At 46.8% G+C, this 72089-nt stretch overlaps 2 protein-coding genes across 2 annotated transcripts; both read right to left on the bottom strand.

Annotated features, from left to right (window-relative positions):
- Positions 1-48317: 48317 nt before the first annotated feature.
- Positions 48318-53794, bottom strand: LOC123092952 (sugar transport protein MST4). Its single transcript, XM_044514814.1, has 3 exons — positions 53523-53794; positions 52444-52763; positions 48318-49822 (listed from the first exon to the last, which is right to left on the bottom strand). Exons 1-3 carry the CDS (start codon positions 53656-53658, stop codon positions 48734-48736), a joined length of 1545 nt encoding a protein of 514 aa, XP_044370749.1. The 5' UTR covers positions 53659-53794; the 3' UTR covers positions 48318-48733.
- A 2594-nt stretch (positions 53795-56388) lies between these two features.
- On the bottom strand, positions 56389-60034 carry LOC123092951 (heat shock 70 kDa protein 8). The gene is made up of 2 exons (XM_044514813.1): positions 59772-60034; positions 56389-58366 (listed from the first exon to the last, which is right to left on the bottom strand). Exon 2 carries the CDS (start codon positions 58363-58365, stop codon positions 56623-56625), a length of 1743 nt encoding a protein of 580 aa, XP_044370748.1. The 5' UTR covers position 58366; positions 59772-60034; the 3' UTR covers positions 56389-56622.
- Between the last annotated feature and the right edge of the window lie 12055 nt (positions 60035-72089).

The following is a 72089-nucleotide window of genomic DNA, read 5'->3' as shown; positions in this document are numbered from 1 at the left end:
GTCAAACTCATTGACCATGTTATATGAAAAAAATACCCCTAAACCCACATGTCAGTTCTCTCTATCTCACAATGTAAGTGTGGGCCCCACTTGTTAGGACTAAGCAAGAGAATAATTTTAGAGGATAATAAGAATGTTGTTGGGATTAAGTGGGGCCCACACTTTATTGTAGTGAGATAGAGGGAGAGTTGACATGTTGGTCCATTGGTATTTTGATCGTGATAACATGAAAAACAAGATTTGAGCTGAGTAATGGTGTCTAGTGGCAGTTTGAGCATGTGTTTAACGAAGCGATGGCATTTTTGAGCAGTTGAAATTCCTAGTGGCAAAACTGAGTAGTGAGACATAACCGGTGGCATAAATGATAAAAACCCGTTTGTTATATGCACAGAGGGTCTCTCAACTTTACTACATGATGCAGAAAAGGAGAGTGTCGTGGAAAGGTCACGACAGATGTCCTAGCAAAATGACTTAGTCGTGGAGCTATCGCAACTAGGAAGCTTAAAGGGGTTAATCGGGACAAAGGACACGAGGTTTATACTGGTTCGGCCCCTTGCGGTGAAGATAAAAGCCTACAATCCAGTGTTGGGTGGTATTGCTTATGTCTCGATTACCAGGGAGCGAATCCGCTTGACCTAGTTTTCGATCTGTTGTTACTTGTCCTAAACCGCCGTCGGGTCGTCCCTTTACATACAGAGGTCGACGCCCAGCGGCTCACAGAGTCCCGGTCGGCTCATAAACAGTGCCCGGCTCGGTGACTATCTATTCTTGCCTTACAATATAAGTCATACATACATGGCGGTTTATCTCTATGGGCCTTAAGTCGCCTTTGGGCCTTGGGCCCTTACTTGAACCGCCATCTTCAAGTATCTTCATGGGCTTCATAATAATGAATCGCCATAGGTATGACCCAGCCCCTCCTAGGCGGGTCATGCATGATAGTTATATCCCCAACATTAGGGCCCAGATTGGTTTGAACTGGTTCATGTCAATCTTCAATACTTAGGAGAAATCTTCTGATATTCATTTGTGCGAGAGCTTATAACCCACCATGACGTCATCTTCTGGATCTATGATAACCCGCCATGATGTCACTTGCCATTAATTCACACTTTGTCCAATCATATCACAACGGATCCTTATCTTAAAAACCGTCCCAAAAATCGAGGCATCTGGGCAGCTGGATAACCATGTTTCCGGCCTCCTTGTTTTTCGCGCCCACTTATGAGTCTTTCCTTATAAATACTCGCGACCGGTCTTCTTCTCATTCTCTCCCTTTCCATCGTCTTCCTCCTCACGCAACCTTCTGCCGCTGGAGCTCCGCCGCCACCGCGAAGCGCACCGTCAACCTTATCTTGGCTGCTGCATCACCCCGACTGGACCAGAGAAACATCAGCGCCCCTCCGCAGTCAATCTACATCTGTAAGTACTTGCTTCCATGTATCTCAGACCCGCATTAGGGTTTCGACTTGTTTGCTGCGTTCTTCATAGTGTTCTCCTTAGCCTGTCCATGATACGTCTCCAACGTATCTATAATTTATGAAGTATTCATGCTATTATATTATCTGTTTTGGATGTTTAATGGGCTTTATTATACACGTTTATATTATTTTTGGGACTCACCTATTAACCGGAGGCCCAGCCCAAAATGTTGTTTTCTTGCCTATTCAGTGTTTCAAAGAAAAGGAATATCAAACGGAGTCCAAATGGAATGAAACCTTTGGGAGAATTATTTTTGGAACGGAAGCAATCCAGGAGACTTGGAGCAACGACAGGGAAGCTTCGAGGAAGCTACAAGGCAGGGAGGCGCGCCCTACCCCCCTGAGCATGCCCCCCACCCTCATGGGCCCCTTGTGGCTCCCCTGACCGACTTCTTTTGCCTATATATGTCCATATACCCCAAAAACATCCAGGAGCACAATAGATCGGGAGTTTTGCCGCCGCAAGCCTCTGTAGCCACCAAAAACCAATCGGGACCCTGTTCCGGCACCCTACTGGAGGGGGGATTAAGGGAGTCCTAGATTAGGGGGTGTCCGGATGGCCGGACTAAGACCTTTGGCCGGACTCCTGGCCTATGAAGATACAAGATTGAAGACTCCGTCACGTGTCCGGATGGGACTTTCCTTGGCATGGAAGGCAAGCTTGGCGATACGATATGAAGATCTCCTCCCATTGTAACCGACTCTGTGTAACCCTAGCCCTCTCCGATGTCTATATAAATCGGAGAGTTTTAGTCCATAGGACGAACAACAATCATACCATAGGCTAGCTTCTAGGGTTTAGCCACTCCGATCTCGTGGTAGATCTACTCTTGTACTACCCATATCATCAATATTAATCAAGCAGGAGTAGGGTTTTACCTCCATCGAGAGGGCCCGAACCTGGGTAAAAACATCGTGTCCCTTGTCTCCTGTTACCATCCGCCTAGACGCACAGTTCGGGACCCCCTACCCGAGATCTGCCGGTTTTGACACCGACATTGGTGCTTTCATTGAGAGTTCCTCTGTGTCGTCGCCTCTAGGCCCGATGGCTTCTTCGCTCGTCAATCGCGATGCGGTCCGGGATGAGACTTTTCTCCCCGGACAGATCTTCGTATTCGGCGGCTTCGCACTGCGGGCCAATTCGTTTGGCCATCTGGAGCAGATCGAAAGCTACGCCCCTGGCCATCAGGTCAGGTTTGGAAGCTTAAACTACATGGCCGACATCCGCGGGGACTTGATCTTCGACGGATTCGAGCCACGACCGGGCGCGCCGCACTGTCACGATGGGCATGATTTAGCTCTGCCATCGGACAACACCCAGAGCGTCGCTCAGGTGTCCGCTCCGACCATTAGCTCGGAGCCCACTGCGCCAGTCGGGGACGGACAGTTGGACACCGCCCCGGAAGCCTCTACGGCGATAGAAACGGATACCAGCCTAGTCCTTCACAAGGCCCGTGACTCCAAGGTGCCGGACTCCGATCCGGACTCTGTAAATCCCGCACCTCTTCCGATTAAGCCCGATTGGGCTCCGGTCATGGAGTTCACCGCCGCGGACGTCTTTCAGCACTCGCCTTTTGGCGATATCCTGAATTCATTAAAGTCTCTCTCTTTGTCAGGAGAGCCCTGGCCGAACTGCGGCCAACACGGTTGGGATGCGGACGACAAAGAAATTCGAAGCCCACCCACCACCCACTTCGTAGCCACTATCGACGATTTAACCGACATGCTCGACTTTGACTCCGAAGACATCGACGGCATGGACGCCGATGAAGGAGACGATCAAGAACCAGCACCTATAGGGAACTGGAAAGCCACCTCGTCATATGACATATACATGGTGGACACCCCTAAAGCGGGGGATGGCGAGGAGAAAACGGAGGATGATCCCTCCAAGAAGCAACCCAAGCGCCGACGTCAGCGGCGCCGCTCTAAGTCCCGCCAAAGCAAAAACGGCGATTCCGGCACCGGAGATAACAACACGCCGGACAGTGCCGAAGACAACCCCCTCCAGCAGGATTCAATGCAGGAGGATGAAGGAGCCAGCCCTCATGAGAGAGCGGCCGACAAAGAGGATGAGGACGACAATTATATGCCTCCCTCCGAAGACGAGGCAAGCCTCGACGACGACGAATTCGTCGTGCCAGAGGATCCCGTCGAACAAGAGCGTTTCAAACGCAGGCTCGTAGCCACGGCAAGCAGCCTCAAGAAGAAACAGCAGCAGCTTAGAGCTGACCAAGACTTGCTAGCCGACAGATGGACCGAAGTCCTGGCGGCCGAAGAGTATAAACTAGAACGCCCATCCAAGAGCTACCCAAAGCGCAGGCTGCTACCCCAACTTGAGGAGGAAGCAACTAAACCTACATCACCAGCGTACGATGCGCCCGATCGGCCACCCCGTGGCCGCGATAGAGAGGCCTTCAGGCCCTCGACCCAAGCCGCACCCCGGCACCGCTCAAAACATACCAGAGTACGGGGAGACGCAACAGACCTGCGAGACATCTTGGAGAATAAGGCAAGGCAAACAAGATCGATCTACGGATCGCATGGGCGCCCCGCTTCACGTGACGCTAGCCGTCACGCCGGACATAATAAGTATGGCCCGGCCGAATACAACAGACCAAGCTCGTCCGAGCTGCGTCGTGATATAGCCCAGTACAGGGGCGCCGCACACCCACTATGCTTCACAGACGAAGTAATGGATCATCAAATCCCCGAGGGCTTCAAACCCGTAAACATCGAATCATACGATGGCACAACAGATCCTGCGGTATGGATCGAGGATTATCTCCTTCATATCCACATGGCCCGTGGTGATGATCTACACGCCATCAAATACCTCCCGCTCAAGCTTAAAGGACCAGCTCGACATTGGCTTAACAGCCTGCCAGCAGAGTCAATTAGTTGTTGGGAGGACCTGGAATCCGCATTCCTGACAACTTCCAGGGCACGTATGTGCGACCACCAGACGCCGATGACCTAAGCCACATAATCCAGCAGCCAGAGGAATCGGCCAGACAATTCTGGACACGGTTCCTAACCAAGAAAAACCAAATAGTCGATTGTCCGGACGCCGAGGCCCTTGCAGCCTTCAGGCACAACATCCGAGACGAATGGCTTGCCCGGCACCTAGGACAGGAAAAGCCGAAATCTATGGCAGCCCTCACGACACTCATGACCCGCTTTTGTGCGGGAGAAGACAGCTGGCTAGCTCGTAGCAATAACATAACCAAGAGCCCCGGCAATTCGGATACCAAGGACAACAACGGCAGGTCACGTCGCAACAAGCATAAGCGCCGCATTAACGGTGACAATACTGAAGATATGGCAGTCAATGCCGGATTCAGAGGCTCTAAACCGGGTCAGCGGAAGAAGCCATTCAAAAGAAACCCTCAGGGCCCATCCAGCTTAGACCGGATACTCGATCGCTCGTGCCAGATACACGGCACCCCCGAACAGCCAGCCAATCACACCAACAGGGATTGTTGGGTGTTCAAGCAGGCAGGCAAGTTAAGTGCCGAAACCAGAGACAAGGGGCTACATAGCGATGACGAGGAGGGGCCCCGGCCGCCGAACAACAAAGGACAGAAGGGATTTCCCCCGCAAGTTCGGACGGTGAACATGATATACGCAACCCACATCCCCAAAAGGGAGCGGAAGCGTGCTCTCAAGGACGTCTATGCGTTGGAGCCAGTCGCCCCAAAGTTCAACCCATGGTCCTCCTGCCCGATCACCTTCGATCGAAGGGACCATCCCACCAGCATCCGTCACGGCGGATTCGCCGCACTGGTCCTAGACCCAATTATCGACGGATTTCACCTTACCAGAGTCCTAATGGACGGCGGCAGTAGCCTGAACCTGCTTTACCAGGACACAGTGCGAAAAATGGGCATCGATCCTTCAAGGATTAAACCCACAAAGACAACCTTCAAAGGTGTCATACCAGGTGTAGAGGCCAGCTGTACAGGCTCGGTTACACTCGAAGTGGTCTTCGGATCCCCGGATAACTTCCGGAGCGAGGAGTTAATCTTCGACATAGTCCCATTCCGCAGCGGCTATCACGCCCTGCTTGGACGAACCGCATTTGCAAAATTCAATGCGGTGCCGCACTACGCATATCTCAAGCTCAAGATGCCAGGACCTCGCGGAGTCATCACGGTAAACGGAAACACCGAACGCTCTCTCCGAACGGAGGAGCACACGGCGGCCCTGGCGGCGGAAGTACAGAGTAGCCTCTCAAGGCAGTTCTCCAATCCAGGCGTCAAACGTCCGGACAACGTCAAGCGAGCCCGAAGTAACCTACAACAAATCCGGCTGGCACGTTCCGAGCAAGCATAGCAGTGCGGCCCCAACCCCAGCCCCCGCCAAATGGCGATACTGGTACCACGCGTACATAATTACGCCTTAGAGATACCATGGGCATAAGGGGAGGGGCACAACAACGGCACGCCCAGAATGCGGCTCAACCGCACTAAGGGGCTCCCTATTTCGCCGTTTTCCTTTTTACACACTTTCAGGACCCAACTATTCGGAAGGCCTGTCCGGCAATACACTCGCCGAACCCACGATGCAACAGCCAGGGAGAGAGCAAGCCACGTCAAAAGTCCAGGTGGTCTCTATAACGAGTTTAATACCTGTTTTACTTACAATCCCGCAGCTTGCCCCTGGAGGGGAACATGTCAAATACTCCCATCTCTTGCTTACCGCACTTCTTGTATCGTTCTGCTTTCGCAGCAGCCCTTTTTTAATAAACAATATATAGCTCTTACCTATTATTGTACTTATCTATTTTTTATATACAAATATGTTCAGTCATGACATTCTGCAACCGTACACTTTGGTGCGGACAATACACCAGGGGCTTACAACACCCCATAACATGGTGTGAGAAGACCGAACACTCTCACGAGTGCGGCACCCCGAACTTATAGCACTATATGCATCGGCTCCGAATCATGTCTTTGGTCAATAGTTGGGTTTGCCCGGCTCCCATGTTTTGGTACCTTACGTTCCGCATTGTTGGCTAAGGTAGCGCTGGGAGAACTACTGCGATTGTGCCCCAGTTGAGCTGGGTTAACACCTCAGTAGAGAAAGCTAAAACTGACTGTCATGATAGTGCGAGAGACCGGTCGCTGTTCGCGAGGTTTCTTCGAGTCCTTAAAGACTTATGCCGCTTCGAGCGAGGAACCGGACTTATCCGGCCTAGGCGTGGATAGCGCCCCGAACTCGGTCTTCCGAATACTAGGGGCTTCGCCGAAATTTAAAATTATAGAATTCTATGGCTAAGTGAGAGTGATAAAGCATTATAAGTCCGACGGCCTGGTTCGTTGTGCTGAACGCCTCCCTAGATGGACCCAAGAATGGGAACAAGAGCGCTCAGGTTTATCCCGAACACCCCAGCACTCGTGGCATGGGGGTCGAAGCCGACGACTTGCATCTCTCAGATTTGATAAACGGCCGCACAGAAGGTAATATTTTAAATTAACAAGCGTTGCTTAACGCATATGAACAAAGCTTCAGCGTACAGGATAACAAATGCGAGTCTACTCAAAAATTACATCTTTGGAGCACTCATCCGCTATACGGCGGGCACCCTTCAGAACGCCATTATAATACATCTCGGGCGTACGATACTCCTTGCCCGGCGGTGGCGCGTCCGTCAACAGCTTCTCCGCGTCTAGCTTGCCCCAGTGCACCTTAGCACGGGCAAGGGCCCGACGGGCACCTTCAATACAAACGGAGCGCTTGACGACCTCAATCCACGGACACGCGTCCACCAGCCGCCGCACCAGACCGAAGTAGCTCCCAGGCATGACTTCTCCAGGCCACAGCCGAGCTATGAGGCCCTTCATGGCCTGTTCGGCCACCTTGTGGAGCTCGACCAGCTGCTTCAGCTGGTCGCTCAGGGGCACCGGATGTTCGGCCTCAGCATACTGAGACCAGAACACTTTTTCCGTCGAGCTCCCCTCTTCGGCTCGGTAGTATGCGGCGGCATCAGACACACTACGGGGCAGATCGGCGAACGCTCCTGGAGAGCTCCGGATTCGGGTAAGTAGCAGATAATTAACTTTTATATTTTTGCTTTGCATAAAGAATGCCTTACCCGCCGCTATCTTCTTCATCGCCTCGATCTCCTGAAGGGCCTTCTGGGCTTCGGCCTTAGCGGTCTTGGCACTCTCAAGAGCCAAGGCAAGCTCGGACTCTCGAGTCTTCGAGTCACGCTCCAAACTCTCGTGTTTTTCCACGAGAGCCTGGAGCTCTTGCCGCACCTCCGCCACCCGCGCCTCCTGCTTCTCTCGCTCGGTGCGCTCCAAGGCCGCACTCTTTTCGGCCTTGGAGACCGCCTCCTTCAGGGTCGCCACCTCGGTCGTGGCTCCTGCAACATTAACGTTGGTCCTGTTATTATTTTGCAACCAAGTATTTCTATATACATTTACAGGAGGTACTATGTACCCTCTTTATCCTCGAGCTGCTTCTTGGCACGGCCGAGCTCGCTCTCGGACCGCTCGAGGCTTTCCTTCAATGCATTGACCTCCGCAGTCAGTGCGGCAGAGGTCAGCAGCGCAGCCTGCATTCCCATATTGACATATTTCTATTAGACTCCTGCGTATATCTTTTTAGATCCTCAGCTCGGCTTTTCTTTCCGAACACCGAACTGAGCATCAGGGGCTACTGTCTATGCGGTAATATTTTTTATATGTTTTTGAACACATACCTCAAAGCCCGTTAACAGGCTTGTACAGGCTTCCGTCAGCCCGCTCTTGGCGGACTGAACCTTCTGAATCACCGCACTCATAACAGTGCGGTGTTCCTCGTCGATGGAGGCGCCGTTAAGCGCCTCCAGCAAATTGTCCGGCGCCTCCGGATGGACGGAAGTCGCCGGCGTCGCAGGCTTGCCCTTCTTATGAAGGCGCCGCCTGTCGGACTCTGGAACCGCTGATGGTTCCGGAGCAGTGTCCGGCCCGGGGCCGGACTTAGATCCCTCCGGGGCTTTACCCCCTTCGGGCCTGGAGTCCGGGAGATCGCCTTGCGGCGCCTCCAGGACCACCTCCTCCTGGTTTAGTCCCTTTCGGGACCCCACCTCGGCGTCGTCCGCAGGGAGCGGGGAGGAGGCCGTCGGAAGCGAAGCGCTGTTCACATCCGACGAATTCAGGGAGCCGCTCGACGAATCACCGAGCTGAGCTCTGGGCGGACTGCATGATTAAAATTCGGCGTTAGACATTACCAAATAATAGAAGAGCGCCATGAGTCATTCGGGTAACCGGACACTTACGACTTTGCCAGGGGCTTGACCCTGGATGGCCATTCCTCCCCGCCGTCTTCGGCATCGGAGGCGTAGTCCGGCAGATGGGTCTTCCCCTTCTTGGACCCTCCGGCCTCCCCAGTTGGGGCGGCCTTCCTTTTCTTTCCTCCCCCCGTTGGAGGGGGAGAGGCTTCTTCTTCTCCTTCCTCCTCCTCGTCTTCCGAAGCGGAGGGCGCGTCGGGGTTGTCGGGCGATGAATCCGACACCACCGGGCGCCGGGAACTCTTTCGGGTCCCCGTGGCCTTCTCCTTGGCCTTCTTCTCCGGCACCACGTGAGGTGCCGGAACCAGTAGCTTCGCTAAGCGTGCGTCTGCTCGGCCTTCGGGCAAAGGGGCCGGACAGTCAAACTGTCCGGATGTCCTCTTCCAGTCCTGTCAAAGGAACGGGAGTTTAGATCCCACATAAAGTCACACTATGAAATTCGGGTATCCCGTAAGGGACTAAATGTAAGCTTACTTCGGAGGCTTGACGTTTGGCGCAGAATCCGCGATCCTCGGTGACGGGAGGGGAGACCTCGGAACTCTTGAAAAGCACCTTCCAGGCGTCCTCGTGCTTCGTTTCGAAGAGCCGGGATAGAGTCTGGTGCTGGGCCGGGTCGAACTCCCACAAATTGAAGTCCCGTCGTTGACACGGGAGGATCCGGCGGAAGAGCATGACCTGGACTACGTTGACAAGCTTGACCTTCTTGGTCACCAGGTCTCGGACGCAGGTTTGGAGTCCGGTCACCTCTTCCGGATTGCCCCATGACAGGCCCGTCTCTTTCCAAGATGTGAGCCGGGTGGGGATGCCGGATCGAAATTCGGGGGCCGCTGCCCACTTAGGGTCACGCGGCTCGGTGATATAAAACGACCCCGATTGCCACCCTTTGATGGTTTCCACGAAGGCACCCTCGAGCCAAGTGACGTTGGCCATCTTGCCCACCATAGCACCTCCGCATTCTGCTTGTCGGCCTTTCACAACCTTCGGCTTGACGCTGAAGATCTTCAGCCATAGGCTGAAGTGAGGCTGGATGCGGAAGAAGGCCTCACACACGACGATAAACGCCGAGATATTGAGGATGAAGTTCGGGGCCAGATCGTGGAAGTCCAGGCCGTAGTAGAACATGAGCCCCCGGACGAACGGGTGAAGAGGAAAACCCAGTCCGCGGAGGAAATGGGGAAGAAAAACAACCCTCTCATGGGGCCTGGGGGTGGGGATGAGTTGCCCCACATCTGGAAGCCGGTGCGTGATGTCGTCAGACAAGTATCCGGCCTTCCTCAGCTTTTTGATTTGCCCCTCCGTGACGGAGGAGGCCATCCATCTACCTCCCGCTCCGGACATGGTTGGAGAAGGTTGAGGTGGGAAGTGCGGGCTTGGGCGCTGGAGCTCGAGCGCGCAGGGACGGATAAGCAGAAGAGGAAGAAGGCGTGAATGGAAAGGGCGGATTCTTATCCCCTTATATGGGCGGCCAAAACTACGAGCCCCCCACCGGCCTAATAAAACTCGCTTATCTCCCAAGCGCCACGGTTAATGGCGCGGTTGGGTTACCCACGCCCGTATTGATGAGAATCCCGGAATAAGGGGACACGATCTCTGCTTTGACAAGACGTGCCAAGGAAACCGCCTCGCTAAACGCGCTGAGGTGGAACAGTAAAATGAATAAAAGCCTGGCCGTGGCATGATGTCACGCCGCGGAATACGTCAGCAGATCCGATTGATGCAAATATTATTCTCTCTACGGTGGAATGTGGAACTTATTTTGCAGAGCCGGACACTACCCTGGTGTTCAACATCTTCTATGGAATATTCGGAGGAGGAACCCGCCTTGCAATGCCGAAGACAACTTGCGCGCCGGACTCGTCGTCATTGAAGCCTGGTTCAGGGGCTACTGAGGGAGTCCTGGATTAGGGGGTGTCCGGATGGCCGGACTAAGACCTTTGGCCGGACTCCCGGACTATGAAGATACAAGATTGAAGACTCCGTCCCGTGTCCGGATGGGACTTTCCTTGGCGTGGAAGGCAAGCTTGGCGATACGATATGAAGATCTCCTCCCATTGTAACCGACTCTGTGTAACCCTAGCCCTCTCCGATGTCTATATAAACCGGAGAGTTTTAGTCCATAGGACGAACAACAATCATACCATAGGCTAGCTTCTAGGGTTTAGCCACTCCGATCTCGTGGTAGATCTACTCTTGTACTACCCATATCATCAATATTAATCAAGCAGGAGTAGGGTTTTACCTCCATCGAGAGGGCCCGAACCTGGGTAAAAACATCGTGTCCCTTGTCTCCTGTTACCATCCGCCTAGACGCACAGTTCGGGACCCCCTACCCAAGATCCGCTGGTTTTGACACCGACAGGGATCCCTCACCGGTGGCCATCTTCATAATCCCGACGCTCTCCATGACAAGGAGGGAGTAGTTAACCCTCGGGGCTGAGGGTATGTACCAGTGCCTATGTGTTTGATTCTCTCTGCTCTCTCTCTCCTCTCCCTCTCCTCGGTGGTTCTTGGAAGATGATAATATCTTGATGTATCGCGATCTTTGGCTATTATAGTTGGATCTTAATGCATTGTTCTCCCCCTCTATCTTCTCTTGTGCATGAATGAGTTTCGCATTGAAGTTATCTTGTCGGATTGAGTCTTTAAGGATTTGAGAACACTTGATGTATGTCTTGTCGTGCTTATCTGTGGTGACAATGGGATATTCACGTGATCTACTTGATGTATGTTTTGGTGATCAACTTGCGGGTTCAGCTTGGAATCTATGCATAGGGGTTGGCACACATTTTCGTCTTGACTCTCCGGTAGAAACTTTGGGGCACTCTTTGAAGTACTTTGTGTTGGTTGAATAGATGAATCTGAGATTGTGTGATGCATATATAATCATGCCCACGGATACTTGAGGTGACAATGGAGTATCTAGGTGACATTAGGGTTTTGGTTGATTTGTGTCTTAAGGTGTTATTCTAGTATGAACTCTATGATAGATCGAACGGAAAGAATAGCTTCATGTTATTTTACTACGGACTCTTGAATAGATCGATCAGAAAGGATAACTTTGAGGTGGTTTCGTACCCTACCATAATCTCTTCGTTTGTTCTCCGCTATTAGTGTCTTTGGAGTGACTCTTTGTTGCATGTTGAGGGATAGTTATATGATCCAATTATGTTATTATTGTTGAGAGAACTTGCACTAGTGAAAGTATGAACCCTAGGCCTTGTTTCCTAGCATTGCAATACCGTTTACGCTAACTTTTATCATTAGTTACCTTGCTGTTTTTATAATTTCATATTACAAAAACCTATATCTACTATCCATATTGCACTTGTATCACCATCTCTTCGCCGATCTAGTGCACCTATACAATTTACCATTGTATTGGGTGTGTTGGGGACACAAGAGACTGTTTGTTATTTGGTCGCAGGGTTGTTTGAGAGAGACCATGTTCATCCTACACCTCCCATGGATTGATAAACCTTAGGTCATCCACTTGAGGGAAATTTCCTACTGTCCTACAAACCTCTGCACTTGGAGGCCCAACAACGTCTACAAGGAGAAGGTTGCGTAGTAGACCTCAAGCTCTTTTCTGGCGCCGTTGCCGGGGAGGTGAGTGCTTGAAGGTATATCTTTAGATCTTGTAATCGAATCTTTTTGTTTCTTGTTTTATCACTAGTTTAGTCTATAAAAGAAAACTACAAAAAAATGGAATTGAGTTTGTCTCATACGCTTCATCTTTTTAATATCTTTCATGAAAATGATGGAAAGGAAAATTGTGCTCAAGTGCTAGAAGAAGAAATCTATAAAATCTTTGGCACTAAATCTTTGAATGATGAGCATGATTGCAATGTTGTTAGTATGAATTCCTTGAATATCCATGATGCTAATGATATGCAAAGCCACAAGCTTGGGGATGCTATGTTTGATGAATATGATTTTTTTTGTCCCCCAAGTTTTGATGAGAATATTTATTATGATGAAAGCATGCCTCCTATTTATGATGATTATATTGATGAAAGTGGATTTGGAGGTCATGACTTTATTTAGTGATGAATCCACTATTTCCGAAGAGGTTCCAATTGATTATGAGAACAAAGTTGCTATCTATGATGATTATTGTGATGACTTGTATGCTATTAAGAATAACGATAACCATGAAACTTTTAATCATGATTTTAGTTTTCAATTGGATTATGCCTCACTTGATAATTATTTTGTTGAGTTTGCTCCCATTACTATTCATGAGAAGAAATTTGCTTATGTGGAGAGTAGTAAAATTTCTATGCAAGTAGACCATGAAAAGAATGCTTTAGGTGCTGGTTATATAATTGAATTCATTCATGATGCTACTGAAAATTATTATGAGGGAGGAACATATGCTTGTAGGAATTTCAATAATATCAAGTTTCCTCTCTATGTGCTTAAAGTTTTGAAGTTATGCTTGTTTTGCCTTCGTATGCTAGTTGATTATTGTTCCCATAAGTTGTTTGCTCACAAAATCCCTATGCATATGAAGTGGGTTAGACTTAAAAATGATAGTCATATTCTTCATGATGCTCTCTTTATGTTTCAATTCTTATCTTTTATGTGAGCATCATTGAAATCATCATGCCTAGCTAGGGGCGTTAAACGATAGCGCTTCTTGGGAGGCAACCCAACTTTATTTTTGTCCTTTGCTTTTGCTCCTGTTTAATAATAAATAATTCATCTAGCCTCTGGTTAAATGTGGTTTTATGTTATAGTTAGTGTTTGTGCCACGTAGAACCTTTGGGAGGACTTGGGTGAAGTCTATGCTATCTTGCTGTAAAAACAGAAACTTTTGCGCTCACAAGAATAGCTGCCATTTTTTACTGGAGAGTGATTTTAGGTTGATTCGTTTTGCAGATGATTAATAGACAAATTCCTCAGGTCCACCAATTTATTTAAGAATTGTTAGAGTTACATAAGTATTCGAATGATACAGATTACTACAGACTGTTCTGTTTTTGACAGATTCTGTTTTTTCTATGTGTTGTTTGCTTATTTTGATGAATCTATGTGTAGTATCGGAGGGTATGAACCATAGATAAGTTGGAATAAAGTAGATATTACATAAATATGAATTTAGAATGAGTTCACACAGTATTTAAGTGGTGATTTATTTTCTTATACTAACAGAGCTTACGAGTTTTCTGTTGAGTTTTGTGTTGTGAAGTTTTCATGTTTTGGGTAAAGATTCGATGGATTATGGAATAAGGAGTGGCAAGAGACTAAGCTTGGGGATGCCTAAGGAACCCCAAGGTAATATTCAAGGACAACCAAGAGTCTAAGCTTGGGGATGCCCCGGATGGCATCCCCTCTTTCGTCTTTGTTCATCGGTAACTTTACTTGGAGCTATATTTTTATGCACCACATGATATGTGTTTTGCTTGGAGTGTCATTTTATTTTGTTAGAATTTGCTTGAAGTTATTTCAAATAATGTTTTGCATCTATATTTTCAATAAAAATGTGAAGGATAGCCTTTACCATGCTTATTTTGCAAGTATATATGTTGCTGTTTCAAAACAGAAAGTTTACCGCTGTTGCAGAAATTCCCTAGAAAAGTCAGAGAATGATATAATGTTGAAACTTTTTGCATATTGAGCTCTGATAAATCTTCTACAGTTTAGTATTTTTCTCATAATTTTTGGAGTTAGGTAAGTATGATGAATCTTGCATTCTTTACAGACTGTACTATTTTGGCAGATTGCTGTTATGTGTGCATTGTTTGCATATGATTGCTTATCTAATGATACTATTTGGGGATAGGAGTATTAAATATGCATAGACATTTAGTATGCAATGCTGAATAATAATTTTAGTGATTTGCTACAGTAATAAATGATAAGGTTTTTGCATTGTTTTATACTAACTTATCTCACGAGTTCTTGTTGATTTTGGTGTGGATGAAGTCTTTGAGATTTAGGGAAACCGTGATATAAAATGAATTAAGGAGACACAAAAGTTCAAGATTGGCGATGCCCAAGGCACCCCAAGATAATATTTCAAGAAGTCTCAAGCATCTAAGCTTGGGGATGCCCCGGTAGGCATCCCACCTTTCTTCTTCAACAATTATCGGTTAGTATCGGTTGAACCTAAGTTTTTGCTTCTTCACATGATGTGTGCTATCCTTGAAATGTCATTTTATTTTATTTTGCTTTCTGTTTGAATAAAGTACTTAAGATCTGAAATACTTAAATGATAGAGAGTCCTCACATAGTTAAATAATTGTTTGACTACTCATTGATCTTCACTTATATCTTTTTGGAGTAGTTTGTCATTTACTCGTGTGCTTCACTTATATCCTATGAGTAAATGGTTGAATGAGTTGAATATCATAAGTCTAAAATTATATATGTTTCGTATGCTTACCCCATGGGGAGTAATGACTTCACATATAAGAAGTAGAGGTGGTAAATTTATTGAATGTTAGCAAACATTGTATTGGTCACTTGAACAATTCATGAAAGAATATTGAAGGAAGAGAGATTTCACATATAAATATACTATCCTGGACATCTTTTATAATTGTGAGCACTCATTAAAATATTACATGCTAAAAGGTTGATGTTGGGCAAGGAAGACAACGTAATGGGTTATGTTTTCCTATATCTGAAAAGTTATATTGTCTTGGATCATCCAACATGTTGAGCTTGCCTTTCCCTCTCATGCTAGCCAAATTATTTGCACCAAGTAGAAATACTACTTGTGCTTCCAAACATCCTTTAAACCAGTTTTGCCATGAGAGTCCACCATACCTACCTATGGATTGAGTAAGATCCTTCAACTAAGTTGTCATCGGTGCATGCAATAAAAATTGCTCTCTAAATATGTATGATCTATTAGTGCGAAGAAAATAAGCTTTATACGAACTTGTGATAGGGAAGAAATAAAATCGACGGACTGCATAATAAAGGTCTTTATCACAAGCGGCAATATAAAGTGACATTCTTTTGCATTAAGATTTTGTGCATCCAACCATAAAAGCGCATGACAACCTCTGCTTCCCTCTGCGAAGGGCTTATCTTTTACTATTTTCAAATACCCTTGTACAAGAGTCATGGTGATCATCACCTTTCCTTTTTTACACTTTTTCCTTTGGCAAGCACTTTGTGTTGGGGTGATCCCCATATATATATATATATATATATATATATATATATATATCCACTTGGATGTAGGCGTTCATAAATTATTATTGTTGACATTACCCTTGAGGTAAAAGGTTGGGAGGCGAAACTATAAGCCCCTATCTTTCTCTGTGTTCGATTAAAACTTTGAACCCATAAATATCACGTGAGTGTTAGCAATTGTGAAAGATTAAATGACAGTCAAGTATGTGGAGTTTGCTAAATCAAATCTCTCACATAGACCCTTCCTGAAAATAAGATGAATTGCAATCATTTGATGACTGAGAATGAAGTTTGTTAGTTTTCAAGAAAGTTTATGGTCTATGCTTTAACATGTGAATAGCTTGTTACTTGATCATGAAAAGTTTTATGAGATGAGCTACTGTTATGACATATAATGATGCTAGAAAAGGTGATTGAAATTATCATTGATCAAACTTGTGCACCTACTAGCATTCACACTTCATAAATTATTTCTTTTATCATTTACCTACTCGAGGACGAGCAGGAATTAAGCTTGGGGATGCTGATACGTCTCCAACGTATCTATAATTTATGAAGTATTCATGCTATTATATTATCTATTTTGGATGTTTAATGGGCTTTATTATACACTTATATATTATTTTTGGGACTAACCTATTAACCGGAGGCCCAGCCCAAATTGTTGTTTTCTTGCCTATTTCAGTGTTTCGAAGAAAAGGAATATCAAACGGAGTCCAAGCGGAATGCAACCTTCGGGAGAGCTATTTTTTAAAACGGAAGCAATCCAGGAGACTTGGAGCAGATGTTTGGGAAGCTTTGAGGAAGCCACGAGGCAGGGAGGTGTGCCCTACCCACTGGGCACACCCCCCACCCTCGTGGGCCCCTCGTGGCTCCCCTAACCGCCTTCTTTCGCCTATATATGTCCATATACCCCAAAACATCCAGGAGCACAATAGATCGGGAGTTCCACCTCCGCAAGCCTCTGTAGCCACCAAAAACTAATCGGGACCCTGTTCCGGCACCCTGCCGGAGGGGGATCCCTCACCGGTTGCCATCTTCATCATCCCAGTGCTCTCCATGACGAGGAGGGAGTAGTTCACCCTCGGGGCTGAGGGTATGTACCAGTAGCTATGTGTTTGATCTCTCTCTCTCTCTCTCGTGTTCTTGAGGTGATACAATCTTGGTGCATCGCGAGCTTTGCTATTATACTTGGATGTGACGCCCCCGATTCAATCGTACACTAATCATACACGCAAACGTGTACGATCAAGATCAGGGACTCACGAGAAGATATCAAAACACAACTCTAAAAATAAAATAAGTTATACAAGCATCATAATACAAGCCAGGGGCCTCGAGGGCTCGAATACAAGTGCTCGATCACAAACGAGTCAGCGGAAGCAACAATATTTGAGTACAGACATAAGTTAAACAAGTTTGCCTTAAGAAGGCTAGCACAAACTGGGATACATATCGAAAGAGGCGCAGGCCTCCTGCCTGGGATCCTCCTAACTACTCCTGGTCGTCGTCAGCGGCCTGCATGTAGTAGTAGGCACCTCCAGTGTAGTAGGAGTCGTCATCGACGGTGTCGTCTGGCTCCCGGGCTCCAACGTCTGGTTGCGGCATCCGAGAAGAAGAGGAAAACGGGGGGAAAAGAGGGAACAAAGCAACCGTGAGTACTCATCCAAAGTACTCGCAAGCAAGGAGCTACACTACATATGCATGGGTATATGTGTAAAGAGGCAATATCGGTGGACTGAACTGCAGAATGCTAGGATAAGAGGGGGATAGCTAGTCCTATCGAAGACTACGCTTCTGGCAGCCTCCGTCTTGCAGCATGTAGAAGAGAGTAGATTAAAGTCCTCCAAGTAGCATCGCATAGCATAATCCTACCCGGCGATCCTCCCCTCATTGCCCTGTGGGAAAGCGATCACCGGGATGTCTCTAGAACTTGTCTGGATGTGTTTTATTAAGTATATGTTTCTAGTTGTCATAAGGTCAAGGTACAACTCCAAGTCGTCATGTTACCGAAGATCACGGCTATTCGAATAGATTAACTTCCCTGCAGGGGTGCACCACATTTCCCAACACGCTCGATCCCCTTTGGCCGGACACACTTTCCTGGGTCATGCCCGACCTCGAAATATCAACACGTCGCAACCCCACCTAGGCACAACAGAGAGGTCAGCATGCCGGTCTAACTCCTATGGCGCAGGGGTCTGGGCCCATCGCCCATTGCACACCTGCACGTTGCGAACGCGGCCGGAAGCAAACCTAGCCTCCCTAATACAAGAGCAAGCGTTCCAGTCCAATCCGGTGCGTGCCGCTCAGTCGCTGACGTCACGAAGGCTTCGGCTGATACCACGATGTCGAGTGCCCATAACTGTTCCCGCGTAGTTGGTTAGTGCGTATAGGCCAGTGTCCAGACTCGGACCAAATACCAAGATCTCGTTAAGCGTGTTATTATGAAGTAACTACGAGCACCGACCAGGGCCAGGCCCACCTCTATCCTAGGTGGCCTCAACTTTCCTGTCGCTCTGCCACAAAGATCCACACAAAGGGCCATCAGGAAAGTATGTCCTTTCAGCCCCGAATTCGTGAATCAACCGCGGGTACTCAACGAGCCGACCCAACTTTAGTCACCAACTGTACAATATGTATGTATGTATGTATAGTATATACCTGTGATCACCTCCCGAGTGATCACGGTCCGATAGTATAGCAAGGCAGACTGACAAGAATGTAGGGCCACTGATGATAAACTAGCATCCTATACTAAGCATTTAGGATTGCGGGTAAGGTATCAATGACTGTAGCAACAATGACAGGCTATGCAACAGAATAGGAGTAACCGAATAGTAACATGCTACACTACTCTAATGCAAGTAGTATAGAGAAGAATATGTGATATCTGGTGATCAACGGGGGGCTTGCCTGGTTGCTCTGGCAAGGAGGGGTCATCAACTCCGTAGTCGAACGGGGCAGCAGCAGCATCGGTCTTGTAGTCTACCGGAGAGAAGAGGGGGAAGAAACAATGAATACAATGCAAACATAAGCATGATGATGCATGACATGACAAGTAACGGCGCTAGGTGTGCCCTAACGCGGTAGTAGGTGATACCAGCGAAAGGGGGAAACATCCGGGAAAGTATCCCTGAAGTTTTGCATTTTCGGACAGATGATCCGGAGGGGAAAAGTTGCGTGTTCTCTATGCTAGGGATGTGTGGCGGATGAACGGGCGGCATATTCGGATTCTTCTCGTCGTTCTGAGCAACTTTCATGTACAAAGTTTTTTCATCCGAGTTATGGTTTATTTTATATTAATTTTAAATATTTAATCATTTTTAGAATTTATTTAATTATTTTAAATCAACATTATCCAGAATAGTGTATGCTAACGTCATCATGACGTCAGCAGTCAACAGGGCATTGACTAGGTCAAACTAACGTGAGGGTCCTGCATGTCATTGACTGATTAATTAACTAACAGTTAATTAGGTTAACTAATGTTTAGATTAATCTAATTATGATTAATTAAGTTAATTAATTCTTTAATTAAATAATTAATTAATATTTTTATTATTGTTATTATTATTATTTTAATTCCTTTTTTATAAAAACGTTCAGGGCGTGGGGCCCCCTATCATTAGCCCACGGGGCCATAGCAGGTGTGGGATTCACGGGCGCGACGCGGGTGCGGGCGCTGGGCACAGTCCGAGCGAGCGCATGCCGAGGGACGCCAGGGAGGGCGGCGGACCTGGCAGGTCGCCAGGCCGGCGTGGGTGAGGCCAGCACAGGACGGCCAAGGAGCGAGCGACGGCGGGCACGTCCCCATGTGGGCGGGCACAAGCACGGCGCAGCCGTGACGACAGCGGGGCGTGGGCATCCGTTGGGGCGGACCTGAGCAGAGGCCGTTGGGGCACCGCGGGCGGCTCACCGGAGCGTGGCCACGGCGAGCAGGCAAGGCGCGGGGGTCTCCGAGCGGCACAGTGGGGCGAGGCCACCGTGGCGACGGGGCGAACGCAGCCCGACTGGTCCCTGGCGTCGGCTGGGGCGGAGGAGGGCGCCAAGGAGGAGCCGGGGTATGCGAGAGGAACGGCGGAGACAGGGGCACAGGAGCGCTCCGCGAGCGGGCGCGGCCACGCATGATCGGGCGAGCATGGGGGTTGCAGTGGTGGTGGCCGCACCGCCGCAGCATAGCAGCAGCTGTTGCATGTCGTGGCGGGGCACGGCCAAGAACGGCAAGGGGGCGATGGTGTGGCCGACACGGTGGTGCGCGTGCGCACGGTTAGCCTCGAGCAGAGGCAGGGAAGGAGGAGGATGAGGTCGTGGCCTCACCGGGATTCGTAGGGACGGGGCAGCGGAGGTTGAGGAGGAGGACAGTGACGAGCGGCGGAGGGGAAGCTGGCCGGCGGGGAGGAGGAGGTAGTCCGGCGGGGGAGCTCCGGGCGCCGGCGTCGGCGTCGGCGGTGGAGGGGCGAGGGGCGAGAGGATCGGGCTCCTCCCGATCCAGATCCAATCGAGGGGGAGTGGGGGAGTGAGTGGGGCGACGGGGGGGGGGCGGCTAGGGTTTCGGGGGTTATTGGGAGTGCGGGGGTGGCCGACTGGGCTCTTGCCCAGTTAGGCTGGTGGCCTGCTAGGCCAAAGCCCGGGGGGTGTTTCCTTTTTTTCTGCTGTTAGTTTTGTTTTCTTTTATTTATTTCCTCTTCTGTTTTATTTAATATAGGGCATTTAAGCATTATATAAAGTCGTGCCTTCTACACCATAATTACTTATGCCATTTTTGGAACTGCCCGAACATTTTTGTTTCAATTTTTGAAAACTTTGGGTGTTTGTCACTAATTCATATTTTGAGTTTGAAATGTTTTGAACTAACAATTGATTAACAACAGTAACAGAGATGACATGGCATCATTAGGAGAGTTTTACTGTAGCCTAATTATCCGGGCGTTACATTGGATTTTATGATGTTTATACCCCTCTACTCTCTTGTGATGAATTGAGTTTTCCCCTTGAAGTTGTCTTATCGGATTGAGTCTTTAAGGATTTGAGAACACTTGATGTATGTCTTGCCGTGCTTATCTATGGTGACAATGGGATATTCGCGTGATCTACTTGATGTATGTTTTGGTGATCAACTTGCAGGTTCAATGAACTTATGCATAGGGGTTGGCACACATTTTCGTCTTGACTCTCCGGTAGAAACTTTGGGGCACTCTTTGAAGTACTTTGTGTTGGTTGAATAGATGAACCTGAGATTGTGTGATGCATATCGTATAATCATGCCCACGGATACTTGAGGTGACATTGGAGTATCTAGGTGATATTAGGGTTTTGGTTGATTTGTGTCTTAAGGTGTTATTCTAGTATGAACTCTATGATAGATTGAACGGAAGGAATAGCTTCGTGTTATTTTACTACGGACTCATGAATAGATCGATCAGAAAGGATAACTTTGAGGTGGTTTCATACCCTACCATAATCTCTTCGTTTGTTCTCCGCTATTAGTGACTTTGGAGTGACTCTTTGTTGCATGTTGAGGGATAGTTATATGATCCAATTATGTTATTATTGTTGAGAGAACTTGCACTAGTGAAAGTATGAACCCTAGGCCTTGTTTCCTAGCATTGCAATACCGTTTACGCTCACTTTTGTCATTAGTTACCTTGCTGTTTTATAATTTCAGATTACAAAAACCTATATCTACTATACATATTGCACTTGTATCACCATCTCTTCGCCAAACTAGTGCACCTATACAATTTACCATTGTATTGGTTGTGTTGGGGACACAAGAGACTCTTTGTTATTTGGTTGCATGGTTGTTTGAGAGAGACCATCTTCATCCTACACCTCCCATGGATTGATAAACCTTAGGTCATCCACTTGAGGGAAATTTGCTACTGTCCTACAAACCTCTACACTTGGAGGCCTAACAACGTCTACAAGGAGAAGGTTGCGTAGTAGACATCAGTCCACTGCAACACCTTTTGATCCAGAAACGGTACAAAACATATGCGGGTGTTGTTTCACTTTTACCTTTCATACCAGCAGATCCCCTTTCCTGTAAGAAAGATCCCTTTTAGAGCTTATGAACTCATCTACACTTGTTTTTTAGGTCTAGATTTATTTCCTTTTTCTGAACAACCACTGATCCAAAATAATAGATGCAACATGTGAAACCTGTTTGTATGGTACTTAGCAAGAAAACTGCATCTTACTAGATCCTCCTAGCCATGGCGGCTCATACCACTGGCTTTTAACGGTGATGCACAATAGATAACATCAAAACTGCTCATGGCGACTTAAATAACCTAACATAATTAGTCATATACCATTAGGCCCCTTTATAAGCCACCAGTTTGAATATGTGCTTGTAATATTTCTTCCTCCGGCTTAAATTTGAACTGGAAATTTTACTCTTTTTAGGTTTCCTTCTTCACAATGCCGCCCAAGATAACCACTTCATATAGCTGGGTAAAATCCATCGTCACGGAGAGTACTTTTGACGATTTTGTGAAAATCGGCTATCTGCCCAAAAGGGATGTCATCTCGTACCGTGCTCCTAATCCCACAGAAGAAAAGCCTCAGCCCAAAGAAGGGTATGTCATTGTCTTCACTGATCACATGAACCGGGGCTTTTCGCCACCCGGCTCAAAGTTCTTCAGAGATGTTCTGCACTTTTTTGACCTCCGTCCTCAAGACATCGGACCCAACTCCATGTCGAATATATGCAACTTTCAAGTGTTCTATGAGGTGTACCTTGGAGAAGAGCCCAGCCTACTTCTTTTTAGAGAATTGTTTAACTTAAACCGCCAGAATAAATACTCCAATGGACCTAGTTTGGAACTTGGCGGGGTCTCAATCCAACGACGCAGAGATGTCATTTTACCTTATGCGCAACCACCAAGTCACCCCAAGGATTGGAACGAGACATGGTTCTACTGCGAAGACACTTCTCCGGTCGATGAGAACCCTCTGCCCGGCTTCCGCGCTCTGCGTCTTGAATCCAATCATCCGCTCCCCGACAAGTTGATAGCCGCTGAACGCTAGAAGCTTGCCCCCACCCTTACAAAGGTCAAAGCTCTGTTGGGGAACGGCTTAACTGGCATTGATTTAGTCTGATGATGGGTCGCATGGCAGATCATCCCGTTGAGTCGCCGCTCTGGGTTAATGTGCACTTATACAGATGACGAAAAGGATCATCTCCGCCACAGCCCTGACGACTTACCTGACGATGTTATCAATGATATGACGAAGTCACTTTTAAATGAAAGCCTAGAAGATTGCGGCAAGGTGGGCCTAAGCCCTTTCTGCAAAGCTAACTCGGCTCCAGGGGTAAGCCTCCAAGCTTAGTTATTTCACCTTTTCCTTTGATGTTCTGTCTTAACTCAAACCCTTGCTGATTTTCACAGGCTAATGATAAGTTTTGGAAGAAAAAATATGACCATGAGGGTGCAAAGAGAGACAGGAAGGCCAAGAAAGCCGCCAGGAAAGCCGCAGTCAAGAAAAGAGGAAAGAAGCCTAGCGCTTCTGATCTGATTCAACTGGATGACTCCTCTGAGTCGGAGGTAGCCCTTGACTCCCTTGTCTCATTTTTTAACCATCTTATTGATACTGATTATCATCGGGATGACACGGGAACGAGTCAGGGAGTGGATGAAGAGGTAACTATTATTTCCTCCGACTCCGAGCCTTTGCCAAGATAAAAAAATCCGAAGAGTAACCCGGAAAATAAGATTTTCACATCCCTTAGCTTACCAGGATCCTCACTTTCTTTTGAAGCGACAGATTCATGAGAGCCGGAGGCAGACCCGGACCAGTAAGGATGCGGAACTCTCCTCCGGCTTACCAAATACGCCAAGGAAGCACCGGAATGAGGTCACCTCCGACTTAAATTCTTTTATCCTTTGGCGGGTCTCACTCATCAACCTCTCAACTCTTCTGACTCAAATTATCAGGAAACTTCCCATTCTTCCGGTGACTCAATTCAGTCCAACATGCTGGCTTTTAAGACCGCTCCAGGGTAATGACAATTTACTTATCCTGTACTCATTGCAACTTTTATATCTGTACTAACCTCTTTGATTTTATGCAGTGGAAAAGCAAAGCCCAGCAAGCGGACAAAGAAGAACAAGCTGATCAAAGAGTCGACCATCCATGAGCCGGAGCTCCAGACCGCAGCGTCTGAGGCCTCTATCCCTGAGCCGCCACCTAAGCTGGTTCATGATATGCCAACAATGACTACTGACCCGCCTATCGATCAAGCCGTCGATGGCTTTGTAAACCCTAAAGCTTCTAGCTCGGCTAAGACAGCCGACCCACAAGATGCTGATGTGGAAATTACCAAGACCGGCTATACTGAGCCGGGGAGACCTACTGTGCTAGCCAAGTGTTCTGCCAAGGAGGAGCACATTGAACATCGTAAAGTCAGATTTGACTTGCTGACTATACTCACTTGAGCATTGGCGAAGTTTTCTCTGGTTATCTTAGCCAAGTGCATAACAACCGTGATCTTGAAGTTGACATGGTAAAACAAATGCACCAGAAATTTGAGGTATAAATTCTTCCCTTCATTGAATTAACCTTACTATGCCAGCCCCCAAGTCTAATGCTTATAATGAATATGTTGTAGACTTAGAACAAATTTATGAGCATTAATAATATCCTTTGGTAAAACCTTAAAATCTGGCTTAATCCGTAGTCCCCAAGGGCCGGTTTAGCCAGTATGAATGAGCCGGTCCTTCATATGCTTGTGTAGAAGATAGTACTTGTGTAATTTTGAACAGCAATATGCATTAGTCCCCAAGTGTCAAGTAATCTTGCTTGCAAAGTGCTTGGGACTTTACTCTCATAAGCCGCCACTTAGGCAAATCTTTAGGCAGACATTAGCCCCCAAGTGCCAAGTGGTGTTGCTTGCAAAAGGCTTGGGACTTAATATTGCATACTAATGCTTATGATTTTGACCCGGTACATGTACAGACCACCACTGCTCAACTTCAATCAGAGATGTCTGAATTGAAGAACCGCTTGGAGCTGCAAGAGACGGAGACTCAAAGAGCAAACTCCAAATTTGAATTCAGCGTGTCTGAACAAGAAAAATTGAGGGCCGAGTTTGAAGTTGAGAAAAAGGCCTGGGTTGTGGAAAAGATTGCCTTAACCCACCGAGCTGAGAAAGCAGAGGCGACTCTTGAAGAGGTGACCACTGAATTGTCCGGCTTAAAACACTATGTGTCTCAGATGGTCTCAGCAATCTTTGGTAAGCCACCCTACAAGTGTCAAATATTGAATCTTTCTGGTGATCATATGAATTGTTGTTAACTCACCTGTTATTGCTATGCAGGCCCCAGGAGCACCAACCTCAACCAGGACATGCTGGTGAAGCTGAAGGCGGTTTACACGCTCGTGGAACAACTTTACACCACAGCTCAGCATGGCTTAGCCACAGTTGCCCTGTCAAATGAAGCCCCCACACTCCTGGTTGATGTGCTGAAGAGGCTCTCTGTGCTACCCCAGCGGTTCAATGAATTAAATCGGTCATCTGCGAGAGCTGGAGCCGTATCTGCCTTAAGCGGGCCAAAGCAGCTGCCGGAATTAGACCCGGCCGACATCACCATTGGGTACCCCCAGCCTTAAGGAGGATGGCACTCCGTTTGAACAGACGGACTTTGCTACTTGCGTGAATGTGACGCCCGGATAATTAGGCTACAGTAATCGCACATTAATGGTGCCACGTCACACGATTACTGTTGCTAACCTCGCGTTAGTTCGAAACCGATCCAACTTCAAAATTGAATTAAAGGCAAACAACAAAAGTTTTCAGAAACTAAAACTAAAATGTTCAGGTTGTGTCAAATAAATCGTAAGTAGTAATGGTGGAGAAACCACATTTTTATAAAATATTTAAATGCTCTAAATTAACTAAAACAGCAACTTGAACAATTAATTAAATACCTTTTCAAGTTATAAGGTTACAAACTATTTTAATTAAATGCCAAAATAATATTGGCAGTGGTATATTTGGTAATGCTAGTTTAGGTACTATTTTTATATTTTATAAAAATAAAATAATTAGTAAACAAAATAGGAAACTAATAGACAGTAAAAGAAAAGTAAACAAAAGGTAAAAGGATTTTTTTTTAAAGGTAAACAAGCCCCTGTTCACTGGACCCAAGCCACTAGAGCCGGCCCAGCCCACCCCCCCCCCACACACCCGCGGTCGATCCCCTCCTCTCACTGCTCCTCCGACCGGGCGCCTGGACGCGCTCCCACCCGACCGCCTCGTCGGCGACGCTGGGAGGAGGATAAGGCCGCCAGCTCTCCGACGCCTCGGCCCCCTCGCCTCCCACTTGCCTGCTCTGCTCCACTCGCCCCCCACTCCTCTCCCTTCCCCCTCCTCCAGATCCATCGAGCGTTGCCACCGCCGTCGCTCCACCGTGGCCATGGCCAACGCCCTCCCTGGGCCTTGTCGAGCACGCCCACGCGGCCACCGAGCCCCCTTCGCCTCGCCGACGTGTTCACGAGCTTCGCCATCGCCCTCCTCGTCTTCTGGTGCCACCCGTTGGAGTTAGGCGCCTCTGCTTCGACCGGATCGGGATCGTCTTCAACCTCCAGTCGCCGGCAATCTTCCTCGATTTGAGCATCCCCTGCTGCTCCTAGTCACTCGCCGGGCCTCCGTGTGCCTCCGCGGTGAGCCCTTCTGCCGATTCCCCGCCTTTCCCCTTCGAATCCCTCGCCGTAGGAGTCCCACCCGTGCTAGGCCGTCACGTCCGGAGCTTCGCACTCCGCGCTCCTGGCCACGCTCCCCCGAGCCCTTGCCGCATCCGTCCGCGCCCCTGCGGCACCCATGAATGCCCGCCCCGCCTGCTGCCGTCCAGCCGCTCCCCTGCCTCGCGCCCGCGCGCCATGGTCGCATAGCACCGCGGCCACGCGCCCACCGGCCCGCACGCTGCTTGCGGCCGCTGCCGTTGCGTGCCTTCGCCTAGCCCCGTGCCTTCTCTGCTGCTGCGTGCTTGCTGCTCACGCACCGCTGCTGCTCTGCTGAATCTGCTGCTGCTTACTACTACTGCCGCCGCTGGTTGCTACTATGATGCTGCTCTGCTACAGTAACATTCAGTTACTGTAGTAGTAGCTAGCTTTTGCGCTGCTATGCTGTTTAGCTCTCTGGACAGCCCCTAAACAACAACTCATCAAGTGCTAACATGAGTAAAAATAATATGAGTAGAAAGTACACATGACAAACTCCATTTTATCCCACTGGACCAAATCCTTTCGATGCCTGGATTAAATCCTATGAAAATTGCAAAATGCTTTGTTGTGTTAACAGGGAACAGAAGTAACCCCTAGCTATGTGTTCCGTGTGTGTGCGTATGTGTATTCTGTGTGTGTGGCCGGCCGTGACTAATTTCCAGCCATGTCCAATTAGTTTAGGATTAATTAGTAGTTAGGTTATCTACTAGTAGATGACATGTGGGACTCCCCCTTGATTAAATTAGTGAGTTGTTTTATTATCATTTGAGACAATGGCATATGGGACCAGCCTACACTATTCATCTTTTGACTATTCAATCTTTGATTAGGTCAACCCACCCCGCTGGCCCCACTGGCATACTCATAGGCTAGAGTAACACTAGGAGGCAAAAATAATTACTGTTATAATTTTGAATTAAATTAAATCCAGTAATTTCTAGAAAATGAATTAAAACTTTAAAAATTAATATAAAATAATCCGTAGCTCAGATGAAAATAATTTATACATGAAAGTTGCTCAGAATGACGAGACGAATCCGGATACGCAGTCCGTTCGTCCGCCACACACCCCTAACCTATCGAACCTGCAACTTTCCCCCTCCGGCTCCTTTGCCCGAAAACACGAAACACCGGGGATATTTTCCCGGATGTTTCCCCCCTTAACTGGTACCACCTCATACCACGCTAGGGCACGCCTAGCATCGTTACTTGTCTTGTCATGCATCGATATGCATTTGTTTACATGGTATTCATTGTTTCTTCCCCCTCTTCTCTCCGGTAGACTACGAGACCGACACTGCTGCTGCCCAGTTTGACTACGGAGTTGACGACCCCTCTCTCTTGCCAGACCAACCAGGCAAGCCCCCCCTTTGATCACCAGATATCGCCTATTCTTCTCTATATTGCTTGCATTAGAGTAGTGTAGCATGTTACTGTTCGGTTACTCCTATTCTGTTGCATAGCCTGTCATTGTTGCTACAGTCATTGATACCTTACCCGCAATCCTAAATGCTTAGTATAGGATGCTAGTTTATCATCATTGGCCCTACATTCTTGTCAGTCTGCCTTGCTATACTATCGGGCCGTGATCACTTGGGAGGTGATCACGGGTATATACTATACATACATACATACTATACAGATGGTGACTAAAGTCGGGTCCGCTCGAAGAGTACCCGTGAGTGATTCATGGATTGGGGGCTGAAAGGACCTTTGTCCCGACGGCCCTCTGTGTGGATCTTTGTGGCGGAGCGACAGGGCAGGTTGAGACCGCCTAGGAGAGAGGTGGGCCTGGCCCTGTTCGGCGTTCGCGGATACTTAACATGCTTAACAAGATCTTGGTATTTGATCTGAGTTGGTTACGAGCCTATACGCACTAACCATCTACGCGGGAGTAGTTATGGGTATCCCGGCGTCGTGGTATCAGCCGAAGCACTTCGTGACGTCAGCGACGGAGCGGCGCGCGCCGGATTGGACTGGAACGCCTGCTAGGCTAGGTCTGCTTCCGGCCGCCCTCGCAACGTGCAGGTGTGCTATGGGCGATGGGCCCAGACCCCTGTGCGCTTAGGTTTAGACCGGCGTGCTGGCCTCTCTGTTGTGCCTAGGTGGGGCTGCGACGTGTTGATCTTCCGCGGCCGGGCATGACCCAGGAAAGTGTGTCCGGCCAAATGGGATCAAGCGTGTTGGGTAAGTTGGTGCACCCCTGCAGGGAAGTTAATCTATTCGAATAGCCGTGATCTTCGGTAACAGGACGACTTGGAGTTGTACCTTGACCTTATGACAACTAGAACCGGATACTTAATAAAACACACCCTTCCAAGTTCCACAGACAACCCGGTGATCGCTTTTCCACAGGGCGATGAGGGGAGGATCGCCGGGTAGGATTATGCTATGCGATGCGACTGGAGATGCTACTTGGAGATGCTACATTGGAGATGCTACTTGGAGGACTTCAATCTACTCTCTTCTACATGCTGCAAGACGAAGGTGACCAGAAGCGTAGTCTTCGATAAGACTAGCTATCCCCCTCTTATTCTGGCATTCTGCAGTTCAGTCCACTGATATGGCCCTTTACACACATATCCATGCATATGTAGTGTAGCTCCTTGCTTGCGAGTACTTTGGATGAGTACTCACGGTTGCTTTTCTCCCTCTTTTCCTCTTTTCCCTTTTACCTGGTTGTCGCAACCAGATGCTGGAGCCCTGGAGCCAGACGCCACCGTCGACGATGATTCCTACTACACTGGAGGTGCCTACTACTACATGCAGGCCGCTGACGACGACCAGGAGTAGTTAGGAGGATCCCAGGCAGGAGGCCTGCGCCTCTTTCGATCTGTATCCCAGTTTGTGCTAGCCTTCTTAAGGCAAACTTGTTTAACTTATGTCTGTTCTCAGATATTGTTGCTTCCGCTGACTCGTCTATGATCGAGCACTTGTATTCGAGCCCTCGAGGCCCCTGGCTTGTATTATGATGCTTGTATGACTTATTTATGTTTTAGAGTTGTGTTGTGATATCTTCCCGTGAGTCCCTGATCTTGATCGTACACATTTGCGTGCATGATTAGTGTACGATTGAATCGGGGGCGTCACAAGTTGGTATCAGAGCCGACTGCCTGTAGGAATCCCCCTTCCACACTCCTTGGCCGAAGTCGAGTCTAGACATTGCAAAAACTTTTACTAACTTGGCTGTGTGCCTTACGGGCCCACGTCGCCATCGGGTGGTATTAGGATCTTTTATTCCTCGTCTATACTCTGGGACTCTGATCTCTCTACTATTCGGGTTAAATGAATTTGCTAACTCTAAGATTAGGATCTCGTGATTGCATCCACCCGAAGAGCCCCTTATTGCAGAGGATCGCCTGCTACATCAGAAGATTCCGAAGATACTCTCTGATGTTCTCTCGAGACTTGTGCCCATCACTTTGGCTATTCCTGACCACCGATAAATCCGTATGGATAACTACTTACACTTGCCATTCTTACGATCATCCCCCATTGATCTTGTTATTACAAGATACCCCAAAGTTTTCTCTATTGTTCCGAGAATACTTTGTTCCTACTGCCTAGCAGTTCTTTGCCACATGAATACCCCTTCGAATAAATCCTCGCACTTGTCGAGTATCCGCTCATCCCCAGTTGTTCATGTGTTTCACAAAAGTCTTCGAAATAATATTCGATCTTCCGAAAATCCTTTGGGGCCTTTGGCTCTTGAAATTCTTGCTTGCTTGCATTATGGATAATCCCATAAGTCTCATAGTCATATTGACATTCCTTGTCATTACCATTTTGAGTCTGTTGACTCAATATGTTTGCGAATACACGCAATCATCATTGATCCTTATAAATTACTTTTCCGGCTGAGCTGCCATTCTTTTACTGGAATTGGTTCTCGACCAATCCAATTGTCTTTGATTGTACCCTACGGCTATTCAACTTATCCACCCCTAATCAGAGCATTGCTTCTGATCCCTTGATTTGGAAATCATAATTCCTTTGCATTTGACAATTGAGTTAGTCAGTTGTTTCTATAATCTGCTTCCTCTAGTTGAGTACCGATGCTCACGTCAGATCCCTTGTGGACTACCAGATCCTTTGTTGGATTTTATCTGACAACGCCCTTCATATTCAATAAACTTGTGAGCCTTTTCTCGGATACATAATGCCTTTGGTAAATTGTATCGTCTGCTTTCTCAACCATGCTCTGCCTTCGAGCTTGAGTTAATTACTTCTAAAAGATTCTGGTATAGGATTCTAAGATGCCCCGATGGGTTGAACCTATGCCTTCCTTAATATGTGTGAACTCAAAAGTTTTCACGAGTCGTACTCTTCTGGTATTTTGCCAGATAAAATTTCAACGCTATAACTTCATCGAAAGCGAGAAGTGAATGAAAGGGTATGCATTGGAGAAGTGGGAGTCGACCTTGAACTTTGTGTTCATGCCCATGGACGCGATGTATATCCTATCATGGAAGCTTCTTGTAACAATAACTATTTCCTTGATAACTAACATATGGTATCTGTGAATTGGTCCCTTGCAACCGTGGTTCCGACCATGATTGTTCTTCTTTGATCTCATTTCTCGGACAAGTTAAAACAATTGTCTCCTATGGATCAATACACCAGTCCAACCTTTACTTTGATCTTGTGTCGAGTATTACCCCCCTGGTATCTCGAGATTATCTTGGAACTGCATAACTTCCTATGAGTTCTTCATCAAGTACTACATACTCATGATTACAATTTTTCATGGGCTCTGAGTTATTAAACACTCAAAGACACCGATAACTGAACCGAGTCCGCATTACGGTTCAACAACTCTTACTAATATTCTTTACTTACGAGTTTGTACCCGATCATGTCATTCCTAGCCTGATCGGCCATATCATTACCATGCTAAATTTTAACTGTGCTACCTGGTCCTTAATCCCGGAGCACAACTTTTGACAATGAGCTAAGCTTACGTCGATCTTCCTCGTCATATCAGTTCGCCTTGAACAACAATCTTGATTTCAAGTTTGTGTCGTACCTATGGTTCCAATAACCTCTTGCTTCATCATTCTTTTGACTTGGTGTGATCGCGGATCGATTACATCTTCGTGGAATCTCTCGACAAATGTGTCATGATCACCATCTACATTCTGATGCTCTTCCAGGATATCAATTGAATTAATGATGAGAAATACCATCCTTGCCCTCGATGATTTGTGTTGTCATCGACCTCTTTATTGCGTTCCCTCCAACAAAAACTTCTTTGTGTTCTGTGTTATACCTCGAGTTCCTTGCTACCTAGCATTTGTTCTTCTTTACCATGGAGTATTACCATCTTTTATGTCAAGAAGGTCGTGAGGATTACTCCACCTCTTAAGAATTCTTGGTATGGTGATACTTCTCACCCTCACCATTCTTTCTTGGTACCCGTGTTGTTTCTAACCGGAATACCGACAATTGAACTATGAGGTGTGAATTCAAAACTTCTAGCAACCCTATTGCTTTGAAGTAATGGTCGAGTTTCATTCTAATTCTTTTGTTCGTCAAGTCACCACTCTAACATTGATCGTGCGACCCAACCCATATTCGGGTGCACCTTTCAACCAATGTTTAATTGAGTATGTTTCCTCGAGCATACATCATTATACCATTTGATCTGACAAATGTTATCTCCTTGTTCACATAATTGTGGAAATCCATCTTGTCGGAAATCTCGATGGATTATCGCCGAGCCCATCAGCCACCTCCTCCTCTCCTTGGTTTAATGATGAACTATTGTTTCAGGAACCCACTCCCATAGTTCATTTCCTGAGAATCCTGAAATGTCATTTCATCTATTTGTGTTGCACCTTTTATTCTCGGACATCCTGAGTCTGAGGTATCATTACACCAATCGGATCTGAATCTCGGTCAGATATGATGGTTGGGACAACTTTCCAAGAGTTATGTTGTTGGCCCTTTGATGACCTGGTAACAGGATGTCATGCCTAGCACCCCCCTGGCTGGAGGACCTATCATTATGGTTTATTTGCAAGGATAACCATTCTTCTTGGAGGAAATTGTAAGACCTATGTTATAAACTGTTCCTGATGGATCCATTGAGTATCTAAAAACCGGCCTTTGCTTGAAGACCATGTCAATGCTATCTCGAAGCATGTCTGTGATACTCTGATTTTCAACAAGAACATTTGAAGCCCAATGCTAAATGTTTCTTGCTCAATTATCCAAACACCGTTGTATGGGTAATGTCATGAAATTTCTCTCCCCTACCTAAGGAGTTTTCTACATAATATCCTGTCATGGATATCTTGCTCTGCTTGTCCTTGGGAAGGATATACCCCTGATATACATGTTTAAGCACATTTTCCTTCCCGTTGTTTTGTTCAAACTTTCTTGTAAACTACTTAACCGAGCAGTGGTAATCCCCTGCTTAGGTAAACACCTCGGTGTACCTTCCTGTCTGGTGTAACCCTGTTTCTACTGTTGATGACTTCCGGTAACCGCCGATGGACGAGAACTTTGCCTATTGGTCCGCCTCGTTCAACGAGCAGGAAGATGGTTCTCTTCGTTCCTCGCCCTTGGTACCGATGTTGTTGCCGACATAACTGACAGGCTATCCTTTGACATGCCTTGCCACCCTGACCGTGCGAGATGTCAGCGCCCTTCCTACTTTTAACCAACATGGTGGGCCCATAACCCACAGTTCCACAGGATCGAAACCTGACTCTCCTGTACACCACATGTTCCCAAGGTTGTTCCTCGCGCTTGACTTCGTATGTAATTCACAGACCACCTGTCTAGTGATCTATTCTGGTATGAGGCGCAATACCTATTCTCGTTGCTCTGAACCCTTTCACCTTCTGATTAGGCCATTGGACGATTGCCTGCCCATTGGAAACTTCTCATGGTACCTTCTTACTTTACTCTCGATATTTTCTTAAGTTTAAATTCGAGAGTTACTTCCGACACCTCCCTCGATGTTATCAACCAGATAGTTGACCTTGCAGAGGTCTGTTCTCCCGGAATACCCACCCTTTATTCTCTCGTAAGTACGATGGAGTTCCTGAGGAAAGGATGCCGACTGCATTATCATGACCTGAAACAGAGAAATGAAGACATCAATGTATTGGACCGGCCTCTTTGAGAAGAGCAAGGCAGAATGAGAAGACCCGCTAGATTCGTTACCAAACCTTCCCCCTTTCACTACCTCTTAAATCTCGGGACGAGATTTCTTGTAGTGGAGGAGAATTGTGACGCCCGGATAATTAGGCTACAGTAATCGCACGTTAATGGTGCCACGTCACACGATTACTGTTGCTAACCTCGCGTTAGTTCGAAACCGATCCAACTTCAAAATTGAATTAAAGGCAAACAACAAAAGTTTTCAGAAACTAAAACTAAAATGTTCAGGTTGTGTCAAATAAATCGTAAGTAGTAATGGTGGAGAAACCACATTTTTATAAAATATTTAAATGCTCTAAATTAACTAAAACAGCAACTTGAACAATTAATTAAATACCTTTTCAAGTTATAAGGTTACAAACTATTTTAATTAAATGCCAAAATAATATTGGCAGTGGTATATTTGGTAATGCTAGTTTAGGTACTATTTTTATATTTTATAAAAATAAAATAATTAGTAAACAAAATAGGAAACTAATAGACAGTAAAAGAAAAGTAAACAAAAGGTAAAAGGATTTTTTTAAAAGGTAAACAAGCCCCCTGTTCACTGGACCCAAGCCACTAGAGCCGGCCCAGCCCCCCCCCCCCCCACACCCGCGGTCGATCCCCTCCTCTCACTGCTCCTCCGACCGGGCGCCTGGACGCGCTCCCACCCGACCGCCTCGTCGGCGACGCTGGGAGGAGGATAAGGCCGCCAGCTCTCCGACGCCTCGGCCCCCTCGCCTCCCACTTGCCTGCTCTGCTCCACTCGCCCCCCCACTCCTCTCCCTTCCCCCTCCTCCAGATCCATCGAGCGCTGCCACCGCCGTCGCTCCACCGTGGCCATGGCCAACGCCCTCCCTGGGCCTTGTCGAGCACGCCCACGCGGCCACCGAGCCCCCTTCGCCTCGCCGACGTGTTCACGAGCTTCGCCATCGCCCTCCTCGTCTTCTGGTGCCACCCGTTGGAGTTAGGCGCCTCTGCTTCGACCGGATCGGGATCGTCTTCAACCTCCAGTCGCCGGCAATCTTCCTCGATTTGAGCATCCCCTGCTGCTCCTAGTCACTCGCCGGGCCTCCGTGTGCCTCCGCGGTGAGCCCTTCTGCCGATTCCCCGCCTTTCCCCTTCGAATCCCTCGCCGTAGGAGTCCCCACCCGTGCTAGGCCGTCACGTCCGGAGCTTCGCACTCCGCGCTCCTGGCCACGCTCCCCCGAGCCCTTGCCGCATCCGTCCGCGCCCCTGCGGCACCCATGAATGCCCGCCCCGCCTGCTGCCGTCCAGCCGCTCCCCTGCCTCGCGCCCGCGCGCCATGGTCGCATAGCACCGCGGCCACGCGCCCACCGGCCCGCACGCTGCTTGCGGCCGCTGCCGTTGCGTGCCTTCGCCTAGCCCCGTGCCTTCTCTGCTGCTGCGTGCTTGCTGCTCACGCACCGCTGCTGCTCTGCTGAATCTGCTGCTGCTTACTACTACTGCCGCCGCTGGTTGCTACTATGATGCTGCTCTGCTACAGTAACATTCAGTTACTGTAGTAGTAGCTAGCTTTTGCGCTGCTATGCTGTTTAGCTCTCTGGACAGCCCCTAAACAACAACTCATCAAGTGCTAACATGAGTAAAAATAATATGAGTAGAAAGTACACATGACAAACTCCATTTTATCCCACTGGACCAAATCCTTTCGATGCCTGGATTAAATCCTATGAAAATTGCAAAATGCTTTGTTGTGTTAACAGGGAACAGAAGTAACCCCTAGCTATGTGTTCCGTGTGTGTGCGTATGTGTATTCTGTGTGTGTGGCCGGCCGTGACTAATTTCCAACCATGTCCAATTAGTTTAGGATTAATTAGTAGTTAGGTTATCTACTAGTAGATGACATGTGGGACTCCCCCTTGATTAAATTAGTGAGTTGTTTTATTATCATTTGAGACAATGGCATATGGGACCAGCCTACACTATTCATCTTTTGACTATTCAATCTTTGATTAGGTCAACCCACCCCGCTGGCCCCACTGGCATACTCATAGGCTAGAGTAACACTAGGAGGCAAAAATAATTACTGTTATAATTTCGAATTAAACTAATCCAGTAATTTCTAGAAAATGAATTAAAACTTTAAAAATTAATATAAAATAATCCATAGCTCGGATGAAAATAATTTATACATGAAAGTTGCTCAGAACGACGAGACGAATCCGGATACGCAGTCCGTTCGTCCGCCACACACCCCTAACCTATCGAACCCGCAACTTTCCCCCTCCGGCTCCTCTGCCCGAAAACACGAAACACCGGGGATATTTTCCCGGATGTTTCCCCCCTTAACTGGTACCACCTCATACCACGCTAGGGCACGCCTAGCATCATTACTTGTCTTGTCATGCATCGATATGCATCTGTTTACATGGTATTCATTGTTTCTTCCCCCTCTTCTCTCCGGTAGACTACGAGACCGACACTGCTGCTGCCCAGTTCGACTACGGAGTTGACGACCCCTCTCTCTTGCCAGAGCAACCAGGCAAGCCCCCCCTTTGATCACCAAATATCGCCTATTCTTCTCTATACTGCTTGCATTAGAGTAGTGTAGCATGTTACTGTTCGGTTACTCCTATTCTGTTGCATAGCCTGTCATTGTTGCTACAGTCATTGATACCTTACCCGCAATCCTAAATGCTTAGTATAGGATGCTAGTTTATCATAATTGGCCCTACATTCTTGGCAGTCTGCCTTGCTATACTATCGGGCCGTGATCACTTGGGAGGTGATCACGGGTATATACTATACATACATACATACTATACAGATGGTGACTAAAGTCGGGTCCGCTCGAAGAGTACCCGCGAGTGATTCACGGATTGGGGGCTGAAAGGACCTTTGTCCCGACGGCCCTCTGTGTGGATCTTTGTGGCGGAGCGACAGGGCAGGTTGAGACCGCCTAGGAGAGAGGTGGGCCTGGCCCTGTTCGGCGTTCGCGGATACTTAACACGCTTAACGAGATCTTGGTATTTGATCTGAGTTGGTTACGAGCCTATACGCACTAACCATCTACGCGGGAGTAGTTATGGGTATCCCGGCGTCGTGGTATCAGCCGAAGCCTTCGTGACGTCAGCAACTGAGCGGCGCGCGCCGGATTGGACTGGAACGCCAGTAGGCTAGGTCTGCTTCCGGCCGCCCACGCAACGTGCAGGTGTGCTCAGGGCGATGGGCCCAGACCCCTGCGCGCTTAGGTTTAGACTGGCGTGCTGACCTCTCTGTTGTGCCTAGGTGGGGCTGCGACGTGTTGATCTTCCGCGGCCGGGCATGACCCAGGAAAGTGTGTCCGGCCAAATGGGATCGAGCGTGTTGTGTAAGTTGGTGCACCCCTGCAGGGAAGTTAATCTATTCGAATAGCCGTGATCTTCGGTAACAGGACGACTTGGAGTTGTACCTTGACCTTATGACAACTAGAACCGGATACTTAATAAAACACACCCTTCCAAGTTCCACAGACAACCCGGTGATCGCTTTTCCATAGGGCGACGAGGGAAGGATCGCCGGGTAGGATTATGCTATGCGATGCGACTGGAGATGCTAGTTGGAGATGCTACATTGGAGATGCTACTTGTAGGACTTCAATCTACTCTCTTCTACATGCTGCAAGACGAAGGTGACCAGAAGCATAGTCTTCGATAAGACTAGCTATCCCCCTCTTATTCTGGCATTCTGCAGTTCAGTCCACTGATATGGCCCTTTACACATATATCCATGCATATGTAGTGTAGCTCCTTGCTTGCGAGTACTTTGGATGAGTACTCACGGTTGCTTTTCTCCCTCTTTTCCCCCTTTTGCTTTTACCTGGTTGTCGCAACCAGATGCTGGAGCCCTGGAGCCAGATGCCACCGTCAACGATGATTCCTACTACACTGGAGGTTCCTACTACTACATGCAGGCCGCTGACGACGACCAGGAGTAGTTAGGAGGATCCCAGGCAGGAGGCCTGCGCCTCTTTCGATCTGTATCCCAGTTTGTGCTAGCCTTCTTAAGGCAAACTTGTTTAACTTATGTCTGTTCTCAGATATTGTTGCTTCCGCTGACTCGTCTATGATCGAGCACTTGTATTCGAGCCCTCGAGGCCCCTGGCTTGTATTATGATGCTTGTATGACTTATTTATGCTTTAGAGTTGTGTTGTGATATCTTCCTGTGAGTCCCTGATCTTGATCGTACACATTTGCGTGCATGATTAGTGTATGATTGAATCGGGGGCGTCACAGTGAAGGATTATGATGATGACGACTATGATTTGAATACGATCAAAGTCGGACAAAAAAGGGTTTAAGACATTATTCGAATATGATAAGTAGCCCCCAATTGGTCGTTGGAATTATGATGATGAAGACATATAATCATTTGAGGAGGAAAAGAACATAGGTCCTACTTTATTACTTATCATAATATATACATCATCAAAAATATGTACATCATAAGAGCCGGTAGCTCAAGTGTAGTAAGACCGAAGATGAGCAATATTCCACGACCGACAGGTCTCCTCCTCCGACTTATGCGAGTCTTTATGCTCTCGAACATCGATAAGGTAGTATGACCCATTGTTCAAGTTCTTGCTGACCACAAAGGGCCCTTCCCAAGGTGGGGATAACTTGTGTGCATCAGTTTGATCATGGATGAGCCGGAGCACCAAATCACCTTCTTGAAAGGTTCTAGACTTAACCCGACGGCTGTGATAACGGCGCAGGTCTTGTTGGTAAATCACCGAGCGGTCTGCTGCCAAGTCACGCTTTTCATCTAACATGTCAAGTGCATCCTGACGTGCTTGTTCATTATCAGCTTCAACGTAAGCCGCCACGCGGGGCGAGTCATGACGGATGTCACTAGTAATAACCGCCTCTGCTCCATAAACCATGAAGAAAGGGGTGTAACCCATAGATCTGTTGGGGGTAGTATTGATACTCCATAACACTGATGGTAGCTCCTCCACCCAACAACCCTGCGTCCGTTGCAAAGGAACCAGAAGCCGGGGCTTGATGCCTTTCAAAATCTCCTGATTGGCTCTTTCGGCTTGACCATTGGATTGGGGGTGAGCTACTGATGAAACATCAAGCCATATATGCTCACGCTGACAAAATTCCTCCATGGCACCCTTGGACAAGTTAGTGCCATTATCAGTTATGATACTGTGGGGAAAGCCAAAACGGAAAATCACCTTTTTCATGAAATGAACCATCGTTGCCGCGTCACACTTACTACCGGCTCTGCTTCAACCCACTTTGTGAATTTGTCAACCGCCACCAAGAGGTGGGTCTTTTTATCCTTGGACCTTTTAAAAGGCCCAACCATGTCAAGCCCCCACACTGCAAACGGACAAGTAATTGGAATCATCCTCAATTCCTGAGCCGGTACGTGAGCTCGCCGTGAGAATTTCTGACAACCATCACATTTACTGACCAGATCCTCTGCATCAGCATGAGCCGTCGGCCAAAAAACCCATGACGAAAAGCTTTGGCCACAAGGGACTTTTACCCGGCATGATGGCCACAATCTCCTTTATGAATCTCACGAAGAATCTCTTGACCTTCCTCAGGAGAGATACAACACTGAAACGCCCCAGTGACACTGTGATGATGCAACTCGCCATTGGCAATTGTCATTGACTTAGACCGCCGGGTTATCTGCCTAGACAAGGTTTCATCCTCAGGAAACTCGCCCCGGGTCATATAAGCCAAGTATGGCACTGTCCAATCTGGGATGACGTGAAGAGCCGCCACCAGCTGTGCTTCTGGGTCAGGAACAGCCAAGTCTTCCTCTGTAGGTAACTTAACAGAAGGATTATGTAGAATATCCAAGGAAGTGTTCGGTGGTACCGGCTTATGCTGAGATCCCAACTGGCTTAAAGCATCAGCCGCCTCATTCTTTCTACGATCAATGTGCTCCACTTGATAACCCTTGAAGTGTCCAGCAACAACATCAACTTCACGGCGATAAGCCGCCATGAGGGGATCCTTGGAATCCCATTTGCCTGAGACTTGTTGAGCTACCAAATTTGAGTCGCCAAAGCACCTTACCTGGCTTAAGCTCATCTCTTTAGCTATCCGAAGACCATGGAGCAAGATCTCATACTCAGCTGCATTGTTAGTACAAGGAAACATCAACCTTAGCACATAACAAAATTTGTCACCTCAAGGGGAAGCTAAAACAACTCTAGCCCCCGAGCCCTCCAATTGCCTAGACCCATCAAAGTGAATAGTCCAATATGTGTTGTCCGGCTTATCTTCAGGCATCTGCAGCTCTGTTCAATCATTGATGAAATCCACCAATGCTTGAGACTTGATAGTAGTGCGTGGCACATACTTTAAACCATGAGGCCCAAGCTCAATGGCCCACTTGGTGACTCGTCCTGTGGCTTCTCTGTTTTGAATGATATCTCCTAAAGGAGCAGAACTGACCACAGTGATGGGATGACCCAGAAAGTATTGTTTAAGCTTCCGGCTGGCCATGAACACCCCATAAACAAGCTTCTACCAATGTGGATATCTCTGCTTGGACTCAATAAGCACCTCACTGATGTAGTAAACCGGCCATTGAACCGGATACTCTTTGCCAGCCTCCTTGTGCTCCACCACAATGGCCACGCTGACAGCACGTGTGTTAGCAGCCACATATAACAATAATGGCTCCTCATCAATGGGAGCAGCAAGGACCGGAAGCTCAGCTAGCTGCCTCTTCAAATCTTCAAATGCATCATCAGCAGCATCACTCCAAACAAAGTCGTCTGTTTTCTTCATCATCTGGTACAGTGGTATGGCCTTCTCACCTAACCGGCTTATGAACCGGCTTAAAGTTGCAATACGACCCGCCAGATGCTGGACATCATTGATAGACTTGGATATCGCCAGGGAGGTAATAGCCTTGATTTTTTATGGGTTAGCCTCAATGCCTCTGTTAGAAACCAGAAATCCCAAAAGCTTGCCTGCCGGCACACCAAAGACACACTTGGCCGGGTTAAGCATCATATTGTAGACCCAGAGATTATCAGAGGTCTCCCTTAAGTTATCTATCAAGGTTTCCTTCTCTTTGGATTTCACCATAATATCATCCACATAAGCATGAACATTATGCCCAATGTGAGTATGAAGACAATTCTGTAAATAGCGCTGAGAAGTCGCCTGGGCACTCTTGAGCCCAAAAGGCATACAAACATAGCAGAAGGCTCCAAAAGGAGTAATAAAAGTTGTCTTCTCCTGGTCCTTAACTGCCATCTTGATCTAATGATATCCAGAATAAGCATCCAAAAAACTCAAACGCCCACAACCCGTCATAGCATCAATGATTTGATCAATATGAGGGAGAGCAAAGGGATCAGCGGGACAAGCCTTGTTCAAGTCCGTGTAATCCACACACATACGCCAAGTGCCATTCTTCTTGAGCACTAGCACCGGGTTAGCCAACCACTCAGGATGAAATACTTCAATAATGAACCCAGCTACCAAGAGTCGGGCCACCTCCTCGCCAATGGCCTTACGCCTCTCCTCATTAAACCGCCGAAGAAACTGCTTAACTGGCTTAAATTTCAGATCAATATTGAGAGTGTGCTCAGCAAGTTCTCTCGGTACACCCGACATGTCAGGAGGTTTCCATGCAAAGATGTCCCGGTTCTCACGGATGAACTCGATGAGCGCGCTTTCCTATTTGGGATCTAGATTAGCATTGATACTGAACTGCTTGGATGAGTCGCCAGGAACGAAATCAACAAGCTTGGTGTCATCGGCCGATTTAAACTTCATTACCGGGTCATGCTCTGTAGTTGGCTTTTTCAAAGATGTCATATCAGCCGGATCAACATTATCCTTGTAAAACTTCAACTCTTCCGTTGCACAGATCGACTCAGCATAAGCCGCGTCTCCTTCTTCACACTCCAAGGCTACCTTCCGACTGCCATGAACCATGATGGTCCCCTTGTAACCGGCATCTTGAGCTACAGATAAACCTAACACGGTCGCGCCATGAACTTGGCATAAGTCGGCCGTACAAACAAAGCATGATACGGGCTCTTGATTTTGACCACTTCAAAAGTTAACTTCTCAGCCCTAGAGTCGTGCTCATCTCCAAAGGCTACCTCCAGTTCAATCTTGCCAACTAGGTATGCCGATTTACCAGGAACCACACCATGGAAAACAGTATTTGACTGCTTAAGATTCTTATCAGTTAACCCCATGCAACGGAAGATTTCATAATAAAGGATATTAATGTTGCTACCTCCATCCATGAGCACTTTAGTAAACTTGTATCCCCCAACTTGAGGTGCCACCACCAAAGCCAAGTGACCCGGGTTGTCAACCCGGGGTGGGTGATCCGCTCGACTCCACATAACGGGTTGCTCAGACCATCGCAAGTACTGGGGAACTGTTGGCTCAACAGCGTTCACTGCCCTCTTGTGAAGCTTATGGTCCCGCTTGCACAAACTTGTGGTGAAAACGTGATACTGTCCACTATTCAGCTGCTTTGGATTACTCTGATATCCAGACTGCTGCTGCTGCTGACCCCCTTGGTCGCATTGTTGGTTATAACCCCCCGATTATTTTGGTGGCCCTGAAAGCCGGAATTAGAGCCCGAACCATGAAAACCGCCACCGCCTGAGCCGCCGCCCGACCCATGATTGTTGTCAAACATGTTAGAATTTTTCAAAGCCTTCATAATTGTACAATCCTTCCACAGGTGAGTGGTCGGCTTCTCTTGAGTGCCATGCCTTGGACAGGGCTCATTTAGCAACTGCTCAAAAGTGGGACCTGACCCGCTAGATCGAGGAGGCGACCTCCCCTTTCATCGTTGATTGTTGCCATGTGCATTGGTGTTAGCCACAAAATCCGAGCTACCATCAGCCTTACATTTTTTATTGCCCCCTTGACTCGCCGGGTTATGCTGCGGGCCCTTTGCGTTGCCGTTCTTCTTTCCCTTCCCTGTCTTCTCATCGTCGGACTCGAGATCCTTGGTACTATCAGAGTCGGCATACTTGACTAGAGCCGCCATCAGCTGGCCCATGTCATTACAATCGTGCTTGAGCCGCCCCAGCTTCTGTTTCAGAGGCTCAAAACGGCAATTTTCTCTACAGAGCCGGCGTCCATCTTATCAGATGAATGTATTATGGCCTTGACCCGACACACCCAATGGGTCGTTGATTGACCCTCCTCTTTCTTGCAATTAGTTAAGTCCACAATTGACATGGGCTACTTGCATGTGTCTTTAAAGTTCTGAACAAACCGGACCTTTAACTCTGCCCATGAACCGATGGAATTAGGTGGCAGCCCCTTCAACCAAGTACGGGGCGTTCCATCCAACATCATGGTGAAGTACTTGGCCATTGCAGCGTCACTGACTTCTAATAGTTCCATGGCAATCTCATAGCTTTCGATCCATGCCCCAGGTTGTAAGTCGGCTGTGTAATTAGGCACCTTTCGAGGTCCCTTGAAATCCTTGGGCAAACGCTCGTTATGTAGAGTCGGTACCAAACAAGGTACGCCCCCAGTCCTAGCGGTCATGCCAGCCTCAATTGAAGTCGTCGGATAAACCGGGATGGGCTAATAAGCCGCCTGCTGAGCGGCCATCTAAGCCGCCTGCTCAATTTGTTGATGCACTTTGTCCTGATCACGCAAGTTAAGAGCTCCATCACGTGTCGGGTCGTGCCCGCGCAGCTGATCACGTCGCTGGGCATTGCTTGAAACGGCTGGTGAGTCCATGTGCCTGCTATAACTCTGGCTTCGGCTTGGACGTGGAGTTGAATGAATCATGTCTCTATTGTAAGAATACGCCTCCTGTTGTGCTAAGGCCATCTGAAGAAGTTCTCTGACCCTTCATGTTTCAACCGCCGTCGGAGAGTCGCCATCGACTGGGAGAGCTGCCAATCACGCTGCCGCAGCAATCATGTTCTCCAGTGGATTAGAATAATGACCTGGCTGCGTTGGTACATGCTGAAGCGAAGCAGTATTCGGACGTGGGGGTTCCATCACACGTGGCTGAACCGGTGTTCCTGCCCCAGGTGCCGCAGTCCGGTTTACCTCCGGCGGGTTACTGGGCCCTGCACCAGGCGTGCGGAAAAGGTTTCTAGGCTCATACACCATAGGCAGACGGGACTGGTGCCTTCTTCTCATGACCTCATTAGACCTGTTCTGATCCATTGTAAGCTGAAAGGTCTGCGCCTGAATCTGCTGAGCCTCGGCATCCAGAGTCGCCCGTTCCACGGTCATCCTGACGTCCTCTGCCGCCAAGTCTTCTTTAGCTTGTGTTATCTCCTCACGTAGCTGCGCTACCTCCACATCATGTTGAACTTGATTCACCGGGTTAACCACGGCTGTTAGCAGAGCCGTCAATTTATCCATCAGAGACATCAAAACCTGAGCCAGCGGGCGCACAGGGCCTCCTGTCCCGGTTGCTGTCATCGCTGCTGGCCCAGAAGTCATTGTTGCCGCAATTGAAGAATTTAGCCCAGGCTGGGTACCACCATGAAGATCCCGACTCTGCTCGGCGGCTCAAAGGGGTCCGAATACTACTGCCATCGGAACAACCCCCAAGCCCGCCATCTTGCAGTTGATACAATGAATCCGTCTCACCCGTGGACGACTCACCATCAGAGTAGATGGCCGTCTCACTGCCAGACACAGACCCTTCAGAAAATTCCCCTCCATGGATGCATCGCACGAAGGCACGCTTCACGGCGGGCTGAGCTCGGGCGGGTCTCACACGCTGTCTCGACAATGTCAGTGCAGATGTCTGGCTCAGGGCCCGGCTCGTCGATCTTGCTGATGAAGACGTGGATTCCGCCGAAGGGGACCCTGTACACGTACTCTATTGAGCCAGCTTCGGGGCCCCAGCCTGCGTCGTCGATGTAGAGCTTGCCGCGACGACTATTGGTCATCCGGCCCACAGCGTATCCTTTGAGCCCTTCGAAGCTGCCCTTCAAGAACTCAAACCCACCGTGCGCTGGCCCCACGGTGGGCGCCAACTATTGTGGAAAGGTTGCGGCAGATGTCCTAGCAAAAGGACTTAGTCGTGGAGCCATCGCAACTAGGAAGCTTAAAGGGGTTAATCGGTACAAAGGACACGGGGCTTATACTGGTTCGGCCCCTTGCGGTGAAGGTAAAAGCCTACAATCCAATTTTGGGTGGTATTGCTTATGTCTCGATTACCAGGGAGCGAATCCGCTTGACCTAGTTTTCGATCTGTTGTTACTTGTCCTGAACTGCCGCCGGGTCGTCCCTTTATATACAGAGGTCGACTCCCAGCGGCTCACAAAGTCCCGGCCGGCTCATAAACAGTGTCCGGCTCGGTGACTATCTATTCTTGCCTTACAATATAAGTCATACATACATGGCGGTTTATCTCTACAGGCCTTAAGTCACCTTTGGGCCTTGGGCCCTTAGTTGAACCGCCATCTTCAAGTATCTTCGTGGGCTTCATAATAATGAATCGCCTTAGGTATGACCCGGCCCCTCTTGGGCGGGTCATGCCTGATAGTTATATCCCCAACAGAGAGGTAGCGTGAATGTGTTAGAGTGTGCCAGAGTGCACCATGTGTCTCACATCTGTTCTTTGCTGATGACTCAATGCTTCTATTCAAGGCAAATAAGCAGGAGGCAGAAGCATTACAGTAGGTCCTACAATTGTATGAAGCGTGTTCGGGGCAGTGTATCAACATAGAGAAGTCAGCTATAATGTTCAGCCCTAACACCAGTGAGGTGGATAAGAACTCGATCAAGAGCTCTCTAGGCATCATGAGTGAAAACTGGAACGATAGGTATCTCGGGCTCCTTGTTCATGTGGTACGATCCAGGAAAAAAGCATTTGCTTATATCAAAAAGGGCATGTGTGGCCGGGTCTATGGTTGGCAAGAGCGACTGCTGGCAAAGGAGAGTAAGGAGGCCCTGGTTAAAGCAGTGGCACAGGCAATCCCAACCTTTGCAATGTCATGTTTTGATCTAACTAAATTTTGATCTAACTAAAACTTTTTGTACTGAGTTGAACACCCTACTGGGAAAATTTTGGTGGAGCCAACAGGACAAAAAGAACCCTATGCATTGGTTGAGTTGGGATAAATTGACACAGACTAAAGCTATGGGCGGCCTGGGGTTCCGAGAAATGCACAACTTCAACATTGCCATGTTATCTCGACAGGGTTGGAGGTTGATTCAGAACCCGGAGAGTTTGTGCGCCAAGTTGCTCAAGGCTAGGTACTTTCCCCACTGTAGTGCCTTGGAGGCGATCCCCCATGATGGCATCTCATATTCCTGGCGGAGCATTCTTCGCGGATTAGAGCTTATCAAGCAGGGGTATATTTGGCGAATAGGTGATGGTTCCAGCGTGGATATCTGGAATGATCCTTGGTTGCCAAGGCCTTGGTCGCGGCCGGTTATCACACCTAGGGGACCAAGCCTGCTAACTCATGTGGAGGAGCTAATCTGTTCGATTTCTGGTGGGTGGGACGAAAGACTTGTAAGAGATACCTTTTGTGCCGAGGATGCCAGGCTAATTTTACAAATCCCACTTAGGGACGGAGTGGACGATTTCATAGCATGGCACTTCGACAGCAAAGGGAATCATTTTGTTAAAAGCGCATACAAAGTGCATGTCGAGCTACGCAGGCACGAGCAGAATGGCGCCCCAGGGTCGAATTCCTCTGCTGCTGGACAACTGGAAAGACATACAGACCAAACAGGAAATGGATCTGGAAGATGCCATGTCCGAGGAAGCTACAGATGTTCGTATGGAGAATCAGACATGAATCCCTGGCCATATGTGCGAACCTGCAGCGGAGAGGTATTAAACTGGAGAACTCCAAATGTTTGTTTTGTGGTAGGAATGAGGAGGATGGAGCACACCTATTTATTAAGTGCAAGCATGTGAAACAAATTTGGCGAGAGCTTGGTCTCGAAACTGAGAGATCGGAGCTTGAGAAAATCAACAACGTGCATGCAATGCTGGACTCTTCGTGGAAGCTGTAGGAGACAAAGCGAGTATTAATCGTCACCTCATGGTGGCAGTGGTGGAATAACAGAAATAAAGTGCGAGAAGGGGAGATGGCGCTCAGTGCCTCTGAGGTGGTGCGCCGGGTGAGAAGCAGTGCATTTGAGTATGAACATGTTTTCGTGCTCAAACAAAAGGAAAATCTTGCTGGGAAGTGGCATCCACCAAATGGAGATGAGCTCAAGATAAACCTGGACGGGGCCTTTACGCCGGCCAGTAATTTTTGTGGCTGGGGTGCTGTGGTCCGCGATGCAGCAGGCGAGGTCGTCGCCGCCCGCGCAGGCCGGCAGGAGAACACCCAGGACACGTTTGGGGCGGAAATAAATGCAATGGCCCCGCAGTGACCATTGCCGCTGAAATAGGAGCAATCGGAGTAGTCTTTGAGACAGACTCGCAATTGCTGGCTGATGCAATGGACGTCCGCAAGGTCGACTCCTCCCCATATGATGTAATCATCGAAGACATCAAATTCCAGCTGAAGCTTTGGTTTGCGCATCACAGAGTGCGTGCTTGTAGGCGTAATGAAAATTCTGTAGCACATGAGTTAGGCCAAATAGGTCGTATGTGTCTACCTGGTGATTGTATGGAGTTTAACACTATTGTACCGCCTTCAGTGGTTGTTTGTGTGTTAGGTTAATCTATAAAGCTTTGCTTTGCCTTAAAAAAAAGGTGCAACCACACAGCCATGGTATATTCTCAACGACTATAATTTGCCAAACGGTCAGCAACTCTATTTTGATCCCTACATAATTTCAGAGGAATAAACTCCTTGTCTTTTATCAACTCCTTAATTTCAGCCACCACATGTCTATAGGCAGAACGAACTAGTCCATCTCCTATAAGACTAGACAAAGCTTCACTTGAATCAGATTGGAAGGTTAGAATGTTGTAAAGCAAGGGCCATTCCTTGCATGATTGCATGTAACTCCGCTTCCAGTGCATCATTGCAATTGAAAATAAACCGATATGCAGCAAAAATAACTGATCCATTGTGATGTCGGAGAATTATCCCTGCCGCCGCTGCACCAGACTAGCCTGAAAAGGACCCATCCACTGACAGAGCAACGTAATCAGTGGGAGGACGCAGCCAAAGCTTAGGAGCTGCGACCACTCTTACTTCAGGTAAAGTCCAATCATCGACCGGCCGGCATTTTACCCTTAATAATTTCCTCTGTTCTATACTTACTAGCATCTCCAATATACTTCATATAACTCTCCAAAAAGTCCACCGTAGCAGCCATCGAGGGAACCTCTTTATCGTGAGTAAGATCACTCCGTAAATGCGAGATGTGCCATATAAGCATAAGAACACGTCGCTCTCGTCATCGTTACAATTAATCAGCAGGTTTAGCAACCATTCTTTCCCACTGTTAATAAGGAGCTGGTCACAAGGAGCGACCAGAGAGTTTGTAACAGAATAACAGAGCTTGAGCATTAACAAGAAACCTGCTGCAAGTGTTCGGTAGGCAAAAACCTGCTAGCACTTTAGAAGGGCGGATGATGACATAGCTGACTAAAAGAGAGGTGATTGTGGAACATTACTGCTGTGCATTAACGAATCGCAACATCAGTTTTACAAGGTGCTGTATACAGGTAGGCTCGCATTGTCAGAGAGACAGAGACCAACTTCCAAACAAATAGACACATAAAGGATACTACTACTACTAAACAAGAAACATCGAAATACTCTACACTGCTGCCCTCTGTCCCAAAATAATTGACGTGGTTATTTTGGGACCGAGGGGGTATATAGAACTGCAAGGTTTACTACCACACTGCCCGCTGTTCCTCGTCGCATGGAAGCAGTGTAATAGTTGGGCTCGCGACTGAAAGTGTCTGCACTCGAGATGAGATCGATCGATAAAGCTCAGTATCCATCTTTCCTCTTTCTAAGTCGAGTTGTGCAGGCAGGCAGGCAGCGTTACATAGTAGGAGCAACACTTTTCAGACGGTGGCGTTCTTGCCGTTGGCGATGTTGTGGTGTTGGTCGTCGTCGTCCATGAAGCGCTTCCAGAACCAGTGCTGCTTCCACACCTTGTCGGTCATCTCCTCGATGGGCACGTTCTTGGTCTCCGGGAGGAAGAAGAGCACGAAGACGGACATGACGAGCACCCAGGCCGAGAAGAAGATGAAGATGGCGAACTTGAGGTGGCAGAGCATGGAGAGGAAGGCCTGCGCGATGAGGAAGGTGAAGAGCAGGTTGACGCACACCGTCACGCTCTGCCCCGCCGACCGCGTCTCCAGCGGGAACGTCTCGCTGGGGATGAGCCACCCCAGCGGGCCCCAGGACCAGGCGAAGGAGGCCACGTAGGTGCACACCATGACCACCACCAGGATGGCCCACCCGTGGCCCAGGTTGTCCGACTTGTCCGTCACCTTGATGCCCAGCACCACGGCGATCACCACCTGCGACAGGAACATCTGCACGCCGGCCTCCAGCAGCAGCGCCCGCCGCCCGGCGCGGTCCACGGCGTACACCGACACCAGCGTGGCCAGCACGTTGACGGCGCCCGTGATCACCGCCGAGTAGAGCGACGCGTCGCTCTTGAACCCCAGCGTGTTGAACAGCACGGGGGCGTAGAACATGATGGCGTTGATCCCCGTGAACTGCTGGAAGATCTGGAGCAGCACGGCGATGACCAGCTGGGGGCGGTTGCGGCGCTGGAGCAGGTTCCGGAACGGGTGCTTCACCTCCTGCGCGATGCGGCTTGCCTCCACGATCTCGTTGAACTCCGGCTCCACGTTGTCGGTGCCGCGGATCCGCTTGAGCACCGCCTTGCCCTCCTCCAGGTGGCCGCGCTCGATGAGGCTGTTGGGGGTGTCGGTGACGAAGAGCGCGCCCAGGGTGAGCATCGCCGCCGGGATGCCAGCCAGCGACAGCGACAGCCGCCAGCCCCACGGGTGGATCTTGCTGGTGCCGTAGTTGACCAGGTTTGCGAACAGGATGCCGATGGTCACGTTCAACTGGAACAGGATGTTGAGCCCGCCGCGGATCCTCGTCGGCGCGATCTCAGACAGGAACAGGGGAACGGCCTGCACCACAGTTGTTCGTTTCGTTAGAGTTTTTTATTTAAGAGGCGGTGAAATCACGAAATGGGTCGTCAAATGCAGACGGCCTTAACGAGGCCCATTGGGCCCAGAAGGTTCTCTTCCCTTTTTCCCCCTTTTCTTGCGATATTACTAGCATGTGACTACGCTAAAACAAATCACCTAGCATGCTTTCCTACTGCCAAGAAAATCAGTGACCGTACAAATAAAGTGTCAGAAGCGCACCACCTATCACCATCGGAATCTCTTAATCAGCGGGTCTAATCAGAAGCGTTGGAATTAAGTAATAAAATATTGTTGGACTAATGATCTACTCCTACTCGAGCCAGTTCTGGCACACATGCATGCTGTCTTGCCTGCTTCGTACTACATAATTGAGTCTAGATGCGTTTATATACTCCTATTATACACAAGTACGTTATGTTATTATTTTGTACGTTAGTCGGTTAGTGTGTGCATAATTTGCAAACTGACGCTAGGGATGTAGGTGGCAAATAAATGGCGTCCACAATTCCGTTTAGTTAGTTTTTGCTAGCTTGATACTTCATTTTCTTCAAACAAACAAAAAACCTATTTGAACTATCATATTATAAGTGAACTTTAAACGGGATTAAACAGGACCCGGTTGACATCCCTAACTGACGCTCAATCAGTGCGTTGATCCGTGTAGTAATCTAATGCATCACTAGCGCACAAATTCTTGGCATTTTCAATCGAGAAACCTCCCCGCTACGAGGTACAGGCCATAGACACATTGTTTTTTTTTTTTCAGTGTTCGACGAAGAGTCCAAGCGAAGTGCACCTCCAAGTCAAGCATCAAAGATACAATTTTGGTCCAACAAGCATCTAAGTTTATGTAGAACTACTCTATCAGGTAGGCCCGCTTCGTATTGCGACCCGTGTGGCCTAGACGTGAACAACCGCACCTGCTTGCTGCTACTAAAAGAGCGTTGCTATGCACATGATAGATTTGCGCCCGATGCCTGAACGATCCTCCATGACAGCGATTCGGCGTGCGTGCAAGCATGAAATTTGGACGTGAAGGAAGAATCGTTCACAGATCGTGCGGAAGTATCGCCCGTGAAGCAATTTCGGTACTAAAATAAAAGTTTCGACAGCCAAAAACAGAAGAATCCAAAGCCGCTGTGTTTGTATATTCTACAACTAGTCCAAGTTGATAGCAACTTGGGACAACTAAAGAGAAGGGCAGCCACACCAGCAGACTAGTAAAACCAAGAGAAGCCAACGAGATAAGCTGCAAGCTTACACCTATCACCTGTTGGTTGGCCCAAGCTTCTCCTACCATTTGGGCCAGTAATTTCTAAGCCTGGAGTCGCGGCCAGCATCGGAATCTTGAACTTAACAAGTTTATCGCGAGAGGTGAGGCGATGCCACCAATGGAAGGTGTCCTCGTGCGCCAACACGAGTCATGCACCGCCACATGGTTTGTACGTTTGACCCCTAAATTCCGGGAAACATGAGACGGATACGATGTACTCCTACTACATACGTACTGCAGCTAGTACGTATAAAATGCAACAGTAGTTCATATCTAGAGCATTAATCTGGACGTAAAAACTGGTAGGACCAGTAGGTTTAGTTTTGGTCCAAAGATTCTTTGATGCTACCGTGGACGTGGACGGTGACTAATTGCCAGCAAACGAGGAAGAAACTGCGCACGGGTTACGTCATTTTCATAGACACGGAAAATTATGTCTCGCGCATGCGTGCTATTACTACATACTCCCTCTTTTTCGGTTTATAAGGCTCAAATTTAAAATCTCATCAACCAAGACACTTGATGTATGGAGGAATGTATCTTGTACTTTACAAAACTACCCAAATTAAAATGATGCATTAATTTGAATTAATTGTAGTGCATGCATGCTTGACTACTAGATGAGTACTCCCTCCGTCCGGGTTTATTGGGCCCTTAGACCAAATTACAGGTACCAAGGCAGAACTAATAATTCCCTCGAATTAGCACCATTATACTTCGGCTTCTGCACCAAATTAACTGCCAAAACAATCAAATCTCGCTGCATGCGCGCACCTACCTGCATGCAGCCCCATGCTCACTTTAATGTAGCGGCTGTACCCAATACGAGGGACGCATGCGCCAGCTGATAAAGGAAAATCAAGCTATTTGTTGCCTTATTAAGTGCGAATGAAGGAAACGAGGCGTGGAGAAAATACTCCGGTTGCATAAGGGCCTTGTAAATAGGGACAGCGTCCGGTTGCCCACGGGCCTAATAAACTCGGACGGAGGGAGTATGAAAGTTACATGCATTGGGGAGTTCCTTTTTAATTACTACATGCAAAGATTTAATGCACCTTGGAATCTCAATAGGAGATGGAGATGAGCCCTTTAAATTGAAAAAACGAAAAAATTGAGATGAGCCCTGTAAACCGGAAAGGAGGGAGTATTTTTCTCAAACAAGCCACCGCTAGCTTTACATGTTTGACTTCGGTTTCTACCAAGATCTTTTGACTTAAGTTACCTAGGAGTACGTACATATCAAATGTTGCTGCGTACACGTACGTAACCTTGCTTACTGGTATTAAAAAAATATACAATTCTGAAGCTGGTGGAAATTTGTGCTAACCTGGTTGGCGAAACCGACGCCGCAGCCGAGCAGGATCCTGCCGATGATAAGCATAGCGAGGTTCTGGGCGGCCCCGTTGAAGATGACGCCGATGATGAAGAAGACGCCGGCGATGAGCATGGTGAGGCGGCGGCCGAGGCGGCGGGTAGTGTAGGAGGCGAAGAAGGTGGCGGTGAGGCCGGCGAGGTAGAGCGATGAGGTGAAGAGCTGCAGGCCCTGGTTGTCGTACTTGCAGTAGTTGCTCTCCTTGTCCTGGTTCTTCCGGCGCAGCACCGCCGGGAAGAACTCACGCAGGAAATCGTCCATCGATGTCACTCCGCCTGCAAAAACCATCAGTTTTTGGATCTTAGAAATGGCTGTTAATCGAGCTGGACGCTGTGAAAGAAATGGATAAGATTTTCTTAATTAGTTTTACTAAGAATTCATTAATACTACACTACACCAAAAGGCAACGTGTCCACACAAAAGACAGCTTTGTTGAATCAGACGTACGTGATCTGAAGATGTACAAATGGGTTGACTTAACAGCCTATCAAAGTAGGTGGCAAGATGGCAGCAGTTACTCTCTACTTTCTTCCAAATATAGTATAATATTAATTCTTATATATACGGGGTATCAGTCACAGAATCATACAGCTAGCACAGGAGCGTGTATATATGCATGATCCTGGCCAGAAAACTGGATAGTGTTCACAATGGAGTAAATAGGAAAGAGTTTGAATTATCGGCTGGCCGGTGCGTGGTAGTTAATGAGGAGGATCAATTGCATTAACTTCGTTCCAATTATCCGTGGTTATCTGCTTCGCCATATGAAGAGGAGAGACGGCAGCCACAAGTAAACGCCATAGCCATGGAGTCAATTAAACTCCTCTCTTTCATGCGTGGTTCCATTATGGATAACATACGCGCGGATCGACGAGGACGGCATGGAACCCTAAACCATGCATGTGAGGCGGATTTGACATGATTTTCCAGAGCTACCACGGGAGCACGCAACGCACGCACATGCATGGAGGGAGATGATCGATCGCGGGAAAAAACTGCATGGACATGTAGAGTATAGGAGTATATCGGGTTACCTGAGATGCCGACATCGTAGCCGAACATGAGGCCGCCGGTGGCCGCCATGATGCAGGAGATGATGACGATGGGCGTGATCTTGGCCTCGAACTCCACGCCGGACGGCGCCGACACAGCGAACCCTCCGCCCGGCATCCTCGCAAGCCGGCCGGTCAAGCTACGCCGATATAATGGAAGCTAGACAAGCAGCGAGTGTTTCTCCGCAGAGCCACACGAGGAGAGCAGCCAAAGGAAGGGGATTGGAGATGGGACACAAGGCTCCAAGTCCCTGGGGTATATATAGGGAGGGAAGCCCACTGCGCTAAGAAATTTCAAACGCAACCGAGCGGCCAGATCAGGCCACGTCGCCTCCACGATCGTGCGGTGGGGCCCGCACGACGGCTCTCTCGCTCGCAGCTCGCTGGCTGCCCAGTCAACGGACGGCTCCACGGCCCACGGGCCAGAGCATGCACCACTGCGTGCACAAGCACGACGACTTTTCCGTTCCTCCCACAAATTATGGCTTATCCAAACCAAACCCTTCTAGTAGTAAGCCTTTATGGGCTCCTTTTTTGGAAAAGAAAACTGGAGAGCAGCACGGAAAACCTTGAGGATATTCTCTTATCGGACGCCGACCTTCTTGACAACGAGATCGCTGGATGGGCCCACATGTCGGTGAACGATCTGTCCGAGTTTCCGGAGTGTCAGCAACGGGCGCAGCTTCCTTGTTGCTGGCTTGGTTCATGTGAATGGAGGACCTTGACTTTGAACGTTACCATTTTAACGAAATTTATACGTCACGTGGGGATGGATTCGCTTGGGAAAATTATGTGTTCGTCGATGTGGATAGCAGTGTACATGCAAGCACAAGAAATTTGACTCCTGGTCGGCGTTCGCCGGCGATTACCACAGTGCATGCGTGCGTGTACTTTTCCACAGGGGAAAGTGGTGTTGGCCAACTGGTTCTTGTTTATGCATAGCTTTTGTACATTAGTGATTTCGTCGAGATACGATGGTACAACATACGGCTGTATAAATATACCACTGTCACGATGTCGACCAAGAGCAGACTAAATCAAATCTCCCTTCCAGCTAGCCTCGTCGACATGATATGATACATCACATGGTAACGTTGCAAATTAGTATTCTAAACTTCTCCATTATTTCTGTAAATCAGTTCGATCTCGCGTACTTCTGAGAGGAAACACACGCCGCGGATTAGGACTAAACAACGCAACTAATTATCCACGTTAGGCTCACGGGAAATGAACGTAAGCCGTGGGATTAGAGCATGTGGGCTAAACGAGTAACGACCGGTCGCTCCTCCAAATAACAAATCTGCGCGAAATCGAATTTCGCTTTGATCTTTATATGTCCAGCAACCCAAGCCCATTTGCACGTTCTCACCGGCCGGCGGCCGATGCTGCGTAGTTCATACCGTCATATGATAAGTCAACCAATCTTATCGCCTGAATATTCAACACCCGAAGCCCTGCAGCCCTGGCCCCGAATAATGCCGTCAGGGGAATCAAATGGTTTTCCTCGAAAAGAATATACACCCATGGTCGAAAGAAATCAAATGCAGGAATTCGGCACGGTTTGCACGCGAGAACTCCCACCCGTTTGGGAATTTTAAACGGCGTGCGACGCCGCAATTTGCATCCTTGGTTCAACCCGATGGCCGACTGCGACGTGTTCTCAAAAGCAGAAAGGGACACGAGCGAGCCGGAGCTTTTGTCCAGGGCAGGCCATGACTTCTGCGAAACTTCAGCAAGCTTACGAACAAGAACAACACTGTGCGCAGCACAGAGGGCCACGACAACAGCGTACGTGTTACGTGAGGATCTTTTTCACTGCCCGTATGCTTATAGTGTAGTAAAATATGCTGCGAGTACGCAGTCAACGCCACGCATGGGTGTCTCACGTACGCACAGCACCGGTTTTCCGTATGATCTCTGAAAAAAGAACACCGGTTTTCCGTGAGGAACTCCCTAACGATCTCTGGGTTTGGTTTGCGTTTCGGTGTGTCTGAAGTCTGAACCAACGGCCGGTCGCCGTCGGGCGAAGCTGGAAACTACCTCTCCGAGACACGTCCGGTCCTGGCTGGGCTTTGACTCTGAGGTACTAACTGATAACGTAAACACGCCATCTTTCCCCTCACAGGCAAACTGCTTATATATAGAAAAAAAAATACGTACTAGTTTACGGCACACCTGTACTGATCGATGAGCCATTGTTTCGGAGTTCAGAGCCACCGTGGTCGAGTGTTGCGGCATTGCGATTGACCTCTGAACCACGCGGGGCGCCCAAGTCAAGCGGCGGATGGCACAATTTCTGTGCCACGGCAGGCGTGACGCCCTCTTTTCAGTCTTGTTTGCTTCGGCGGCTAGCTTTTCAAATCAAAAAAAGATAACGACTACGTAGAAGCAGGCGATTCACGCGTCCTCGACCTCGTGTCACTGACAAGCGGAGACCGTACAGGTCGTCCACTAGATTTTTCCGAGTCAGCACCGATCGATGCACGCGTCGTTGCAACCAGCACCGATGTGTCCGCCCATGATCCAATCTTTACACGCGTGCATGCATCGTTAAGTCGTCCACTAGATTCTCCAAGTCAGCACCGATCGATGCGTGCACCGTTCGCGCCCAGCACTGATGTGCTTGCCCATGACATTTACACGCATGATTTAGCCCGTTCCAGGCCGCCCATTGGCCGTCTGATTGTTGCAGCCGGTATACATCCAGTCACCGGCCATAGGCATCTTTCAGATTTTCCTCCTGAAATGCAGACAGGCACGATGGGCCGAAAAGGATATGCGGTATGGGACAGGAGTGGCCAATTGTGTTGTGCGGGAAGAAACTTGAGGAAATTCTACAGACCAAAGGTGTCCAAATTAGACCGCTCTTATTTATACTACTAGCAACATCCCATTTTACACGCAAGGCAACATTGTACACAGACAACACTGGCATTTATTTGTCTACATGTACCACATAGAGATCTCACACGACATGATACATCGTCGAAACCACAATCTGCGAGCTAATTTACTAGAGTACACAGCCAGTCTCATAAGCAAAGCACTTCTCTTTTTTTTGAAAAATTGATAAGCAAAGCACTTACGGATGCAGCTTCTTAGGAAGAACAGCGAGGTCGAGCTTGCTGCCGTGCATCTTCGCCAGGGCCTGCCCGCACCAGCCATGGCCGTCGTCCAGCGTGGGCATCCTCACCTCCATGAACGGCGGAGTGACCTCGCCTTGCGGCTTCACGACGCCAGCAAACACCCTCAGGACGTTGCCGGCGTCGATGTCCATGCAGACGCTGATCTCGACGGCACCCTTGGGCGCTGGCGGGATGCCGGTGATCTTGAAGTACCCTAGGAGATGGTTCTCTTCCGCCTGCTTCCCCTCGCCTTCATAGACGGCGATCAGCGCCTCGGCCTGGTTGTCCTGTGTTGTTGTGAACAGCATGTCCCTTCTTGCCGGAACAGCGGTGTTCCTTGGAATGATCGCGGCAAAGCCGTCACCGTCGGCACGGATTCCAAGGTTCATCGGGGTCGCCTGAATCGTCAGCAGATCTAGGCTCCCCGAAGGATCGGTGACTCCTGAAGCAATGGCTCCTTCCAGTGCAGCACCTGAAACAGCGGCTTCAAGATCGTCTATGTTCCCATAAGATTCTTCCTTCTTGCATAATCCCGGGACAAGGCTTCTAATCTTGGGAATTCTGGAACATCCTCCAACCAAGATCACATCATTGATGTCTTCTGGCGTTAACTTCGCATCTGACAAGCATTGTTTGATGATCCTCTCACATTTCACAAAGATCGCCTGATTCACCTGTTCAAACTCTGCACGACTCAACAGCTTGGACACTTTCAGGCCATTACCCAAGTCTGCACTGATCTCAATGCTTTCCTGGGATGCCAGTTTGTGAATCGCATCCTGAGTTGCCATCCGCAGTAAACCCATTGACTTGATCCTGTCCGTAGTTGGACCAGCATTGTCACATAAGCTATCATAATTGGGTAGAAGGTGGCGCATTACATTCTGAAGAATGTCCTCTCCACCAACGGTGCAACCTGCGAGTGCTCTTATTTGAGAAACACCTCCAGCAGTGGCAGATACGGCAACGTCACAATAACCAGCACCTATGTTAAATATCAGAGCAATTTTCTCAATGCCACTTCCCATGTTATCATGCATAAGTTGCTGCTGCTGCTGAGCATACAGAAGAGCAACAGCAGTAGGCTCTGGCATAAGCCTCAGCACATGCAGTCCAGCCATTGCACATGCTCTCTCAATCCTGGTCTGCTGGAAGCGACTGAATGCAACTGGGATGGTTAGAACAGCATTCCTCACTGGATGCTTGAGATGCATTTCCACCAGGGCCTTTAATTCAAGAAGAAAGATGGCAAGAACTTCCTCAGGAGTTGTGGAGCGCCACATATTGTTGACCAGAGCTGCAATAAATGGTCTCACACCAATACCCAGTGTCTGCACAAGGAAAGGGAGAGTCTTGCTAGCTTGAACCACTTCATCTGTGTCCATTCTCCCGATTAAACGCTTCATGTTAAATATTGCACTTCCTGACAAGATATCTCTTTCCTCGTGTGGGTGCTCCTTGGTTGCTCCTCCAGTAACACCGGCTGAAAGGGTGTCATCTTTGAACATGACATATGACCTCATCCATTTCTGGCTGCGAGTGTTTTTCAGCAGCTCCACTTGATGACCATTCCAAATAGCAACACTGCATCTTGAAGTGCCAATATCAATGCCGATAGCAACATCAGGGAATGATTGTTGCACTTTGTCGTCCCCGGTGGTTTCACTGTCAGATGCCACTGTGTAGAATTGCTCAGCCATCCTGCAAATACAGTCAAACCAGTTAGGCGTGGTTAGATTCTTTTAAGTGTTGTCCAAAACCAGATTCTTTGAACAGTGACAGCAGTAAATTATACTGTATGCTGCTGGGTATTCAGACATTCAAAACTAATAATTGCACGGAAAACGTCTGAATACGTATGCTGATGAGTGTTCAGACATTCAAAACTAATAGTTGCACGCAAAATGTCTGAATATGTACGCCGCTGAGTATACTTTTTTAGAAAGACAGGGAGGCTCTCCCAGTCTCCATTACTTAGAACGAAAACAAATGAGTTTTTGGTGCTTACATCAGCTCACTGAGGAGCAGTTCGAAAAGAAATGAAGGACAGACTACAATTTAAGCCGAATCCCCACTACGAACTAAGCGATACATACATGAATGCAGGCTGCTGCTGCTTCTGCTGAGTATTCAGACATTCAAAACTAATAATTGCAAGCAAAACGTCTGAACATCTACATCTACAATCCAATTTTGACATGATGCATACCACACAGGGTAGAGTGAATGATGAACACTCACTGCATAATTTAAACTAACTATTTTGATTTCCTTCTGCAATATTCACTTGTCATAATTTAACGGAAAAGCAAAAACCTGATGTTAGATTTTTAAGCGTGGCAAATCAAACATTTTTTATGGCAAATCACGTGTCGCGAGCATGGCAATTCCCTTCAGCAATCATGGCAAATCCTGGCCAAAACACTGAACATGCTTGCTGAAGGGAATTGCGGGGCTCGCGACACACAATTTGCCGTAAAAAATGTTCGATTTTCCATGTTTAAAAATCTGACATCAGATTTGTAGCAGGGTTCTAATTTAAATTAGATTCTGCAATATTCACCTGCCATAATTTAAACCAGATTCTGCAATACTCAACTTTGACAAACCATATTTACCAACACCAACTTAGCTTGCCTAGCTAATCCTTCCACGACTACGTGTATCTATGATACATTGAAACCTGGCTCCTAAAGAGAGTCTGGCACATTTAATCCTCGACGACAAACCAAGAACTTGACTAAGGTTCCATAGCAATGTCTGGGTTTCAAACAAGCAGGCACAACTAGGCACATGAGTAACATGTCACGGCTGCTGTGTTTCTCCACCGTGCATGGAAGGCAAATTTTAGTACCTGACCGCAACCAACCATCACTGCATTAAGCGATATGTTTCCCATCCCACCCTAAACAAATTGTATATCAAAGTTTTCCAGTAAACCTTGGCGCTCGCACCAGTACTAGTGAACTACCCAATTGCAGATATAACTCAACTGTGAACAGAGCATAGAACAAACACAAGCACATAGGCACCTAATACTGAACTCCATCTAAAGAAATCAGCCACGGATCAAATTAATCATCTGAAGGGTTCGGAGAGGCCTTACCGGAACGGGCGAGGGATGCGCGCTGGGGACTCTCTTCGCCGGCCTTGCTCGTCGATGCTCCTCCGCGGTAGCGCAAATCGAACCGAGGGTGTGCGCGAAATGGGTTGAGAAGAAGTGGGCTGAAGGAGGGCGTGGGGGAGGTAGAAGAAGGTGGAAAGGCATTTTCTGGAGAGGCCGGGAGAGAGCACGACACGCGGGCGCCTCAGGCGGGGGCCGCCGCCGAGGTTCCGGAAGCGTCGCGAACAGGGGAGACGCCGCTGAAGGAGTGGGGAAGGTTAACTTTTTTTTTTTTAGGCAGGGGAAGGTTAACTGCCAACAGCCCAGCGATGGCGCACTGGACCGGGAAACCTGGGCTGGATTGGTCCATAACGAGGTTTTTCTTCTTTCTTTTTGAGGGGGTGTCCATAACGAGGTTTGTGCGTCCCCTGGGGCGCGCGAGAGCTATATCTCACTTATGTGTGGCTGTTAAACCCCCCAGACCTTCTTTGTATCCCTTTAAACATTATTGAGCAATAAATAAAGTGTGTTTAGACCCCAAAAAAAAAACTTGATGCGAGATATTACGCCTAATGCGTCTTCAGTTCTCACAAGCGGGCGCACACCCCCTCACCTGGGCCGGCCCATTTCACTTTTCATTTTCTACTTTTCAACAACATGAAATGCGTGCGAGGTGTGATTCAAACCTGCGACCCCGAGTTCAATGTAAGTCACGATAACCAAGCAGACACCTCCCCTGGTGTGATTACATACATCTTTTTTCATATGCTCTAATTTCTTATTTTCTTTTCTTTTCTTTTCTCTTCTATTTTTTATTTTTTCTATGACCCTTTTTTCTTTCTCTTCTCAGATTTGTGAACGTTTTCTTCAAATTCATAATTTTTTTAATCCATTAACATTTTTTTCCAAATTCTTGAACTTTATTTCAAAATTGATGGACATTTAACAAATTTATGAACTACTATTTCAAAATAAATGATTTTTTTTCAAAATTGGAGATTTTTTTTCGAATTTGTGAATTTTATTTACAAATTAATGAACTTTTGTCAAAATCGGTGAACTCTTCTCAAATTTATGGTGAACTTTTTTCAAATTTTCTTTAAAAATTGATGAACTTTTGTCGAAATGATGATTTTTTTTTCAAATTGATAATTTGTTTTAAAAATTGATGACCTATTTTCAATTTTCAATGAGAGTTTTTAAAGTCGATGAACTTTTTCCAAACTTCAGAGCTTTTTCAAAATTTGATGAACTTTTTCCCAAAAATCTATTTAATTTTTATGAATTCCATGAACTTTCAAATCCAAGTTTTTACATTTTCTATAATTTTCATTTTTATATAAAAGTCAAAAAACAGTTGACTTTGGTCAATAGGTGACAGGCAGGGCTGACCGATGAACCTGCTTTTGTAAGGCAAAATAGCAAATCTGGCGTAGTGAACTGAATCGACCCCGAACGAGGCAACACGTGAGCGTCGTGATGCTTACCTAGCGTAGTAGGCGGCATAGAGGCGCTCCCATATGTTAGCTCGTCTCGCTTGAAGAGTTTTTCTCCCCCCGTCGTAACTGGGCGGCTTGCTTTGTTGCTTTTTTTCCTCGTTTGCTAGCTACTTCTGATTGTTTTCGTTCGCTTGCTCACTCGAGCATTGTTGGTTTTATTTTTGTTGTTGTTTTTATTTGGAGTTGGCCGGTTTTTACCATATGTTTTTGTAAGTTTTTTAAGGTTTTCTTTGGTTTTCACTGCTTCTTTTCTTTCTTTTTTGTGTGTCCTCCTTATCGTTTTTCTGTTCTAACTTCTTTTGTGTTTTCTTTATGGTTTTTCAACGGTTATTTAGTTTCTATGTTGTTTCTTCATGGTTTTAATCGATTTCTTTTTTTCCTTTCTAGATTGTTTTTGTTGTTTTTCTTCAATTTTCAACATTTTTTCTTTGGTTAAATTTTCATCAGTTTTGATTTACATTTTCTTTGATTTTACTATTTGTTTTCTATAATTTTTGTCCTTTTTTGTGTTTTTCATTATGCTTTTCTTGTTTCTTTTTCCTTTTTAGTTCATTTTCTTTGGTTTACTTTGTTTCACTCTTAGTTTTCGTCGGTTTTCATTCTTTTGCATCGGTTTTCTTCAATTTTTATTTTTCTATTGGTTTTATTTTTCTATTTTTGGTTTTTATTGGGTTTCTTTGTTGTTTTTTATTGGTTTCTGTAATCTTCAACATATTGTCAAGTTGTTCATACACATTGAACATTTTTTCTATACATGAGAAGCATATTTTCTATACGCGTTCAATATTTTCTTTAAATGTATTATTAACATTTTCTGAAAGCTTGTACTTTCACCTTCTTTTTTTCATACACATTGTATATTACTCACTCCCAGCGGTGAGCATCATGAAATTGGCGGTGAAGGAAGGTTGATGACGACGACGACAACGGATTCCACCCTTCGGATTCCCAAACAGACTCCAGATCAGCCCTCCCGATGAAGAACATGAGGTGGCGGCTGATACGTCTCCAACGTATCTATAATTTTTGATTGTTCCATGCTATTATATTACCCGTTTTGGATATTTATGGGCTTTATTTTATACTTTTATATTATTTTTGGGACTAACCTACTAACCGGAGGCCCAGCCCGAATTGCTGTTTTTTTTGCCTATTTCAGTGTTTCGAAGAAAAGGAATATCAAACGGAGTTCAAACGGAATGAAACCTTTGGGAGCGATCTTTTTGGAACAAACGCAATCCAGGAGACTTGGAGTGGATGTCAAGCAGCAGACGAGGAACCCACGAGGCAGGAGGGCACGCCCTAGGGGGGTGGGCGCCCTCATGGCTCCCCTGACCTACCTCCTTCGCCTATATATTACAGTACCTTATGTGGTGGTTTTTCTTTCTTGCACTAACGGAGCTTATGAGATTTCTTGTTGAGTTTTGTGTTGTGAAGTTTTCAAGTTTTGGGTAAAGATTTGATGGACTATGGAATAAGGAGTGGCAAGAGCCAGACTATATGATTTTGTAGGGATAACTTTCTTTAGCCATGCTATTTTAAGAAGACATGATTGCTTTGTTAGTATGCTTGAAGTATTATTATTTTTATATCAATATGAACTTTTATTTTGAATCATTTGGATCTGAACATTCAAGCCACAATAAAGAAAATTACATTGAGAATTATGCTAGGTAGCATTCCACATCAAAAATTCTGTTTTTACCATTTACCTACTCGAGGACGAGCAGGAATTAAGCTTGGGGATGCTTGATACTTCTCCAACGTATCTATAATTTTTGATTGTTCCATGCTATTATATTACCCATTTTGGATGTTTATGGGCTTTACTTTACACTTTTATATCATTTTTGGGACTAACCTACTAACCGGAGGCCTAACCCAAATTGTTGTTTTTTTTGCCTATTTCAGTGTTCTGAAGAAAAGGAATATCAAATGGAGTCCAAACGGAATGAAACCTTCAGGAGCGATCTTTTTGGAAAAAATACAACCCAGGAGACTTGGAGTGGACATCAAGAAGCGAATGAGGCGGCCACAAGGGTGCTTAGCATGCCCTAAGGGGGTGGGCGCGCCCCCACCCTCGTGGGCCCCTCGTGGCTCCACCGACCTACTTCTTCCTCCTATATATATCCACGTAGCCCGAGAACATCCAGGAGCACCACGAAAACCTAATTCCACCGCCGCAACCTTTTGTATCCGCGAGATCCCATCTTGGAGCCTTCGCCGGCGCTCCGCCGGAGGGGGAATCGACCATGGAGGGCCTCTACATCATCCCCAAGGCCTCTCCAATGAGTTGTGAGTAGTTTACCACAGACCTTCGGGTCCATAGTTATTAGCTAGATGGCTTCTTATCTCTCTTTGAATCTCAAACAAAGTTCTCCTCGATCTTCTTGGAGATCTATTCGATGTAACTCTTTTTGCGGTGTGCTTGTCGAGATCCGATGAATTGTGGGTTTATGATCAAGTTTATCTATGAGAAATATTTGAATCTCCTCTGAATTCTTTTATGTATGATTGGTTATCTTTGCAAGTCTCTTCGAATTATCAGTTTGGTTTGGCCTACTAGATTGATCTTTCTTGCAATGGGAGAAGTGCTTAGCTTTGGGTTCAATCTTGCGGTGTCCTTTCCCAGTGACAGCAGGGGCAGCAAGGCACGTATTGTATTGTTGCCATCGAGGATAAAAAGATGGGGTTTATATCATATTGCATGATTTTATCCCTCTACATCATGTCATCTTTCTTAATGCATTGCTCTGTTCTTATGAACTTAATACTCTAGATGCAGGCAGGAGTCGGTCGATGTGTGGATTAATAGTAGTAGATGAAGAATCGTTTCGATCTACTTGTTATGGACGTGATGCCTATATACATGATCATGCCTAGATATTCTCATAACTATGCACTTTTCTATCAATTGCTCGACAGTAATTTGTTCACCCACCGTAAATGCTATCTTGAGAGAAGCCACTAGTGAAACCTATGGCCCCCGGGTCTATCTTTTATTATATAAGTTTTCCATCTACTTTTATTTGCATCTTTTACTTTCCAATCTATATCATAAAAATACCAAAAATATTTATCTTATCTTATTATCTCTATCAGATCTCACTTTCGCACGCTTCCGTGAAGGGATTGACAACCCTTTATCGCATTGGTTGCGAGGTTCTTGTTTGTTTGTGTAGGTGCGTGGGACTTTTGAGGAGCCTCCTACTGGATTGATACCTTGGTTCTGAAAAACTGATTGAAATACTTACGCTACTTTGCTACATCACCCTTTCCTCTTCAAGGAAAAACCACGGAGGTCAAGGGGGCCCACAAGCCTGGGAGGCGCATCCTGGGGGTGGGATGGTTGGCGCGCCCCCAGAGCTTGTTGCTCCTGGGTGGCCCCCTCTGGTATCTTTTTCCGCCAATATTTTTTATATGTTTCAAAAATATTCTCCATAAATTTTCAGGTCAATCCAAGAACTTTAATTTCTACACAAAAATAGCACCATGGCAATTCTGCTTAAAATGCGTCAGTTCGGGTTAGTTCTATTCAAATCATGCAAAATTAGAGTCTAAAAAAGAGCAAAAATATTTCGAAAAGTAGATATGATGGAGACGTATCAAGGGGTAACTGTTGTTGGAAGTATGCCCTAGAGGCAGTAACAAAATGGTTATTATTATATTTCCTTGTTCATGATAATTGTCTATTATTCATGCTATAATTGTATTAACTGGAAACCGTAATACATGTATGAATACATAGACCGTAATATGTCCCTAGTAAGCCTCTAGTTGACTAGCTCGTTGATCAATAGATGGTTGCGGTTTCCTGACCATGGGACATTGGTATGTCGTTGATAACGGGATCACATCATTAGGAGAATGATGTGATGGACAAGACCCAATCCTAAGCATAGCACAAGATCGTGTAGTCGTTTGCTAAGAGCTTTTATAATGTAAAATATCATTTCCTTAGACCATGAGATTGTGCAACTCCTGGATACCGTAGGAATGCTTTGGGTGTACCAAATGTCACAACGTAACTGGGTGGCTAAAGGTGCACTATAGGTATCTCTGAAAGTGTCTGTTGGGTTGGCACGAATCGAGACTGGGATTTGTCACTCCGTATGACAGAGAGGTATCTCTGGGCCCACTCGGTAATGCATCATCATAATGAGCTCAATGTGACTAAGGAGTTAGTCACGGTATCATGTGTTACAGAATGAGTAAAGAGACTTGCCGGTAACGAGATTGAACGAGGTATTGGGATACCGACGGTCAAATCTCGGGCAAGTAACATATCGGTGGACAAAGGGAATTGTATACGGGATTGATTGAATCCCTGACATCATGGTTCATCCGATGAGATCATCGTGGAACATGTGGGAGACAACATGGGTATCCAGATCCCGCTGTTGGTTATTGGCTGGAGAGATGTCTCGGTCATGTCTACATGGTTCCCAAACCCGTAGGGTCTACACACTTAAGGTTCGGTGACGCTAGAGTTGTTATGGGAAATAGTATGTGGTTACCGAAGGTTGTTCGGAGTCCCGGATGAGATCCCGGACGTCATGAGGAGTTCCGGAATGGTCCGGAGGTAAATATTTATACATGGGAAGTCCAGTTTCAGTCGCCGGAATAGTTTCAGGGGTTATCGATATTGTACCGGGATCACCGAAAGATGTCTGGGGGTCCACCGGGTGGGGCCACCTGCCCCGGGGGACTCAATGGGTTGAACAAGGGTGGGAACCAGCCCCCTAGTGGGCTGGTGCGCCCCCAAGGCCCCAAGGCGACTAGGGTTGGAAACCCTAGGGGGTGGGGGCGCCTCCCACCAAAGTTGGGGGGCAAGTCCCCCCTTGGCCGCCGCCCCCCCTTAGATGAGATCTAAGGGGGCCGGCCCCCTCTCCCCTTCCCCTATAAATAGTGGGGGGTGGGAGGGCTGCCGCACCCTTCCCCTGGCGCAGCCCCTCCCTCCTCCAACACTTCCTCCTCCTCCGTAGAGCTTGGAAAAGCCCTGCAGAAATACCACAAGCTCCACCACCACGCCGTCGTGCTGCCGGAGCTCTACCTCAAATTCTCCTCCCCCCTTGCTGGATCAAGAAGGAGGAGACGTCCCCGGGCTGTACGTGTGTTGAACGCGGAGGTGTCGTCCGTTCAGCGCTAGATCGGATCTTCCATGATTTGAATCATCGCGAGTACGACTCCATCATCCGCGTTCTTGTAACGCTTCCGTTTCACGATCTTCAAGAGGTATGAAGATGCACTCCCTCTCTCTCATTGCTAGCACCACCTAGATTGATCTTGGTGATACGTAGGAAAATTTTGAATTATTGCTACGTTCCCCAACAGTGGCATCATGAGTGATACGTCCATTTTGCATCATGCTTTTATATCAATATTTATTGCATTATGGACTTTTATTACACATTATATCTCAATACTTATGGCTATTCTCTCTTTTTTACAAGGTTTACCATGAATAGGGGGGATGCCGGCAGCTGGAATTCTGGTTGGAAAAGGAGCAAATGTTGGAAACCTATTCTGCACAACTCCAAAAGTCCTGAAACTCCACGAAACATCTTTTTGGATTTAATAAGAATTTATGAGCGAAAGAAATACACCAGGGGGCCCACACCCTGTCCAGGAGAGAGGAGGGCGCCCCCCCTATAGGGCGCGCCCCTATCTCCCAGCCCCCCTAGTGGGCCCCCGGTGTCCATCTTCTGCTATATCCGAGCTTTTACCCTGGAAAAATCATAGGCAAGCTTACGGGACGAAACTCCGCCGCCATGAGGCGGAACCTTGGCGGAATCAATCTAGGGCTCTGGCGGAGCTGTTCTGCCGGGGACACTTCCCTCCAGGAGGGGGAAATCATCACCAACATCATCACCAACGATCCTCTCATCGAGAGGGGGTCAATCTCCATCAACATCTTCACCAGCACCATCTCCTCCCAAAACCCTAGTTCATCTCTTGTATCCAATCTTGTATCAAAACCACAAATTGGTACCTGTGTGTTGCTAGTAGTGTTGATTACTCCTTGTAGTTGATGCTAATTGGTTTACTTGGTGGAAGATCATATGTTCAGATCCTTTATGCATATTATTACTCCTCTGATTATGAACATGAATATGCTTTGTGAGTAGTTACGTTTGTTCCTGAGGACATGGGTGAAGTCTTGCTATTAGTAGTCATGTGAATTTGGTATTCGTTCGATATTTTGATGAGATGTATGTTGTCTTTTCCTCTAGTGGTGTTATGTGAACGTCGACTACATGACACTTCACCATTATTTGGGCCTAGAGGAAGGCATGGGGAAGTAATAAGTAGATGATGGGTTGCTAGAGTGACAGAAGCTTAAACCCTAGTTTATGCGTTGCTTCGTTAGGGGCTGATATGGATCCATATGTTTAATGTTGTGGTTAGGTTTACCTTAATACTTCTTTTGTAGTTGCGGACACTTGCAATAGGGGTTAATCATAAGTGGGATGCTTGTCCAAGTAAGGGCAGTACCCAAGTACCGGTCCACCCACATATCAAATTATCAAAGTACCGAACGCGAATCATATGAACGTGATGAAAACTAGCTTGACGATAATTCCCATGTGTCCTCGGGAGCTCCTTTCTCATTATTAGAAATTGTCCAGGCTTATCCTTTGCTACTAAAGGATTGGGCCACCTTGCTGCACTTTATTTACTTTATTTACTTGTTACTCGTTATCATTTATCTTATCACAAAACTATCTATCACCTACAATTTCAGTGCTTGCAGAGAAAACCTTACTGAAAACCGCTTATCATTTCCTTATGCTCCTCTTGGGTTCGACACTCTTACTTATCGAAAGGACTATGATTGATCCCCTACACTTGTGGGTCATTAAGACTCTTTTCTGGCGCCATTGTCGGGGAGTGTAGCGCTTTTGGTGAGTGGAACTTAGTAAGGAAACATTTATATAGTGTGCTGAAATTTTCTGTTACTTGTCACTATGGAAACTAATCCTTTGAGGGGCTTGTTTGGGGTATCTTCACCCCAACCAGAAGAGCAAAGAGTTGCTCCTCAACCTACTGAACTTTATGAAAATATTTACTTTGAGATCCCTTCGGGTATGATAGAGAAACTACTAGCTAATCCATTTGCAGGAGATGGACCATTGCATCCCAATTTACACCTTATCTTTGTGGATGAAGTTTGTGGATTATTTAAGCTTGCAGGTATTCCCGATGATGTTGTCAAAAGGAAGGTCTTCCCTTTATCTTTGAAGGGAGATGCATTGACATGGTATAGGCTATGTGATGATACGAGATCTTGGAATTATAAATGATTGAAGCTGGAATTTCACCAGAAGTTCTATCCTATGCATCTTGTTCATCGTGATCGTAATTACATATATAATTTCTGGCCTCGCGAAGGAGAAAGCATCATTCAAGCTTGGGGGAGGCTTAAGTCAATGTTATATTCATGCCCCAATCATGAGCTCTCTCAGGAAATGATTATTCAGAACTTTTATGCTCGGCTTTCTCTTGATAATCGCAACCTGCTCGATACTTCCTGTGCTGGTTCTTATATGCTAAAGACTATTGATTTTAAATGGGACTTATTGTAAATAATTAAACACAACTCTAAAGATTGGGGTTCCGACGATGTTAAGGAGTCAGGTATGACACCTAAGTTCGATTGTGTTAAATCTTTTATAGATACCGATGCTTTTCGTGGATTTAGCGCTAAGTATGGACTTGACTCTGAGATAATAGATTCTTTTTGTGAATCTTTTGCTACTCACGTTGATCTCCCTAAAGAGAAGTGGTTTAAATATAATCCTCCTGTTGAAGTTAAAGTAGTTGCACCTATTACAGTCGAAGAAAAGACTATTACCTATAGTGATCCTATTGTTCCTACTACTTATGTTGAAAAACCTCCTTTTCCTGTTAGGATAAAGGATCATGCTAAAGCTTCAACTGTTGTTCGTAAGAGTAATACTAGGACTTATACACCTCCTGAGAAAATTAATGTTGAACCTAGTATTGCTATGGTTAAAGATCTCTTGGATGATGATTTAGATGGGCATGTTATTTATTTCTGTGGTGAGACTGCTAATATTGCTAGGCCAAACACTAAAACACGTAGACCTGTCGTGGGCATGCCTGTTATTTCTGTTAAAATAGGAGATCATTATTATCATGGTTTATGTGATATGGGTGCTAGTGCTAGTGCTATACCTTATGATTTATATAAAGAAATTATGCATGACATTGCACCCGTTGAATTAGAAGACATTGATGTTACTATTAAGCTTGCTAATAGGGATACCATTAAACCTGTTGGGATTGTTAGGGATGTTGAAGTTTTGTGTGGGAAAGTTAAATACCCCGCTGATTTTCTAGTTCTTGCTTCCCCACAAGATGCCTTCTGTCCAATTATTTTTGGTAGTTCCTTCTTGAATAAAACTAGTGCTAGGATTAATTGTGAAAAGAATATTGTCACTGTTGGCATAGATGGTATGTCTCATGAGTTTAATTTCGCTAAGTTTAGTAGACAACCTCGTGATAGGGAACCACCTAGTAAGGATGAGATTATTGGTCTTGCTTCCATTGCTGTTCCTCCAACTGATCCGTTAGAACAATATTTCCTAGACCATGAAAACGATATGTTTATGAAGGAAAGAAGGGAAAAAGATGAAGTGTTCCTCAAACAAGAACCTATGCTGAAACATAACCTTCCCGTTGAAATTCTTGGGGATCCCCCTCCACCCAAGGGTGATCCCATGTTTGAACTTAAACCATTACCCGATAATCTTAAGTATGCTTATCTTGATGAAAAAGAAATATATCCTGTTATTATTAGTGCTAACCTTTCAGAGAAAGAAGAAGAAAGATTATTGAAAACTCTGAAGAAGCACCGAGCTGCTATTGGATATACTCTGGATGATTTTAAGGGCGTTAGTCCCACATTATGCCAACACAAAATTAATATGGAGGACGATGCGAAACCAGTTAGAGATCCTCAAAGACGACTAAATCCCAAGATGAAATAAGTGGTAAGAAAGGAGATACTAAAGCTCCTTGAGGCAGGTATTATTTATCCCGTTGCTGATAGTGAATGGGTAAGTCCTGTCCATTGTGTTCCTAAAAAGGGAGGTATTACCGTTGTTCCTAATGATAAAGATGAATTGATCCCGCAAAGAATTATTACAGGTTATAGGATGGTAATTGATTTCCGTAAGTTAAATAAAGCTACTAAGAAAGATCATTACCCTTTGCCTTTTATTGATCAAATGCTAGAAAGACTATCCAAACACACTCATTTCTGCTTTCTAGATGGTTATTCTGGTTTCTCTCAAATACCCGTGTCAGCGAAGGATCAATCTAAAACTACTTTTACTTGCCCTTTTGGTACTTTTGCTTATAGACGTATGCCTTTTGGTTTATGTAATGCACCTGCTACCTTTCAAAGATGCATGATGGCTATATTCTCTGATTTTTGTGAAAAGATTTGTGAGGTATTCATGGATGATTTATCAGTTTATGGATCCTCTTTTGATGATTGTTTGAGCAACCTTGATCGAGTTTTGCAGAGACGCAAAGACACTGGTCTCATCCTGAATTGGGAAAAATGTCACTTTATGGTTAACGAAGGCATTGTTTTGGGGCACAAGATCTCCGAGAGAGGTATTGAAGTTGATAAGGCCAAAGTTGATGCTATTGAAAAGATGCCATGTCCCAAGGACATAAAAGGTATAAGAAGTTTCCTTGGTCATGCCGGTTTTTATAGGAGGTTCATTAAGGACTTTTCTAAAATCTCTAGGCCTCTGACTAATTTATTGCAAAAAGATATTCCTTTTGTCTTTGATGATGATTGCGTAGAAGCATTTGAAATACTTAAGAAAGCTTTGATCACTGCACCTATTGTTCAGCCACCTAATTGGAATTTACCTTTTGAAATTATGTGCGATGCTAGTGATTATGCTGTAGGTGTTGTTCTAGGGCAAAGAGTCGATAAGAAATTGAATGTTATCCAGTATGCTAGTAAGACTCTTGATACTGCCCAGAGAAATTACGCTACTACTGAAAAAGAATTCTTAGCAGTTGTGTTTGCATGTGATAAGTTTAGACCTTATATCGTTGATTCTAAAGTTACTATTCACACTGATCATGCTGCTATTAAATATCTTATGGAAAAGAAAGATGCTAAGCCTAAACTCATTAGATGGGTTCTCTTGCTCCAAGAATTTGACTTGCATATCATTGATAGAAAGGGAGCTGAGAACCCCGTTGCAGATAACTTGTCTAGGTTAGATAATGTTCTTGATGACCCACTGCCTATTAATGATAGTTTTCCTGATGAACAATTAGCGGTCGTCAATGCTTCTCGTACTGCTCCTTGGTATGCTGATTATGCTAATTACATTGTTGCTAAATATATACCGCCTAGTTTCACATACCAGCAAAAGAAAAAGTTCTTTTATGATTTAAGACATTACTTTTGGGATGACCCACACCTTTATAAATGAGTAGGTGGTGTTATTAGATGTTGTGTGCCTGAGCATGAACAGGAACAGATCCTACGTAAGTGTCACTCTTAATCCTATGGAGGATACCACACTGGAGATAGAACTGCACACAAGGTACTACAATCTGGTTTTTATTGGCCTACTCTCTTCAAAGATGCTCGTAAGTTTGTCTTATCTTGTGATGAATGTCAAAGAATAGGTAACATTAGTAGACGTCAAGAAATGCCTATGAATTACTCTCTTGTTATTGAACCATTTGATGTTTGGGGCTTTGATTATATGGGACCTTTTCCTGCCTCTAATGGTTATACACATATTTTAGTTGCTGTTGA

This window comes from Triticum aestivum, chromosome 4B, assembly GCF_018294505.1.
Source record: "Triticum aestivum cultivar Chinese Spring chromosome 4B, IWGSC CS RefSeq v2.1, whole genome shotgun sequence".
Classification (NCBI taxonomy): Eukaryota; Viridiplantae; Streptophyta; class Magnoliopsida; order Poales; family Poaceae; genus Triticum; species Triticum aestivum.
The sequence above is the reverse complement of the archived record's forward strand: the minus strand, read 5'-3'. Positions and strand labels throughout refer to the sequence as shown.

What these genes read in the sequence shown, in the direction of transcription:
- LOC123092951 (XM_044514813.1), bottom strand. Translation starts at nt 58,365, where the DNA reads ATGGCTGAGCAATTCTACACAGTGGCATCTGACAGTGAAACCACCGGG.
- LOC123092952 (XM_044514814.1), bottom strand. Translation starts at nt 53,658, where the DNA reads ATGCCGGGCGGAGGGTTCGCTGTGTCGGCGCCGTCCGGCGTGGAGTTC. An exon ending in CTACGATGTCGGCATCTCAG is followed by an intron (nt 52,764 to 53,522) that starts GTAACCCGATAT and finishes TGGTTTTTGCAG; the next exon opens with GCGGAGTGACATCGATGGAC. An exon ending in GCGTCGGTTTCGCCAACCAG is followed by an intron (nt 49,823 to 52,443) that starts GTTAGCACAAAT and finishes ACTGTGGTGCAG; the next exon opens with GCCGTTCCCCTGTTCCTGTC.